Genomic DNA, 62,806 nt, shown 5'->3' on the forward strand with positions numbered 1-62,806 from the left:
TGCTGATTTTGTTGCTGAATGGACAGAAATCCAACAACCCATATCAAGCGCTATCCTTGATCATTGGAAGATGTACTTTGATGGATCACTTAAGCTAGGAGGAGTGGGCGTAGGGGTCCTCCTAATTTCACCAAATGGAAGACAACTAAAGTATGTCCTTCAGATATTATGGCAATCCACCAACAACGAAGCAGAGTATGAAGCTCTCATACACGGGCTAAGAGTGGCTATTACACTCGGAATCAAGCGACTACTCGTATACGGCGATTTGGCAGTAGTCACCAACCAAGTTAACAAAGATTGGGATTGCACCAAAGAGAACATGGGTGCCTACTGTGCTGAAATCCAAAAACTTGAAAAAACACTTCCAAAGACTAGAAATTCTACATGTCCTGCGGGACTCCAACATTGTAGCAGATGTTCTTTGCCAAGCTTGGATCCGATAGGGCGGAAGTCCCACCCGGCGTATTCATAGAGGAGTTAACAGCTCCTTCTATCAAACAACCTGGTGAGACAACCACAGAACTCACAGCCAAAGGCAACCAGATTCTGGTGATCAACACATCATGGACACAGGTTTTTATTGATTACATCAAAGAAAATAAGTTGCTAGCGGAAAAACAGCAAGCCACACAAGTCGTCCGCAGAAGCAAAAATTATGTCCTAGTAGGAGACAAGCTATATAGAAGAGCCGCATCATCAGGAGTACTCCTAAAATGCATCTCATTTGAAGAAGGCAAACAAATCCTAGACGAAATACACTCAGGCTGCTGTGGAAATCATGTGGCTTCAAGAACACTAGTCGGCAAAGCATTCCACATGGGTTTTCTACTGGCCAACCGCTTTGAAAGACACAGAAGAACTCGTCAGAAGATGCAAAGGTTGTTAGATGTTCGCAAGATAAGCTCATGTACCAGCCCACAACCTCATCTGCATTCCACCCACATGCCCACAACCTCATCTACATTCCCACCCGCATGGCCTTTCTCCTGCTGGGGGCTGGATTAAGTAGGACCTCTCAAGAAAGCAAAGGGTGGTTTTGAGTACATCTTTGTAGCAATCGACAAGTTTACCAAGTGGATCGAATACAAACCACTCGCAAAATACAGCACAGCCAAGCAGTCGAGTTCATCTAAGATATTATGCACCGTTTCGGCATGCCAAATCGAATTGTCATAGATTTGGGTTCTCCCTTCATAGCTATAGAATTCAAAGTTGGGCACAGGATTGTGGCTTTAGTATAGATTACGCATCAGTCGCACATCTAGAAGCCAACGGATAGGTAGAAAGGGCCAATGGACTCATACTAGCCGGATTAAAAACCAAGATTGTATGAAGAACTAGTAGACTATGGGTCAAAATGGATCGAAGAATTACCCAAAGTTGTATGGGGGCTAAGGACTCAAATAAGCAGAGCCACCGGATACTCACCTTTCTTCCTGGTATACGGATCAGAAGCTGTACTACCCATAGACCTGATCTGGACATCACCAAGGATAGAACAATACGACGAAGGAGAAGAAGAATACACCCAAAGATTAGAACTCAACAGCACAGAAGAAGTCAGAGTAAATGCTACCCTGCAATTAGCAAAATACCTACAGGTACTAAGGCGCCACTACAACAAGAATACTTGGTCTCGATCATTACAAGTCGGAGACTTAGCGCTAAGAAAGATACAAAAAATCAACGGTGCCACAAACTACTAAGTCCATCGGAAGATCCTTTTATCATTGCAAAAGTCATCGGACCAGGCACATACAAGCTCATAACTGAAGATGGAAAAGAAGTCAACATACATGGCACATCAGTCAGCTACGAAGATTCTACGCATAAAAACAAATCAAGAGAGAATATGTATACAAGACACAAGAGATCAATGTTTATGATCAACAAAGATACCGCAGTGTACCATTGTAACACATCAATATTCATGATCAATAAAGATGATTATTTCTTGACAAACATATATCCCATGGCTCTATCCGAGTTGTCTCTTAAAAATGCAAAATGGCTGAAAATACGCCTGAGCATCCTAGCCGAGAGCAAAATAGTTGAAAAGATACTTGAGCCCGTCGATGAGGGTAGCTAACAAGCTAACACCCAAAATAAAATGCAAAATGGCTGAAAAGACGCCTGAGCATCCCGACCGAGAGCAAAATAGTTGAAAAGACACTTGAGCCCGCCGATGAGGGTAGCTAACAAGCTAACACTCGAAATAAAATGCAAAATGGCTGAAAAGACGCCTGAGCATCCCGGCCGAGAGCAAAATAGTTGAAAAGACACTTGAGCCCGCCGATGAGGGTAGCTAACAAGCTAACACCCGAAATAAAATACAAAATGGCTAAAAAGACGCCTGAGCATCCCGGCCGAGAGCAAAATAGTTGAAAAGACACTTGAGCCCATCAATAAGGGTAGCTAACAAGCTAACACCCAAAATGAAATGCAAAACGGCTGAAAATATGCCTAAGCATCCCGGCCGAGAGCAAAAAAGTTGAAAAGACACTTGAGCCCGCCGATGAGGGTAGCTAACAAGCTAGAACCCGAAATAAAATCAAAACAACCGAAACTAAGCCTAGGCATAGACCAGAGCAATATCACGAGCAAGACCCTCTAGCTACTTGTACCAAATAGCAAGAGGCTCGGGGGCTACACTGGAGATACCAAAGAACGCAAGATCTACATATAACGAGTTGTTTACAACTCGACGGATAAAGAAAGGTCGTCAACACAAAGATCTACATACAAATGAGTTGTTTATAGTGCACAAGAGAAGGCCAAATAAGCACTCAACAGATCAAGAAAGATCGTCAACACAAGTTGTTTACTCAAATAGAAAAGTACTCGACAAATTATCCGAGGAATAGGCAGGGCATTCAGGCAAAGAAGACATCAGCAAAAAAGACCTTCATTCCAAAAAGAAGTATAATGTCATATTACAAGGCACGGGCATAAAAGTCAAATACATCAAGCCTCATCATCAGAAGAAGGGAGGACGATATTAAGATTAACTACTATCCTAGTGGCTAAGTCTTCAACTTCAGGCTCCATCCTCTCAACAGCATCGATGTATTCTTAACTATCAGATTCCTCTGCTATCTTGGATAAAGAAACCACTGGAGCAAGAACCCGGACTTAGGCTAGAACATTCTTGGTACACAGTTGAGTGCACCTCTTCACGAACTCTTGGAAACGAGTTGGAATTTGGGGAATCAACTGAGCCCAAGATTGCCCGTCATCCGCCGGAGTTCGAAGAACATCGGCCACTGAACGAAAGGATTTCCACAAAGCCTTCCAGTTTTCAGTAGCCGTCATCAACCTGCCAAACAAGTCTTCAATGGTTTTTTGAGCCTGCACAAGATTTCTATCAGCTCCACGCCTAATCAACTTAGCAAGCGCAAGTTCCTCTTTAGCATGAGTAATTACCTCCTCAGCCTTGTTGTGACTTGTATGAACAAGAGTCCTCATTTCTTCAACGCCCTCCAAGAGCTTCTACTTTTTGACCCGGAGAGCTAGACGAAGCGGTAGATAACAAGTCAGCAGAAGGGAAAAGTTTGAATACAAAAAGAAATAGAAATAACCCTCAATACCGTTGCACTCTTTCTTCACGGCCTCCAAGCCTTTCACGGCCTCTGAGTTCTTTTGGGCCTCCTGAAGAGCGGCATCCCTCTGCTTCTTGGTCTCAACAACCCAGGCACGAAGAGATTTTTCTTCATCCTGATGCGTTTGATGCTCAGCCTCTAGCTCAGCCCGGAGGAGATCAAGATTAGCTTTCAGGGCGCTCACTTCTGAAGACAACTTTTTTTCGTTTTCAGACAAGAAAAAGAAGCCGGTATGATCATGAGAGAAGGACTGAGCAAAAAGATACAAAGAAGAACAAAGAATAAGGACCAAAGAAAAGCAAACATCCAAAGAAGGAACAATGAAAAAGCTTACCTGGAGCTTTTCTCCAAAAGAAGTCACAAGGGATGACAAGTCTCCCCAGGCAGCAGTTAATTCCGATAGCCGATGAGTGGCATCGAACTGCTGCACCACATCATCGGTAAAAGGAGGACTGCTAGAGGCAAGAGAAGGAGAAGGAGAGCCCGGTCGAGGTGAAGAAGGAATAACCAGAGTGACCTCCCGGGAAGCCGAGGCCAATCCCTCAGAAGGACCCGATGCAATGGCCACGGTCACCTCTGGGGTGGCCAAGTCTATAGCAGTGCCATTGCCAGCCACTTCACCAATAGTACACTGCGAATACTGAAGCTCGGTACTCGGTGGCACGATGGAGGGCTGAGAAGAAGTCGACAAAGAAGCGAGAGAAGACAAAGGACTAAAAATTGATAAAAGAAACCACCGATGAGAACCAGGAAAAAGGAGAACAGAAGCAAAAGGATGGAGCCAGAATCTACTCACCCGGCCACCTTCTTCCTTATGAAGCCAAAAGAGGACCTCACAGGGGGACCACGGCGACAAAAATGTCCCCGCCACTTGGCGACAAGAGCGGTATAGCCGATACTAGAGCCCCAAAAGAAGCTGGGGCTAGAGCCATAGAAGAACTCGGCACCGGAGGTGCGGAAGAGCTCGGCACCAAGGAACTCAACACCAGAGCTTCAGAAGAAGCTAGCGCGGGAGCCTCAGAAGAACTTGTACCCGATGTTCGGTTACTTCAAAAAAGATCAAGACTAAAAGTCAAAACAAAGAGGACAAATTCAATAGAAGGGGAATATGAAAACAACTAACCGCCGCATGATAAGGGGTACTTCATCATCCTCTTCCCCCTCGGTCTCGACCAAGGCCACCAAGGCACCCGCTGGAAAAAGAATAAAAGCACTCGATTCAAGACAATAACAAGAAAACAAAGGGACAAAGAGTATAAATATGCTCACCTAAGAGCATGCTAGCTACAACTAGAGTACCTAGAGGAGTACTTGGCTTGCGAGACTTCTTGGAAGCAGGCAGGCCAGATGAAGACCCATCTGTTTGCCCCCTCTTCGAGACACTACGAGGACCACGGGGGACTAGATGAGGAACATATTCTTCATATACATCAACAAATCCAGAAGAAACTCTAGGAAACGCTGTGGAGATTGGGGACTTAATGGTTGCAGAAGCTACAGCGAGTTCCTTCCCAATTTTTGCCACAACAGGGGGAACAACAAGAGAAGGGATTGGGTCAACAAAGTTGTGCCCAAATTCCTACGAAAAAGAATAAGACAATAAGACAAGGAAAAGTTAAACAAAGAAAGATACAGCAAGAATACATAAAGTACCCGAACGAGGAGAAAACAACTTACAGCTGGAGGTGGGTTGTTGGCGGAGAACTCGGAGACGGTAGGTGGGACAACGCTTGCTCCCTTTAGTATCTTCTGGAGATGCTCGAGTACCTCCTCATCGGTCAGCTCAAGAGCTAGGACCATGCGAGAAGGATCCTCAGCCCCCGAGTACTCGAAGCTAAGGTGCTCTCGCTCCTTCAAAGGCTGAACTCGGCAATAAAGAAAACTTGAAACAATGCCGAAACTAGTTAAACCCTACTATTTTAGCATACTAATCCTATTAAGGAGTGGCTGGATTGCCTGGACCTCAGTGAGCAACACAGGGTTCTTATCCCATCGGCCATTAACCACGGGACCAGATCCAGAGTGGACAGCAAGGAAAGGGATCAAATTGGCAGCATAGAACTAGTTGGCATGCTAATTCCTTACAAAATCAACTAGGTCATAGTCAAAGAACTTGCTCTTAAGACCCTACCGAAATTGAATCCCGCAACCACCAAGAACACTGGTTTCTTCGCGGCGGGGTTGGGGTTTCAGGCGAAAGAAGTAACGGAACAGAGAAAGAGAAGGGGGGATTCCAAGAAAAGCTTCACAAAGATGAACAAAGATAGAAAGGTGAAGGACTGCATTAGGAGCAAGATGGTTCAAGCAAATCCCAAAATAGCTGAGAAACTGATAAAGAAAAGCAGAGGCAGGAAGACAGAGTCCAGCATGAATGAAAGAGACAAAAAGGACAATCTCACCAGGGCCTAGGACAGGGACCCGATGCTCACCTGGAACTCTCCATTCAGCAATGGCCTTGCTCTAGATCAAACCATCACTAACAAGCTCATGAAGCTGCTCCTCGGTGGTCATCGAAGTCGGCCAAGACTTCTAGGCAGCCCTCATGGCAACAAATTCCTGATTCTCAATCACGGGGAGTGAAGATTCCTCATCCATGAAGGAAGATTGGGACTTGCTTGCAGTTTTCTTCTTACCCATATACTAATAAAGGAAAAAAGCGACTAGGGGAAGAGAAAGACTTGACAGCGGCGCTAAAGACGACGGCGGCAATGGCGATGGTGGATGACTGAGAGCTAGGGTTTGAAGGCAGTAAAGAAAAACAAGACGAAGGGTCTTTAAATAGATTCTACAGTGTTAAAAACGGCCCACCAAGCCCATTAAAACACCATGTGAGAACGCAATGGTCCATTTACCGACACAGCTAAAATGATGAAGGGCACAAATCCACATAATGGTACGATTCAACGGGCAGATTTCAGACTTGTCCATCCAGCGATGCTATGGAGTTATCAGATAACTGTAAGAACAACTCGTCAACAAAGAAGAAAAGAAAGGCAACTTCACAAGGAACATAAGAACTCAATTCTTACGAAAAGAACTCGAGAATATCATAAGGAACCAGAACTACAGTAGAAAAGTAAATAACAACTCAGAAGACAAAGATTCTTTTCATTACAAGCGACTTCAAAAATAGAAGATTACAAGTCTTACAAGACCCAACGTACTTAGTACCACAAAAAGCAAAGTAGCAAAGAAGAACACAGACACGGCTAGGCTCTGGAATGACTACATGCCCCAAATTGCTATTTGAAAGGACAAACCGCCATCGGATACACTATTTTCTTCAATGGACTGACGCAGTGTATCCAAGGCGGAAATCAGCAGCACGTCAGGACAACATGGAGCAGAGAAGGCCGGCAGGCATCTGTCTACCCAAGACTGATGTGATGCTGGATATGGTGTTGATCTGCATCAGACAGTCTAAAGACAGGCGACAAAGATCAACCCAGAACTATTAGATGAAGGAACAAAGTCCACATCATAAGACCTCCTCCAACTACCACCATGCACATCCTGGTATATTGCTGCCGTGGGATTAGCCTACCTCTAATCCCTATCACAAGACCTCCTCCAACTACAACAAGGTACACAGGAACTATGGAACTAGCCCAGGGACTGCTCTACTTCACAAACTACCATGATTAGTGATCACAAAAGCTTCAACAGAATATTCAATGGAAGAAAGCAAGCACTCCGGGAGGGTATTTATAGACCAAAGGAGCGACGCACATGGACTAGGAGTACCAACAAAATAAGACTAACAAAGGACATAGCAAAAAGATAGGACTCAATAATGGAAGACTCAGGCGAGAGGGAACAGTACTCGAAGACAAGCATATTCGGAAGAATATACCGATACAGTACAACCCATGAACAAAAGGCATTCAAACTCAACCACCACCATACAACCACATCTGACAACAGCAGACCACCAGAGAAAATGCCAAAACACTGCTTCCGAGTTCTTCCTGAACAAAACAACCCGGATATATGCTCGGGGGCTGCAAAAGGAGAGATATACGGTTCTATCAAACAACTCAGATTCAAGACCCTCCAACTTTTTGTTCCAAATAGCAAGAGGCTCGGGGACTACACTCAGTGAGTGCCCTTTTTTCAAAAAAGCACACATCACCAAGAAGACTTCTTCAAGACAAGACCCTCCACTGCTTCCGAGTTCTTCTTGAACAAAACAACCCGGATATATGCTCGGGGGCTGCAAAAGGAGAGGTATATGGTTCTATCAAACAACTCAGATTCAAGACCCTCCAACTTTTTGTTCTAAATAGCAAGAGGCTCGGGGGCTACCCTCAGTGAGTGCACTTTTTTTAAAAAAAGCACATGTCACCAAGAAGACTTCTTCAAGACAAGACCCTCTAGCTCCTTGTTCTAAACAGCAAGAGGCTCGGGGGCTACACCCAGATGGATGTAATTTTTCTTCAAAAAGCATGCACCACTCAAAGATCTCAAGAAGCGCTATATGGTTTCACTTAAGAAAGCACTCGAACGACGCTTGTTCCTACTCGATAAGACCTGAAAGAACAAGACGAGGCCTCCAGAACTCAACCATGAAGTGCTCGGGGGCTTGTCGGTGCGGACCCATAGGATACCCCGCAAGGAAGGAAAAAGACCTAGTCCAATTAGAATTCTCCTCCTATAATCTTAGTAGTAGTATTACTCTATAATCCTACTAGGAACTCTCATTGTAAACCAACTAGGACTCTGACCTCCTGACTATATAAAGGAGGCCAGGGCTCCTTAGATCTAGGGTTTTACAGAGCAATTGTACAACACAACACTTCATAATCAATCCAATACAAAGGCTAACACCGACTGGACGTAGGGCTATTACTCGATCTATGATCAAGGGCCCGAACCAGGATAAATCGACTATCTCTTGCATTAACCATCGAGTTCAGCATACACCAGAGCCCGAACATACTGCCCCGGGTACCCCCGTGGTAGGCTATCGGTGGTCAAACATTGACATTGACTAACTCAAAAGGACCCAACAAGAGTTGGGTACCAAAGTGTGCTTAGGTTAATGATGTAGGTACTTGGTGATGATATGAAGGCTTCGGGGTGGTTGAGCAAGTAAATTGAAAATATTCACTCAATCTATCAATCAATTCTCATCATAATCTTATATATGGTTGACCCGAAGATAATTTAATAAATAATATCATCTACTTTATCCACACCATTGGTAACAAGTACCTAAACCTCATAGGATAGCCACTTTATTTGTTTTGTGCTCAATAGGGTCACAAATAGGTATATTTGTGAAATATTCAAAGTGGCTAATTAATTTCACTTGAAATTTATCATGTTTGTCATATGATGTTTTTGATAGCTCTCTAGTAGAGTAATTTATTTGTTGAGATGCTAGTATAAAATAAATAATAAAGCTAAACAAAGAATCACAAGCAGCGAATTTATTGTGTCTGTCCTGCACCTACCAGACGTGTCCGATATTACTACCGGACGTGTCCGATATGGCTAGAGACAGAAATTGAGTGTTTCTGTTCTGTGTATTCTGGACGTGTCCGGTATACCTATCGGACATGTCCTGTATTGTAGGAACCATAACACTAATTGGATAAGCTACTGAGTTTTTGATCCATATATTTTCATATATCCTCAATTTACTTAGAAGCTTGTGGTTTACCAAATCTAAGTGGATTGTGAGCATCTCTCATACTCAAATTTACTTATGGCAAATTATTTGGTTGTGGTTCAAAATAGAAAATTGACTTCCAAATTCTTAATAGAATGAAGTGCTAGATAAAAGTCATTCAAATTACTTAAAGCACTTATTTAGGGGGAGCTCAGTTTCTATTTTGCAACTTTGTGGACTAACAATTTTTTTAGCATTCTTTGTAGTCCTTTGGATGAAAATGTATCTAGCATGATTATTTGGCAATTAAGGTCAACATAAAGATCATCATGCTATGCATGTTCTCAGTGGTATTCTTATGGGCTCAAGGCAAAGGTATGTATTTACATACATGCATTGTAAGTGCATCTAAGGCCCTTTATTTGTTAGAATGTGCATTTGTGTGACATAGGAGAGATGTTTTTCAAAACCCCTAACTAGCATGAGTAGGAAGTGTGAATTTGAAAAACTATTTGAATCTTGGTCTTTGTGACCTAGCCTTGTCATGTGATGATTATAGCTCTTCTTGATTGTTTGATTGGCTAATCACACAAGACATGGCTTTCTTAAGTCCACTATCTACTATGTCTCACAATATCTCTCTCAAGTGATCAAAATCTCTACATGCCAAAGATTTGGGAAAGAGAAGTGATATTTATGGCATTGGATAAGAAAAGTAATGATTCTCAGTTTGGATTAATATTATACACCTTATTTGGATAAGGACATACATGTTTTTGGATCAAGAAATAATAGTGTAAGGGATTGGAAGAGAGAAAATATCTTATGGAACAACTTGGGCTAGCCCACGTAGACCGGATGTGTCCAGTATGCTACTGGACGTGTTCGGTATGAGCATGGCTATAAAACCGAGCGTACCTCTTCAGCCCAGTTCCGAGGCCCAGTCTTTCTTTTCATCCCTTTGCCTAGCAGTGTCGCCGCTCTCCCTGCACTCACCCTCACCGTTGACCATGCCTCCTCACCCTCGCTCTTCCTTGCCTCCTCACCACGAGCCCTCTGTCCTTCGGCTCTCCCTCATCCACTGCCGCAACAATGGGGTGTTGGCTCTCTGCTGGACCCATTGCCACCCCATTATCGTCTTTGTTCGCGCCAAGCAAGGAGAAGAGGAGAAGGAAGAAGGGGAGAAGGAAGAAGGATTGGAGTACACCTGCAGCAAGGATCAAGGATCTTCACCATGGATTTGAAATCGATTTTGTGTTCTTCTTTCTAGGTATTTCAAATCCCAAAACCCGTCCGATCTACTCTTTAGTGCCTCAATTATAAATTCATTTGGTCAAGATGCTGCATTGGATGTCCAGAAGGCATGGTTAGAATTTGGATTGAATTGAAGATGAGATTAAAGAGGAGCCCCTATTAGGGTTGCTAGGCACTCATATCGGACGTGTCCGGTATGTGCCAGCAGTGCAGGTTCAGCTGTAGCCTCAACTCAATACTCATTGATTATTGGTTATATATATATATGTTTGTTTGTCTATATTAATTTTGCAAGCCTTGACCACGGATGGGATAGGTGATTGTGAGATTTTGGATAAATAATTATATAAATATAGACAATGATTTAAGAAATGTTGCTTGGACATGTATCTAAGATTCTTTGCAAATCTTGTTGGATACAGGGCATCTGACATGAGTGGAAGATAGGAGCCTAGATCCAAGCACAGGCATGATCCAGCACTAGAGAAGTATAAGAAGGCAAGACAGGAAATGCATCCAGGATTCGAGCCGACTAGTAGGAGGTCCACCAGGGCAGCCTCTAGTGTAGCACCTCAGTATGCAGAGGGGTTAGGGAGCTCTTCTTCTAACACTAACACTGATGAGTTCAGAGTGGAGTCCAGAGAAGATAGAAAGAAGAAGAGCACTGACAGAGGCTCAGAAGGTGATAGCTCAGATGAGGAGGAGATTGAGAAGGAATAGGCAGTACCTCTAGCTCAGCACCAGCCTGGTTAGGGTATGCATTATGGTCTTCTTGAGACACGTCTACCTAATGTGCCCTCCTATGTTTCTAGAGTTGACTACAGGGGAAAGGGCATGACTAGGAAAGCCAGAGATGAGAGAAGAGTAGATCCGAGAGGCTTACCTAAGGTTCAGTATGATCACCGCTTCTAGACAGCTTTTCACTTGGACTTCTACTCTAGTGTTATCCTCACTAGGAACCCAGTGATTGCCAAGTCTCAGTAGATAGACTGACAGTATGTTAGAGAGTTGAAGAAGGCCTCAGTTGATCATGCTATTGCCATTTGCCAGCTCATAGGAGTTTATGAGATCATAGAATTCTAGCATGATTAGAACACAAAGGTAGTAGCTCAATTTTATGCTACTCTATTCATTGAGGAGGATGAGAGGCAGATGCACTGGATGCTTAAGGGCCAGTGGTACAGTGTAGATTATGAAGTGTTTGCCGCTCAGCTTGGCTTCTCAGAGGATGACCTCTAGAGAGATAGGATTCACACCAAGCAGGTGTTACCCCCTGAGCAACTTGCCTATATGTATCCACTAGGAGGTGAGAGAGGAGTAGTGGGGAAGGTTCTAGATCTTCACCCTACCTACAGATACCTGGACAGAATGTTTAGGAAGACTATTGACTGCAAGGGTGGAGACAAGGGCAACATTGCAGATTATTTCAGGAACCTACTCCACAGGATGGCACCTGATGCTCGGCCCTTCAACGTGTTTGACTTTATTTAGTTCAAGATCAGGAGTGTGGGAGAGAGGCCCCTCAAGGGCTATGGTTTTGCTCCTTATATTATGTATATGATTAAGCAGGTGATAGGGCACACATTCGAGTATGATAAGATTCACAAGGCCCTGAAGATTGTTGCAGACTTGCCTGAGATAGGGTTACCTCTAGCAGGTCTAGGAGGTGCAGTAGGTATAGCTGAGGCAAATGCACCTAAGAGTGGTGCAGCAGCTGGAGCTTCACCTCCACCACGTGCTCCTTCACGTTCTTCTTCACGTCGTGGCAGTCCTCCCTCGCCTATCCATAGGCTTTTTAGCTCCATATTTGGAATGTGCCGGAACATCCAGACCAGGCAGCAGAAGGAGAGGGAGGCTAAGAGGAAGGATACTCAAACCTTGAAGCAAATTGCTTCTAGGCTTGAGCTTGATCCTCCTAGGTCTCCACTATCAGATGAGGCAGCTAGTGAGCCTAAGACTGAGGAGCAGCAGTAGGCCAGATATGACATAGAGTATGTTGAGTTTCTTTAGAGACAGCAGCAGCAGGCACCTGAGCACCCTGACACTCTACCACTTCAGGCTCATGTGCCTACTCACTCTCAGCCGCGTCCTAGTACTATAGACGATGAGATGACTATGCTTTAGATTGGTGGAGTGACCTGATAGGTGGTGGCAGCTACTATGGGTCTGGTGGCTATGACCCGTCTGGTGTGGGTGGTTCTCGTCCAGCCGGTGTTACATGCTCAGATGATGAGGATGCTGGTAGAGATGATGATGAGTGATCTCAGCTTTTAGTGACAGCTTGTAGCCCCTTTGTCCTTAGTATGTCATTGTTGGACCTTTATGGTGATAGATGACAAAGGGGGAGAGAGACCGATTAAAGCTTTAGGATAGTTTCATTTGCTTATCTTTGTACCTGAAGATATGCACTGTAGGTTGTAGTTTTTTTTGTTTTTGAGCTTCATTGTTGTATCTTGGATTTGAGATAGATTGTATCATGTGAGAGATGAGACTTACTTATACTTTATCTATATATCTCTTGAGACATGATCTTTATTTATATATTAGTGGCTTGTGGACTTGAGAAAATTTGTAATAAGTGCTATGTGTGACAGACATATGTTGTATTTATTCTCATAAGGACTATGCATGCTAGAATGAAAATATTTGATGTGATGCCTTTATATTTATTCTTGTGTGATATATCCTGTCATATGCATCACGGTTTCACTTTGTCACAAACACATGCACCCCACGGATGCAATGATTTAGGGGGAGTCTCCTATATGCTTTAGTATGTGCAATTGACATTTGAGGTCATTTTATGAATTCTAATCATAAGTACATATTAAGGGAGAGCCTCACATAAATCATTGAACCCAAAAGTTTAAATATTTATATCCTTTTGTAAGCTTTAATCAAGTTGTCATCAATCATCAAAAAGGGGGAGATTAAAAGTGCATCTAGCCCTTTAGTGGGTTTTGGATGATTAAATGACAACGTGATTAAAGAACTAACTTGTTTGCTAAGTGTGGACAGGTAATAGGTTATCTCACAAGTACTTAATGAAAGCCAAAATAATGTGTTGTTGTGTAAACAATCTAGTTCAAGCACAAGACAATAATGTAAATGAAATTCATGCAAAGGCTTAATTATTGTGGGATTTCTATGTACTATGTGAAAGCAAGCTTGTAAGAATTAATTAATGAGACATAAGGGATTGCATATGGATTGGTCTCATATTTGAAGCTTGCTAAATTGAAATGAAAAAGATAACAATACATGAATGGATGATTCAACACAATATGTGACTTGATGGCTTGAGATGGTGAAGATAGCAAGGAAAGGCTTTGAGGTACTAAGCAAGGGTGAAGGGCAAGCTACGGCTTGGCGGACGAAGAACCTAGCTAGGGTGAAGAAGGAAGTACTTGTATTTATTTGAGGTACTAATCAAGCTATGATGGCTACGTTTATGTGGAGTATCAAATCACTATTGGAGTGTTTGATGGAAGTGACTTGATACATTTGTGATTATTCAAATTTAATGAATGGAATTAAGTCACGTGCTCAAGATGGGTATGCTCAAGTGAAAAGATCATTATCAACATGTTAGCACCCCTATTTGATGAAGATTGAAAGAGACAGCATCAATTCAAAATAGATCAACTCAAGTGGTATAAATTCATTTTTCCTTTTATCTTGAGTTTAATAGGTATGATGTACTATTAAGAGGGATGCATCATGTTGATAGATAATGTTTCATAAGTGCTCAAGCCAACCCATGTGAGTTTTGAGTATTTGGGCGATAAAAGAGCTAACTTTATTTTTGCTGGTCTAGCAATACCGGACGTGTCCGGTATTTACCCAGCAGTGGTAAAATTATTATTCTTGGGTTGGTTCGTCGGGAGTTCCGACGTAAGTCGAGAGTTCTGACGGTCGGGAGTTCCAGCAAGGGTCAGGGGTTCCGACGTCTCGCACTTTAACTGTCTTGGAGGGTTCACTGTCCTGGTCGGTATGCATGACCAGAGGCCAACGGCTAGTTTTCAAAAGCCTTGAGGGTCGGGAGTTCCGACAGTCAGAAGTTCCAGCATATGTCGGGAGTTCCGACACCTCACATATTTTAACTCAGTTACATGGTTTTCAAATTTGCTGAGGGTTGGGAGTTTCGACGCGAGTCGGGAGTTCCGACGGTCGGGAGTTCCAGTATTCATCGGGAGTTCCAGCACCTCACATTGTCACTGTAACTTAGTTACCGTTGGGGCAGTGTAAGTCATACCGGACGTGTCCGGTATGCATCCGGTATGGCAACAGCTATGAAACGGCTAGTTTTTCCAAAGGGACTATAAATACCCCCAAGCCTCTACCTTTGGAGGCTGCTGATTCTGCTGATACACACACACGTTTTTTAGCCTTACCAACTCTCCCAACCCTCTCTTAGTGAGTGATTGATCAAATTTGCCAAATCAAATTATGGGTTGAGTGAAATTCAAAAAGAGAGCAATCCAACCACTTGAGCACTTGTGCATATTGTCAATCTAGTGATTCGCATTTGTTACTTTTGGACTCTTCGGTCCTAGATGGTTAGGCGTCGCCGGAGAACACCCGAGAGATTGTGGTGTGCCTCGGAAAGTTTATAACGGTCGATTCCGCCGTCTTGGAATCATCTAGTGGAAGGAGGAAAAGGAGTTGGAAAAGACTCCGGCTAGAGTGACCTTCGTGGTACCCTCTAGGGCTAACCTTCGCTGGGTCGCCCGCAGCCCCCTCAACGAAGAGTAGGACTCGAACGAGTCCGAACTTCGGTAAAACAAATATCGTGTCTCAATTTGTATTTCATTCGATATTTGTGTTGCTCCAGTTCTTGTGCAGGTTCTGTGTATATTGTTACATCTAGTAGGTACTTGCACTTTGGTTTGAAGATATAAATCGAAAGGAGTAAGTTTGGGGCTGATCTGCAGAAAGCGTGTATACCGAACATGTCCGGTATTCATACCGGACACGTCCGGTATTAGAGCTCTGTGCTAAATTTATTCATTCTCATTTCTAACCTTGTGTTGCAGGGTTGTAGCTTCTAGATATATTTTTACATCTTGTATACTCTGTGGCTAATTTGTGAGGGGTGGTACTACTATTTATTTGGAGTTTCCATTTTGAAAACTCCATTTACTAATCATTTCCGCATTTAAAGGTGTTAATTTTCAGAAACGCATATTCACCCTCCTCTAGGTAGCATCCTAGGTCCTTTCAGCGAGGGTAACCACGACAACAGCGGCGGACGAGGCGCAGAAGACAGACAAACTGCGGCGCGGGAGGGAGAGGCGCAGATGCGGATGAGGCGAGCAGAACAAGGGCGACAGCGGCGGACGAGGCGAGCGGAGCAGGGCGACAGCGGCGATAAGGCGAGCAGAGCAGGGACGACAACGACGGACGAGACCAGTGGAGCAGGCGCGACAGCGGCGGACGAGGCGAGCGGAGCAGGGGTGACAGCGCCAGCGGACGAGGCAAGCGGAGCAGGGGCGACAACGGCGGACGAGGCGAGCGGAGCACGGGCAACCAGGCGGACAAGGAGATAAAGACGACGCGGCCGCCACCACCGCCTACAACGCCGGCGCCTGCAAAGCCATGGCTAACGTTTACAACTCCCAGACCATATAAATGAAAAAGAAGCAGCGGGACCACAGAACATAAAGCAAAGGGGAAAATGTTGTTTGCCTGAGCACGAATCTTAACATAAATCAGCACCATACAAAAAGTGGAAGATAATAGAAACAAAAAATTGCTGGAAGATATTTAGAAATTTTGAAAAAATCACATGCATGTAGGATGCACCCAGGCTGAGTGGATACACACGTTGATGTACTGCCACGTCGACAAATCAATGGCCCCGTTCGCTGGTCTCAATCTCAACTAAAACCGGCTAAAAAACAATATTTCGGCTAAATTATTATGATAGAAACGAATAAAGCCGAACGGGGCCAATAGCATTTACGGCATGTGCTCATCCGGTGGCAGTTCGTAGCCATCCACGTTCTGTGATTGGCTCGTAACTCATGCGCTCGGCTCCAGCTCTCGTCCGTCCATGCTGCTGGTTATCCACGTGGCAGAAGATTGATGTCTGTATCCACGGAGCCTGGGCATGCATACCGTATGCATCTAGTTTTCTTCCGCGATGTGCCGAGGTCAGGTACCGCGCGGGTGGGCCACGCAAATCTGGACGTCTTCTCACGCGGAAAGATCTGTATGGGCCGCGCCGTCAGACATTCTAATTTGGGCTTCGTTGCAAAGATTGGTTGGATTTCTGAGGGCCCTCTTTGCTAGACCGGGCCGGATAGCCGTTTTGTAGGCCCAAAGCGGCCCAAGCGGTTAATCCCGACGAGGTGAATTCAGTTGGCCGGTTTTCTAATGTTTTTCCCCTTCTCTGTTTTCCTTCACACCGTCTCACCGGGGGCGAATCGCGGACGCCGCCCACCTCCCCCATCTCCCCTCGCCCTCCCCAGCACGTGCACGTCGCAAACCCTTCGTCGCCACCACCGCCTCCCGCCGGCCGCCGCGGCTCCCATCCTCGCGTGGCCGTCGCGATCCACCGCCGGCGTCTCTCGTCCGGTGCTCTGAGTCTCGGCTACCTGCTCCTCCGCCGAATCCTCGGGGCCCTGGTGTCGCCACCGCCGAATCCTGCTGCACTCGACGCAGCCGGGGAACGCGGCCTGTTGCGGGAGCTGGCGCTGCCTCCTTTGCGGTGCGTCGTCACGGAGGGTATTTGCGTGACAGTGCTGTCACATATGACCAGTTATTTATTTTGTGATGCCAACTGCTGAATACACTACTTTCTGTTTCTTTTTTGGGTTAATTGGATCTGTGTCATTATAACTTAGTCGTTTATGAAGAACACCATTACTATTCGCCTATTTTGAAGCATGCCATTACAATTCTTCGTCCCACAAATATGCCACTGAATATGTATGGATATAGTCTGGGCCCAGCTGCAGGCGTATACGAAGACGTATACTTCATCTCTCCTGTCACTGACACGCGGGCCCCACATGTAATCTTCTTCTTCCCCCTCTCCTCATCACCTTCCTCCTGCTTCCACCTTCCGTCCATGGCTGTTGTGAGATGCTGGCATGGCTCTCCAGCGACCGTGGAGGGCTAGCGGACGGCGGAGGAGGTCGAGGGTGGCCCTGCAAACACATCGATGGTGCCCTCGCCGGTGAGAGTGGATCAGGTGAGGCCGGCGTCGGTGAGGATGGCCCAAGGTCCGCCGGCGTCCGTGGGAGACGAGGTTTCCAGCTCAGGTTAGCCACGAGATGTAGTGAGATGGCCTCCTCATGCGCTTGCGAAGCCGATGGAAGCAGCGGAAGGGCGCAAGATGGCTTGTGCGAGGAGATCGACGAGCTCGGGTCGACCCCGGCAATGGCGGCGGCGGTGCTTGGTGGAGGCGCTGGAGCAAGGAGGGCTTGTGCTGCTGCTGCTGCTCGCGGCTTGGAGATGCCCATCTCCCCGAGCGCGGCCATCACCTCCTCCCCGAGGCCGAGCTCCTCGAAGCTCTCGGCGGCTTCGACCCTCTTCCCCTTCCCCTGCTGCGAGCTTCGCTCCGCGGCCCTTGAGGCGGGCCTTGGGACGCCAGGGGACGAGGCGTCCTTGAGGTGGCGGAGGCGGAGGCGCTCGAGGAGGAGCTCGTGCCGCGGAGGGGGAGCGGGAGTGGAGGTGGGGCCGAGGGTCGGGGCGGCGGTGGAGAGGCGGCGCGGAGGAGGCGGAGCCGGAAAGGGGACGGGCGGGAGAGGAGGAGGCAGCGACCCACGGCGGCGGCGCCGGCCATCGCCATGGGCGACCCGCGGTGGCCTGGCGCTCGGGATGGAGAGAGAGATTCGGAGAAGAGGAGGAAGAAGATGACATATGGGGCCCGCGTGTCAGTGACAGGGGAGATGAAGTATACGTCTTCGTATACGCCTGCAGCTGGGCCCAGACTGTGTCCATACGTATTCAGTGGCATATTTGTGGGAAACAAAGAATTGTAATGGCATGCTTCAAAATAGACGAATAGTAATGGCGTTCTTCAGAAACGATAAAGTTATAATGGCACAGATCCAATTAACCCTTCTTTTTTACGCTTGAACCAAACCTTTCACTCTACATCATGCTTCAAAAGTCGGCTGCGTAGCTGCCTGGGCGCTAGGCCCCACCTCTTTCGCCTAGTTTCCTCGTAACCAGCCTTGGTGAATATTTCGCCGGCCTAATCACCTAGGTAGCAACTGCTGTTTGCCTAGCGTATAACTTTCTAGAACACCATGTTTTCATGCTATTAGCCCTGTTCGCTTAGCTTATAAGCTGTACTTTTTCAGAACATTATTTTTCTTTCACCACAAATCAGCCAACAGTACTTTCAGCCATGGCTTACCAGCCAAGCGAACAGGGCAAATACTCACCTGTGTATTGGCCCCGTTCGGCTGGCAGAATTTTGGCTAAAACTGGCTGAAAACACTATTCTGGCTGAATTGTTGTGAGAGAGAAACACTGTTCCGGCTGAAAAAAAAAGCCGAACAAGCCGAATATGGGGTAAGCCGAACGGGGCCAAAGAACAAAATAATACTGCCTTTTTTTGCATCGTAGTGTTGTCACTTCACATGTTTGTTAAATAGAAAAATCATCATAAGTATAATATATTCTTTTCTGTTTCAAATGCAACTCTGTTAGATTTTCGTGAGGTTTTTATTATTTTTTCCCTCCATAATATGTTTTCTTCCGAAGCGCTGCATATACTCTAAACAACAGTTTTCTATTTTTTCTATGTAGAACTAAGTCTACAGTCTTTATGGGCTTCATGCTAGTAGAGGATAATTCCTGCGCTGCTTTTGGAAGTCCTGCTCTTTTCCACATAGTGGATTGGTAGACCAGATCCTGGCAAAGCAATGCTGATGGACCCTCCTGTTATGCAAGTGGATTGCAATTTGAAAAATGATGTGGATAAAACATCATCGATCGCCTATGATAGGAAGCTGACCATCTCACATGATGATTATGGGTGGGCAGGCTCTGATGTCCACCCAAAAGATGATAAAATAGTATGTAACCCTGTCGAGGTTAGCGATGCTTGTCATACAGGCATAGATGAGGTATTAGACGCTGCTTCCAAAAATTCACCTCTTAACTTGGGTGATTTACCTCAGGGGACAGAACTAAGAAAGAAGAATAGCGACAATTCTTGCTCCGATGTAAAACTTCAGTTGAATTCAAGTGCTGGAAATAATAATGGCTTGCAAACTGATGACAACTTTAATAAACAGAATTTCGGTAAGAAGGATATGCATCATCCTCAGGAAGAGATACATCCTTCTCCCAATACAGTGTCATTACCAAGTTCATGCAGAATCAATGGAGATGCCACACCTTCTGAAGAGGAGAAAATAGCAGAGGATCATGTCAAAGTGGATGGAAATGTAGATGCTGTAAGTAAGGAAGTTGGAACTGACTTGGTAGGATGCCATGCACGGCAGAAAGAATTGCAGTGCACGCTCCAAGATCTATCAGAAATAGCCTGCAGTATTGATTTAGTACGTAATAAATCTTCTCCACAAGAAGAGATGAAGAAGCCTGTTTCCCCTTTAAATGATATGGGCCATAATGTTGATAACAATAGTTGTAATGGTGATACCAATTATAAAGGGGAGGAGCTCAATATGGGGAATGCTGGAGATGAGGATCATGCTGTAGCACTTTGGGTGAAGGTACACTTTTCTTTATTTAAATTCGTTTTGGGGTTATATGAGGAAGTACTTGTCATGTTTCAGGTTCCAGAAACTGCATTTAATAGATACACCATGTATTACTGGGGGTGGTGTGTGTGTGTGTGGGGGGGGGGTGGGGTGGGGGGGGGGGGGGGGGGGGGGGAGGAGGGGTGGGGGGGGGGGCAACTCATAGCTCTGTTATGATTTTCTAATTGTAGTCTTAGTTGCAGCTTTATTCCAGTTAAACAATGGTATGCTTGAGTGGTCCATGTAAAGTCTTGTTTTCTTTATTAGTCCTAATCCTAAAAAAGGTAACTTGAGATCGAAGGTCGAAGCCTTAACTAAAATGATTAGATGGGACTTCTTTTCATATACGGTCTCAGAATGAATACCTTCCCATGTCCTATTAAACATTTTTGTTTCATGACATGGAATTTTGTGGTGTAAATTATGCTGGATTTCCCCTTAATAGTGGTACCCTTGCTTTCTTCTGTTTATTCAGCTAAATATTGTGTATTTAAGTAAAGAAGGGGTATCTTGGGACCCAAATAACTATTTTCTGTACACTGAGCTTTAGGTACTGCGATAATATGTTCTCCTTTTGTTCATAATGAAGATAATATATTTGGTACATTAGTGATTCTGAAGGGCGGGCCTGGTGCAAGCGGTAGAGTCTTACCGCCTATGACCGGAAGGTCCCGGGTTCGAGTCGCGGTCTCCTCGCATTGCACAGGCGAGGGTAAGGCTTGCCACTGACACCCTTCCCCAGACCCCGCACAGAGCGGGAGCTCTCTGCACGGGGTACGCCCTTTTTTTTTACATTGGTGATTCTAGCATAATTTACTATCGCAAAAAATGAAAAGGAGAAATTTTGTTCACTGAGCTACCTACAAGATCGCTAGTACTCCTATTATAGTTCAGCTACCTTCTTTTTATAGAAGTTTTTGTTTTTTTCTAATACCTCCTCTGTGAACATGCTTTATCCTTTTCATGTGAAAACAGTGGAGAGGAAAATGGCAAACTGGAATTCGATGCTGTAGAGTAGATTGTCCTTTACCTACTCTAAGGGCAAAACCAACACATGACAGGAAGACCTATATTGTCGTTTTCTTCCCACGAACAAAAACTTATTCTTGGGTAGACATGCTACTTGTTCTTCCAATAGAGGAATGTCCTTTGCCACTTGTGAATGGAACTCATCGTAAATGGAGAAAGCTGGTGAAGGATTTGAACTTTCCTCGACGATTCAACATGCAGAATCTTGCCGTTTTTATGATAAATTTAATTGATGAGCTTCATATTGAGGTTGGTTATGTTCTTACAAGTTTTCTTACGCCTTTGGCTTCAGTTGTTGACACAATTTATATGTTTATTAGGCTGTAGTTGATAATGCTCGGAAGGCTACAACATGGAAAGAATTTGCCCTGGAAGCGTCTTGCTGTAGAGATTACACTGATCTTGGGAAGATGCTCCTCAAATTTCAAAATGTAAATCCGAGAACCTTGTTTCTTGTGGGTATTTCGTGGCGCGTCGCGTCAACTTTTCTTAAGCAAGTAGAATGTCCGTTTTGCTACTTTGCAGTGCTTACCGTTGATGTTTTTTTACGTCTTTTTTCCATTTTTCCTGATTGTATTATGGAAATACTTTCCATGTGACTATCTGACTGTCGTCTATCTCTTTGTGACCTTTACATGCCTTCATGTTCTCTATCTTCAATGGCAGTAAATTATGTAGTCTATTTATGTCCGTAGTTTTACTATACATCATTTTTCCTTTATCTGTTGCTGGATGTACCATAGTCATTGTTCTGCACATTTTATCTAGGATGTGTCAGACTTCTGTTAAGATGATCATCATAGCATGAAATAGAGCCTGCAAATAATAATTAGCATTGTCATCAATAGTGAATTTATCATGTTGCGGTTTTTCAAAAGTTCATCAAAAAGTTGTTTATGTTGTAAATATAAAGTTAAGTAAGGCTGCTGATTCACTTCCAAATTCGTCATAAATGTCAAGAATCAAAATAGACAAGCAGTCAATCTAGCACTGTTCATCATGTGCTGGCCGTGACACTTGTTTTTTTTGAATCTCAACATCAAAGGTGAATTTAGGGTCGAATTTTTGCAAGTCTATTTAACTTTGTGTTTGCCACGTGCATAATTTTTTGATGTTTCTTTTGAAACATTGCAACATGTTGGCCAGTGGCTCTACATTTTTGCTATAGGGGATGCCTGGTGCCAAACCCCATGACAGCAGTTACAACAATGCCTTAGCAAGCTAGGTAGACTAGACATGAGACCCAACAAGATACTAATTAACAAAAAAAACTAATTTAGTACTAGTAGTATCCATTAGCTATGGCAATTTGCAGATAAAAAACGAAAAAGGGAGAAAAACATTGATATCTTCCTTACATCTTGTATTTATCATAATTTATCCTTGGGAGTCTTAACTCCATAAAAAACGCCTAGAGGTTTAGATTAAAGATTGGTAGAATATGAAGCTGTATTAGGACAATTTTGTTCTTTTTTTCTCCATACATTTTTTTGGGTGTGGGGTGCGGGCTCGACCAATATCTAGGAGGTACTAGCCGTTATTGCCGATAAATAGAAATAATCCCCACCCCCCAACACACACAAAGGAAAAAAAGACTCGAGCTTGGGTGGTGGGGGTGTACACCCACACCTATTACCAACTGAGCTAGGCTCAGTTCCTAACACTTTAAGAAATCACCATCCACTTCAAAGTCTTTGTTTGCAAAATTATATCATGTACGCTCGATGATACTTATCATGATATGTTTATTTAATCCAGCTATACAAAATGACAACTCATGTAAGAATACCTTCTCATTTTATTGATCAAGTATGTGGTATCTCAAGCTGGACTAGATCTTCACTAGGGATTTCTGAGTTTCCATAGATCTGTGTCATTGGTGGTCTTACAAATATTTGAACAATGTTTGGTTCTTTATTATCTAACATGTCAATTATTTCCTTGTATGTTTCCCAGCATTGTTTCATCTTAATCGTATGATTTCAGATGATTCTTCCTGATTACATAAGCTGTGAATGGCTACAAAATTCTTTTGAGATGTGGAACCAAAAGTGTATGAATGCGCATGATGCTGAGACTATTGAAATGCTTTGTGAGGTACTATAATTTTTATTCTCCTTCCTCTGCACTATGTTGTTTGGAAGGTCATGATTTACGGGGTGTTCTGCTCGAAGTCTAACACTGCCATGCCTAAGCTTAGGGACTACAACCACACTTTCTTAGGTAGGTACGTGGATTGTTACAAAATGTTGAATGTCATAATATCACCTGCCATGTGTCAGACTCATTTCTAAATCACTCATTGCAACAACTTTGGCTTGCTACCCTTTCATAACCTCCTAATCGACGCTTCCTAGATTCATTCTTTTACTAACTTAACAAAAAAGTCTAGGTGTGTGTGGTGTGGTGTGGTGTGAGTTTTGTATTGGCTATTTTGAGCCTTCCTTTTTTTCCTATCTTAATGCAATGATACGCAGCTCTCATGCGTATTCCAGAAAAAAAAATCTTTTACTAACTTTCCTCATTTGTGTCTGCCATTTTATTGGCAAATTTATCTATGCTTATAGCAAAGTGGGCAATGAATTGTAGAGTTTCTTAGATTTAGGGGGCCGCAAGATGGGTGGGCGGCCCATGGACCGGCCCCTTCATTTTTGCTTTCAAGGGGGCATAATACGACCCGGAGAACCAGTGGGGCCCATCATCCTCACCCACCATCTGTTGCGGACCAATCCTTTCACAAGACTTAAATCCTCCCTCTCTTCTCTTTCTTGCCGCCGCCTCTCATTCTTTCTTCTCAAGCACATCCAGATCCGGCAGACTGGCCACGACGGCGCATAGAGAAGGTGCCGAGGTCGTAGGGGGCTAGCAGCGCAAGCAGAGGTGGGGTGCAGAAAATTTTGTTTGGGGTGCTGCTGGCGTTGTGGTCTGGATCTATCTGCAGCCATAGTGCGTGGAAACCACCAAAGCGGATCTGCATCTGTATGCAGCCATCGATTCCTGACTTCTTTTTCAGTTCTGTTGCATAGGTGAGGGGAACAAAGAAGTCATGATTCTCTTTGTGAATAGAACAGATGCGGGGTTGGATCGGGTTTATGTCTCTTCATGTGGAGTTGCCTAGCGTTTGTTTCTTGGATTACTTTCTATTTGACAGCTAGTTGTTTCATGCATTTTCCACAATTACTTGCCTAATCTTCTCTTGCTTAGTTAAATTCCTTTCTCATGGTAGAGATCTTTCCTCTTTGGTCAATGTTTATGACTCATCAATGGGTCACCACCCACAAGGCCTATCTGATTCCATGAAAAGTAGGTTCTGGCCCCATGCGGGGCAAATGCAGGGGCAGATCTACCCTGCTCAGTTGCGTCTACTTAGCTTGATGGTTACCTCTGTTTCAATCATCGCTAATAGTTTATTGGATAATAATATCTTGTTTCTCTATGTTTTTTGTTTGTACATTCCGACTTTACTTCATTTTGTGCTTAGAAATACCCACTTGGTGGTTAAGAATTCGGGTTCTCTTTACTTACCTCATTATTCAATTTGATATTGATGGTTGTGTTAATAATCATTTGAATTTCTTACAGTAGACTATAAAAGAGTTTTTGCATTGCCTTGTTCTACATTCAGTTGAAATAGTGCTTAGATAACTAATATGTTCTCCTATGTGCTTATATATAATATATGTGCTATGTTTAAGGTGAAAGTATGGAGAGCTAGGCAACTTAGTTTTCTTTTTGTTAGTTTTTATTCTTCAACTATTTGTTTTAAAACATCACAGTTTGTCACTCATTGTAGTTTTTTTAATCACAAGTATAAATTATCTTTCCATGCTTGATCGTAACAAGTAGATCACCATTTCTTGATCGACAAATTGTTTAAATTATACTCTAACTTTAATTCCCTTCACTGTCATTAAGTAAACGATGCAATTGGTTTATGTAATTTGATTTTATTGAAGCAACTAGATTTACTCAATGTTTCTTTACTGCTGAATCTTGATAGCACTATTTCCAGAGTTCTGGTGTCTAATATTGATTATTCTCCTATTACATTTATATACTTATTTTTCTTATTCCGAGTAAAGTGTAGCCAACTTTTTATTTCTTCTCTTCTTTAACAGGAACTTCGACAGTCCATTCTTGGGAACAAGCTTAAGGAATTGTGGAATGCATCAGTGCAGCCTGAATTAGTCCCTGAGTGGAAGACATGGAAACAAGAATTGATGAAACAGTACTTTTCGTTGCATCCTGCTGGTAATGTTGGCAACTTCGAGAAAACCAATTGTTACGATGATCCAGCTTTAGATCAACAAGGTAGTAGAAAGCGTCCAAAGCTTGAGGTCCGAAGAGGGGAGATACAAATTTCACACATGGGTGAAGCTGACTACAGGACTCCAACCGAAGACCCAAACCAAAATAACCTTCCTAGTAACTCTGTCATGCATGAAAATGTAGGGGCAGTAGGAGCAACAAATCAAAATAATGCTGTCACGTTACCTGGAAGTTCTGGCACCAACGCGAACACAATATCCAGTAGTGCCAATGCAGCTTTACAGAATGCTAGACTTGATTTAGATTCATTCAAGAGTTCTCGGCAGTGTTCTGCGTACATTGAAGCAAAGGGAAGGCAGTGTGGTAGGTGGGCAAATGATGGTGATATTTACTGTTGCGTGCATCAAAGTATGCATTTTCTTGACCATTCTTCAAGGGAGGACAAGGCACTTACCATTGAAGCTCCATTGTGCAGTGGTATGACTAATATGGGTAGAAAATGCAAGCATCGAGCTCAGCATGGTTCTACTTTTTGTAAAAAGCACCGCCTACAGACAAACTTGGATGCATTGCACCCAGAAAATTTGTTGGATCCATCTGAGGTACTCCATATGGGCGAAGAACCTCCGAATAAGTGGGTGGAAGAAATTTCTAAGTCGCAAGCAATGTATAGCATAGACTTGGAAAAAGACAAGAATGTCCAGGCTGCTGTACAAGTGAAATTGATGACAACTGTGGCTATAGAGAACTCTGGTGAAAAAGGTGCAATGGAGAAAACTGATGTGTGTGCGGCGTCAACTTCCATGACAAATACTGATGATACTTCTCTTTGTGTTGGAATTCGCTCTCATGACAGTATTGTTGAATGCCAGGATTATGCCAAGCGACATACTCTTTATTGTGAGAAGCACCTTCCAAAGTTCCTTAAACGTGCCAGGAATGGGAAGAGTCGACTCGTTTCTAAAGATGTCTTTGTCAATCTACTGAAGGGCTGCACATCAAGAAAAGATAAGATATGTCTACACCAGGCATGTGAATTTCTTTATTGGTTCTTGAGAAACAACCTTTCGCATCAACGCACCGGTCTTGCTAGTGAACATATGCCCCAGATACTGGCTGAAGTGTCCAAAAATCCAGATGTTGGAGAGTTTTTGTTAAAGTTGATATCTACTGAGAGAGAGAAACTAGCAAATATCTGGGGCTTTGATACAAATAGATCTAAGCAAATATATTCTGAAAACAAAGAAGGATCTGTAGTGTTGCAGGAAGAGGGAACTAATCTTTCATCTGGTCCGAAGTGCAAAATTTGTGCTCACCAGTTCTCTGATGATCAAGCTCTTGGATTACATTGGACAACTGTCCACAAAAAGGAAGCCCGGTGGCTGTTTAGAGGTTATTCTTGTGCTGCATGCATGGAATCATTTACCAACAAAAAAGTCCTTGAAAGGCATGTGCAGGATGTACATGGGGCTCAATATCTCCAGTATTCAATTCTCATTCGATGTATGTTATGTAACAGCAATTTTTTGAACACAGATCTGCTATATCCTCACATTGTTTCCGACCATGCCCAACAAATCAGGCTTCTTGATGTCCCTCAGCGACCAAATGGTCAATCTGCTCAACAAACAGAAGGGACAAGTGGTCTGCCCCTTTATGATAGCCACAACGTTGAGGATGACGATGGCTCACAGAAGTTCATCTGCAGATTATGTGGGCTCAAATTTGATCTTCTGCCAGATCTTGGCCGCCACCATAAAGTCGCACATATGGACTCAGGTGCTGTTGGCCACATTCCACTGGGCCATGGGAAGTATCAGCTTAACCGCGGCCGGCACTACTATTCTGCTTTCAAGAAAAGTTTACGGCCGACAAGTACATTAAAGAAGAGGAGTAACTCTGGAATCGAGAAAAACTTCAAGTTTCAGAGCTCTGGCCTAACATCTCAAATAGTTGAACCTGAAACATCCAGCCTTGGTAAGTTACAGGATTTCCAATGCTCAGATGTTGCACAAACTTTATTTTCCAAGATTCAAAAGACAAGACCCCATCCAAGCAACATTGATATTTTATCTGTTGCCCGCTCTGTATGCTGTAAGACAAGTCTTCTTGCTGCATTGGAAGTTAAATACGGATCTTTACCTGAGAACATATTTGTGAAAGCTGCAAAGCTTTGCAGTGACAATGGCATCCAAATTGATTGGCATCAAGAGGAATTCATATGCCCTAAAGGTTGCAAGTCTGGATATAATTCAAATGCTCTGCTTCCTATGCAACTCACGGCAGTTGATTTTCCTGAAGCTCCTTCAGTTGATCCTCTTAATGATGATGAAATGTGGGGAATGGAAGAATACCATTATGTTCTTGATTCAAAGCACTTTGGATGGAAGCCTAAAAATGAGAGAGTTGTTCTTTGTGAAGACATAAGCTTTGGCAGGGAGAAAGTTCCAATTGTCTGTGTCATTGATGCGGATGCAAAAGATTCTTTAGGTATGAAGCCTGAAGAACTTTTGCCACATGGCAGTTCTGTGCCTTGGCAAGGTTTCCACTATATCACAAAGCGTTTGATGGATTCATCTCTTATTGATTCAGAGGTACTATTTTCTTCAATTATTGATATATATGAATATATATTTGTGTAATAAGTGGGTCTATATTTTCCTTGGACTTCATTGACATATCTCATGTCACCTTTGTTCATCTTCAGAAAAAATATTTTCTAACAAGTTATGTTTCTACAGAACTCTATGCCTGGGTGTGCATGTTCCCATCCTGAATGTTCTCCTGAGAACTGTGGTCACGTGAGTCTCTTTGATGGTGTCTACGGTAGCCTGGTGGATATCAATGGAACACCAATGCATGGCAGATTTGCATATGCTAAAGATAGTAAAATTATTTTACAGGTAATACTTGTCAGCATTGGTACATCTTCTGTTTTTTGTTTTTACATTGCCATATGAAAAAAGTTGCACCAAACAACTGTTCTTAGTCCTTAGTTCATTCTTGTTCTGTGCTTATAATACACCAATAGGATGGCCAAATTTTGTTTTACGTAAAGACTGATGTTAAAACTGTTGTGTTTCATCTAAGGCTTGGGGTCTAAACATGTGGACTTAGGTCCGCATATCTGGTACTAGATTTGTTTTAATCTTATATCTATATCTATATACTCTTATAAAGCTAAATCCCACTAGATGTTTTATCTTTTCATGCAAGGTGTCCATATCATTCCCCACTAAGTGTCCCACTAACTTGCAATCCTTTCATGCAAGCTATCCACGTCATCCCTTATTAATTACCAAAAATATCCACATCATTTATATTATGTGCAATACTTTTGATCTTTAATCTATTAACGTAAAGTCATCTACATATGCTATTTGTTTCATCACATGTTCTTCTACAATGTGATCAAATATTCTATTGTTTTTTCTTCTATTAGCTTACCGTTTTTTTACCCGATCCGATACAATAAAATAACATGCAAGTCAAATTCATATATATATATATATATATATATATATATATATATATATATATAGAACTACTATCCTGTAGCTGGCTACAGAATAACTTATTCTGTAGCCACTTTAAGTTATGATAATTACTATGTTAATTTACGAGATTATAGTAACTCCTTACTAAGTGGTTTAATATAACGTTATGGTAAATATCCCCATGTGTTATAGTAACCCAACTATCGTAAATATGTATTGACATTATAGTAAATTAGTATATAAAATTATAGTAAATGGAGGTGGCTACAGAATAACTTATTTTGTAGCCGGCTACTGAATAGCCTCTCCCTATATATATATATATATATACACACACACAGTATACAGAATACCATATAGTAATGCTATATATAAAACATATTTATTTTTAAGAAAATCTCGCGGCAACGTGCGGGGTATGCTTCTAGTTAAGTTATATGTTTTAGTCCTTATTCGTAATTCTCATAACTTGAGATCCACGTTGTATTATTTTCTTCATTGTTCTATAATCTATATTATTTGGCTTATATACCTTTGTCCTTTCTGATTGGTAGGAAGGGTATCCAATATATGAGTGCAATTCATCATGTACTTGTGACTCATCCTGCCAGAATAAAGTATTGCAGAAAGGGCTGCTTGTTAAGTTGGAACTCTTCAGAACTGAGAATAAGGTGAAGTATTCCCCATGATGGATTTCTGAACTCCTGTATGTAATATGCACCTTAGTGTTCCTTGCAGTTTATTTTAATGTTGTCAAATTTTGTAGGGTTGGGCTATTAGAGCTGCTGAACCTATTCCACAGGGTACCTTTGTCTGCGAGTATATTGGTGAAGTTGTGAAGGCCGACAAGACCATGAAAAATGCAGAAAGGTTTGGCATTCTTTCATATGCTTTCTTTGAATCTGAACTTGGAAAGACATATTGGAAGTTCTCAGTTGTGTAGAAAATGAACTTCACCAAACTTGTCCACATTATCTTGTTTATGCATAGTTAAATGCTAAACTTTTCATCCAACAGCTAGTTCATTTCGCATTTTTGGAGATTTGCACTTAAGGATGAAAGAGAGCATCTCTTGGTAAAGGAGGATGAGATCCGACATCGATGGCAAGAGTATTTTGACAAATTGTTCAATGGTGAGAATATGGACACAACCTTTCAGTTGGATGACTCTTTTAATGACACCAATAGGCGCTTTGTGCGGAGAATCCAAGAATCTGAGGTCAGAGAGGCGTTGAAAAGGATGAAAGGAGGTAAGGCGATGGGACCGGATGGTATCCCAATCGAGGTGTGGAGATGCCTCGGGGACATAGCTGTAGTATGGTTAACCAAGCTGTTCAACCATATTTTTCGATCGAACAAGATGCCTGATGAGTGGAGAAGAAGTATATTGGTACCGATCTACAAGAATAAAGGAGATATTCAAAGTTGTACAAATTACCGGGGAATTAAGTTAATGAGCCATACTATGAAGCTATGGGAGAGAGTTATCGAGCATCGCTTAAGAGCAATAACGCGGGTCTCTATGAATCAATTTGGTTTCATGCCCGGAAGGTCAACCATGGAAGCCATTTTCTTAATAAGACAAGTTATGGAGCGGTATAGGGAGAAGAAGAAGGACCTACATATGGTTTTTATTGACTTGGAGAAGGCTTATGATAAAATACCAAGGAATGTTATGTGGTGGGCTTTGGACAAACATAAAGTCCCAACGAAGTACGTCGGGCTCATTAAGGACATGTACAGCAATGTTGTGACTAGAGTTCGAACAAGCGATGGAGACACGGATGACTTCCCGATTAAGATAGGACTACATCAAGGGTCAGCTTTGAGCCCTTATTTGTTTGCTTTAGTGATCGATGAGGTCACAAGGGACATACAAGGGGACATCCCTTGGTGTATGCTTTTCGCGGACGATGTAGTGCTAGTTGATGAAAGCCGGACAGGAGTGAATCAGAAACTGGAGTTATGGCGGGAGACCTTGGAGTCCAAAGGTTTTAGACTTAGTAGAACTAAAACTGAGTATATGAGATGTGACTTCGGCACTACTACTCGAGAGGAGGAAGATGTTAGTTTGGAAGGTCAAGTAGTGCCTAGGAAGGATACCTTTCGATATTTAGGATCAATGCTACAGAGGGACGGGGATATTGATGAAGATGTTAGCCATAGAATCAAAGCAGGGTGGATGAAGTGGCGGCAAGCGTCTGGTGTCCTATGTGACAAAAGGGTACCACAGAAGCTAAAAGGCAAGTTTTATAGGACGGCGATTAGACCTGCTATGTTGTATGGTGCAGAATGTTGGCCTACGAAAAGACGACATATTCAACAGCTAAGTGTCGCGGAAATGCGTATGTTGCGTTGGATTTGCGGTCATACAAGAAGGGATCGAGTTCGGAACGATGATATACGTGAGAGATTAGGGGTAGCACCAATTGAAGAAAAGCTTGTCCAACACCGGTTGAGATGGTTTGGACATATGCAACGGAGACCTTCAGATGCACCGGTGCGTAGTGGAATCCTAAGTCAGGATAGTAACGTGAAGAGAGGCCGAGGAAGACCGAAGTTGACTTGGGTAGAGGCAATAAAAGGAGACTTGAAAGGATGGAATATACCCAAAGACTTAGCCTTAGATAGGAGTGCTTGGAAGACAGCTATTCACGTGCCTGAACCTTGATTGCTTCTGTTGGGTTTCAACTCTAGCCTACCCCAACTTGTTTGGGACTTAAAGGCTTTGTTGTTGTTGTTGTTGTTGTTGGAGATTTGCACTTAACCATTGAATGCAATAGCTAAGTGGATTTGAGTTATTGATATGTGTTTTGGATGGCTTCCTTTTCTTGTACTGATGGGATGCACCTCATTGAATTCTCATCCCATACAGTTCAGGCCTGTAAAAAGCACTGTCAATTCTTTTGGATTTATGTTGTTGTAATAATTATTCATTATTCTAAACTGATTTTTTTTATATATTTCAGTGTGTCATCAAAGGGTGGGTGCAGTTACTTGTTTGACACTGCTTCTCAGATTGATAGGGAAATAGTTCAGACTGTAGGGGCTATTGAATACTTGATTGATGCCACAAGGTCTGGAAATGTTTCCCGCTATATTAATCACAGGTAATTCCATTTTATCATATTTTAGGGAAATCCATCACTGGAGCGAGTTGATTCTGGAATTAGTATTCATTTGTGCTTATTGCTTTGATAACAGTTGTTCCCCGAATCTCAGTACCCGATTGGTTTTGGTAGAGAGCAAAGATTGCCAGCTTGCTCACATTGGCTTGTTTGCTAATCAAGACGTAAGATTCTTTTTAACATTTTCCATTGTAACTTATATCGACTTGCTTTTAATTATTGATATGCTATTCTTCAGATTGCCGTAGGAGAAGAACTCGCCTATGATTACCGACAAAAGCTTGTAGCAGGCGATGGCTGCCCCTGCCATTGTGGAGCTACCAATTGCCGAGGCCGTGTCTATTGATTTTGCAGGAAGACACTAAGTAACTGTTCAACGCTTGGTTGCAGAACTCCGGAGATTTCAACAGTTGTGTAGGCTGCTGAGCGATTTAGCATTGCAATTTTCCTAGAGCTTGAGTGCAGGGCTAGGATCTCATTATTCATGCTACAAATAGGGATTGTGATATAGGATTCACAGGCAAGCATTAGGCAACAACATAGTGTCAATTTTAGTCATGGTACCATCATGCTTAACTGATTATTTTGTTAGACGCAGCCAGAAATGAAAGTGATTCAGGCTGCTTTGTTCGTAGGCGAGAATTCTCTCTGTAAAATTCCTTCATTCATATTTTATTGCTCATGGGCACATCATCGACGTGAAGTAATAAACTGGTTATCCCATTTTCCCGTTTGTTCATATTGGACAGTGGCCATTGGCCCTGTTCGGCTTACCCCATATTCGTCCTTGGTCGAATTTTTTTTTTCAGTTGGAACAGTGTTTTTCTCTCACAATAATTCAGCTGGAATAATGTTTTTTAGCCAGTTTCAGTCAAGTTTTAGACCAGCGAACGGGACCAATATTTTTTAGTAGTATTAATTGTGTGATGGCTATCAAAATCATTGAAAAGATAGTTTTATTTCTCTAATTGCGTGATTATGAATTTTATCAGAATCAATAAAGAAGTTTGTCTGGCTCTAGGGATGAGATGTTTGGAAACATCAAAACTGCACTTTGTTTAATTAGACCGCTATCTATGAAGCTGAGAGCCAGCATATGATCCTCATCTGGTGTGACACATGCTAACGCATCAAATTATCACACAAGAACGAAAGCAATCCATAGCAGATATTTTATCAGAATATAAAAAATATGTTGGTAAAATATGGGGAACATTAGTCCTGGGTATGCGCAACAGCTAGAAGAACCTGTTGTGGAACTTCTGGCATATACTCCCTCCGTCTCTTTTGAAGTGTCATCTAGATTTTTGTGTATTTCAAATATTCTTAAGTTAGACTAGATTTATAAAAAATAACAGTAACATTTGTATCTTTAAATAAGTGTATTACAAAATATACTCAATAATTAATAATTAATCTAATGATACTTATTATGCACCATAAATATTAGTAATCTTTTGTATATATTTGTTTAATTGGGTAGCGTGCCCGTGCGTTGCTACGGAACAACTAAATTTTTGTACTAAAAACATATGGATTGCACGATAAAATAACAATACTGTAAGATATTAAATTGACATTTAATCCAAAAATCAAAGTTTGTGAAATTAACAGTCACTAAGAACACGGCACCGCAGACTCACAAACTCTACTATATAGACCTTTCCGTGATACTGCTAAAATAATGTTTTATATCGGCAAGAAGTCTTGGATATTACAAACTAAATGAAGCAATCAAATATGTCAGACAAATATCGCTCAATCCACATATTTTGAACCTGTTTGACTAAATATGTTTGACTTCTCGACATGTGACAACGCCACTTAAAAAGGGATTAAGTACTCATCAGCTATGGTGGTTTACTAACTCATGTTGCAATAATAATAATCATGTATGCACAACTGTAGACAGACATTTGCATGCCCGCCTATGGTGGTTTACTAACTCATGTTCAGCCCAATACTCCTCTCCTATGCAAGGGCCGTCGTTGGTTCTGGGTGCATGGAGCTCTATGGATCTTGTGGGAGAAACAACTTTGATAAACATATTCATCGAAACAGTGATCGATAAATACAATCACCGAGACAGTTTAGGTTGTGTCACTACTGCACAAAATATTTTGCGCAACATTTCCAAAATAGCCTCAGAGGCGAGCGGCCCGGTTGCCCGCCTCGGTTATTCGAGGCAAGGCAGCCAGGCCAGCAACCGCCTTGGTTAATACATTAACCGAGATGGGCATTGTAAAATAACCACCTCGGTTAATAAGTATTAACCGAGACGGACATTGTAACATAACCGTCTTGGTTAATGTATTAACCGAGGCGGACATTGTAAAATAACCGCCTCGGTTAATAAGTATTAATCGAGGCGGGCATTGTAACATAACCGCCTCGGTATTGTTGGGAGTATGCCCTAGAGATAATCATAGAGATTATTATATTGCCTTGTATCCATGATATATTATGAGTTCATTGAATTTCCATTAAAGACAACCTGTATCGATTAGCAATTATGTGAATTGTTTGTGAAACTCTTTTACTTGAATGGTTATTCTAATGTTGTCCCTGGTCAGAGTTCGTGTGACACACGTGAATAATGGATCAGCACATTATTAGTTGATGACTATGTTTCACAAGTCATAGACATGGAGATGTCAAACTAATAATGTGGGCACATGTATGCCATGGGGCTGGACTGACCCAACGTAAGATGTCATTATTATCTCTATTCACATCATGTACGTTATGTCCTTAGACCTAAGATTGTTGTATGTATTCAAGATGTGAAACGACCTACTCAGGGACTATCAAACGCTACTCCGTAACAGGGTAGTTATAAAGATGGTTTTCGGGTTTGTCGGGAAACATGCCATGAGACATAGACAATCAAGATGGAATTTGCCCCTCTATATGAGAGAGATATCACTGGATCACTCTAATGTTAGATCAAGAAATGCATGGCCGTGCTTGGGTTAAGTGTTAACCTATGAGTTGGACCAAATATCGTGAGGCAAGGGAATAACAAGTATATGGTTTTGTGGTGGTTCGTCTGATATGATCTTTGCGTACACATAGGAGTTGACATGCCTTGCTAGAGGTCGATATCAACTAATGGCCGAGTAAGAGTACTCGGGCCATGTCTATGTGTGCGTGAACCCATAGGGTTGCACGCTTAAGGGGCTAGAAGCCTAATTCAGATTGGATCCAAGTTAGACAAGGCTTAGGGTTACTAATGGGCCTCCAACTCGGGAGCTCATTAGGGACGCCTATAAATATGTGGGGTGGGCAACGGGGCTAAGCAATCCACGCCTTTTGGCAGCCCCCGCCGCCCATCCTACTCCCACGCCTGCTGCTCCTCGCGGACCTAGCAGTCTGGAGGCGCAACACTTCCTCCCTGTACGTGTGGATACCTCGACGGTGCTGCATCTGGAGCACAAGGACGAACCGCACGAAGGGGATGGATGGACGGATGACCTCGCAACTGCACGGCACTGCTACGACGCTTTCGACTGCATCGAGTCGCTTCCGCTGCACCTACGCGTCTAGTGGTAATCCCGTGATCTATAACTAGCAGTAGATCCTGGTTTATGAGGTCGAAATTTTTGTTTTCCGGCTAGCGTAGCATCCTCATAACCCTACAGTGGTATCAGGGATGTTACTACGTTGTTATAGGTTTGGATGAGTGTGTATGGAGATATGCGCGGTTATAGATGAGTCTCTGATCATGGTTCGTGATTTTACCGTGTTGGTCTTATAACGATCTACTCGTACCGGTCGGAATTCCACCATCCGAGTTAAGTGATACATGTAAATCCAGTCATGGCGAGATGGAGATCAATCAGATTGATCGAATTGAACCTAGGTCAAGTGCCGAGCGCATGTGATGCGCAACGGTGATAGATTGGATCTACTGCCGGGCGCCAGGGTGCGAGAAAAAGTGCTGTTCAGTAAAACAGCCATAACTTTTGCATACGATCTCAGATTGAGACGAATTCTATATGAAAATTGTAGAGAAAAAATTTTTACATCTGATTCTCACTGGCAGTGCCGGTTTTGCTGAAATTAGATTTGCGAAAAACAGCCGGGAAGATGGTGTTTTCGGCGTTTTAAGATTAGACGTCGGAATCGATTAACTCTGTTTTGCAGGAATTTATGACTGGTATAGCCTTTATGTGTATGTGATGCATGTATGTAATTAATTCATGGCTTGCATGTCATGAGTATGACAATATGGCTGGAGCCACTAAGATATTGTCAAATTGATGTAATGGCCTACGTGCCAAACTGTGATGATCCTATCCGTGACTATGTAATCTTCTTCACTGCCTTGCATTAGTGATAGCTAGTCTTGGTGGACTCATCACTGAAGGATGGCATACATGGATCATGGATATGGAGATCATCATGAGGAACAGTTCGATGGAGATGGAGATCCCCAAAGGAACATTGGGCTATACCATGTCATATCTGTGTTAATGCCGTTCTTACTATGTTCTACTTTCACGTGCGATAATGTTTTTGTCTACATATGATAGTGAAGTAGAACGATCCCTCAGCAATGTTTAAGTTAAAATGCTTCCCCAAACCTTGCACTGTCATGTGTCTTGTACAATCGGTGGTGGGTCTATGAAATTAGGGTGCCACTGGTTTTCCTTGACTAGACAGGTTCGTATCGGATACTTACAACAGAAGGGTTGGTTACTTGAACAAGGTCATCCTAACGGTTAGGGACCTTGGAGCATGAGTAGTTGGGCACCAAAGCATAGAGATGCTACCCAACAACAAGAGTCATATGTGATATGATTAGCAAAGAGTTGCTTACCAATCTACCATGTCTTCTAGCGGTGATGCTAAAGCTCACTAGTAGATTTGTTAGTTGTGGGTCTTGAATCACTAAGTTTTAATAGAGGGATATTGATTTTAGTGGGAGTAGATTATATTAAAGTTTTAATATTGTTTATCTTGGATACATTGTCTTAGTTTTTTGCATTACTTTTGTTGTAGATAAATGGCACCTAGCAATCAACCATTTACTTTGCGTTCAATTCTTGAGAAAGATAAGTTGAATAGAACAAACTATGCGGATTGGATCTGCAACCCAAGAATTGTTCTCAGGGTTGAGAAAAAGGAAGAAATTCTAGACACCCCATTACCAGATGAGCCTGCTGATAATGCACCTACTGCAGAGAAAAACGCTTACAAGAAAGCATGTGATGTTGATCTTGAAGTGAGTTGCCTTATGCTTGCTTGTATGGAACCAGATCTGCAGTTGCAGTTTGACAATAACCATGCAGCGCACGATATGATCATGGGGCTCAATGATATGTTCTAGACTCAAGCTATGACTAAAAGGTTCAATGTCTCAAAGGCTTTTGCTGAAACCAAGCTAGCAGAGGGCGCAACAGTTGGGCCACATATGATCAAAATGGTTGGTTACACTCAGAGGTTGGAGAAGCTAGGCTTCCCAATTGGCCCTGAATTAGCTACTGATTTTATCCTCGTGTCTCTTCCGCCCAGCTATGGAAATTTTGTCATGAACTACCATATGCATGGGGCGGAGAAGGGCCTGAATGAATTATGTGGCATGCTTAAAACAGCAGAGGCTGATATCAAGAAAGGTGCTGACAATAGCCATGTGATGGCGGTCCAAAACAAACCTAAGTTTAAGAAGAAGGGCAATTCTTGGAAGAAGAAAAAGGGCAAGGCTAAAGATGAGATCTCTAAGCCAAACCCACCTGTGCCCAAGGCTGGACAACCTGCTGATGCTGAGTGCTTTCATTATCATGGGAAAGGTCACTAGAAGAGGAACTGTAAGTTGTACCTGGAATCCATAAAGGATCACGGTAGTAAAGGTACTCCCGCAGCTTGTACACTTGTTGTTTATGTTACGGACATTTTCCTTGCTAATTCTTATATTAATTCTTGGGTATTTGATACCGGACCGGTTGCTCATATTTGCAATACGATGCAGGGAATGATAAGAAGTAGAAGCGTGGAAAAGGAAGAAGTTGATTTTCGTGTGGGCAATAATGCAAGAGTTGCTGCGTTGAACGTCGGGACGATGCAACTCCACCTCTCGTCAGGATTTATTATGGAGTTGAATAATTGTTATTTTGTTCCTAGTTTAAGTCGAAACATTGTTTCACCTTCATGTTTGATGAAGGATGGTTATTCATTTGCGAGTAAAGACAATGGTTGTGTGATCTCTAAAAATGACATGTTTGTGGCTTCTGCATCCATTATGAATAGGTTATTTATTTTAAATCTTGAAGATGCTCCTATCTATAATATAAGTGCTAAAAGGCCTCGGCTTAATGAGTTAAGTCCTACCTATATGTGGCATTGTCGTTTAGGTCATATAAGTGAGAATCGCATGAAGAGGCTCCATTCTGATGGGCTTTTAACTTCGTTTGATTTTGAATCATACGAGACATGTGAGGCTTGCCTGCTGGGCAAGATGACCAAGATGCCTTTCACAGGTTTTCCTGAGAGGGCGGCAGACTTGTTGGAACTCATACATATTGATGTGTGCGGACCAATGAGTACGACAGCAAGAGGCGGATTTCAATACTTCATAACCTTCACTGATGATTTTAGTAGATATGGATATGTCTACTTAATGAAACATAAGTCTGAGACATTTGAAAAGTTCAAGGAGCTTTAGAGTGAAGTAGAGAATCAACATGGCAAGAAAATTAAGGCTTTGCGATCTGATCGTGGAGGCGAATATTTGAGCCACGAGTTCAGCAATCATCTAAAGAGTTGCGGAATTGTTCCACAGCTTACGCCACCTAGAACGCCTCAGAGAAATGGTGTGTCCGAGCGACGTAATTAGACTTTGTTGGACATGGTTCAGTCTATGATGAGCTAGTCAGACCTACCGTTATCATTTTGGGGATACGCTCTAGAAACAGCCGCTTTCACATTGAATAGGGTACCATCTAAGTCAGTAGTTAAGACACCACATGAGATGTGGACTGGTAAGAGTCCCAGTTTGTCTTTTCTGAAAATTTGGGGTTGTGAAGTTTATGTCAAACGACTTATGACAGATAAACTAACACCCAAATCAGACAAATGCTTTTTCGTGGGATATCTAAAGGAAACTTTAGGGTATTACTTCTACAACCGATCAGAGGGCAAAGTGTTTGTTGCTCAGAACGGTGTTTTCTTAGAGAAAGAGTTTCTCAAAAGAGAGAAAAGTGGACAGAAGGTGTATCTTGAAGAAGTTCAAGATGAGCCAGTTGGGAAGGACTCTACAAGTGATGCTAATGTAGCTGAACAAGTTGAGATACCCATGGCAATAGAAACACTGCCACAACCATAAAGGTCAGCAAGAATCTGTGAGTTGTGTGGGGATTTGTTATTGTTAGACGATGATGAACCTACGACTTATGTGGAAGCAATGATGGACCCAGATTCCGAGAAATGGCAAAGTGCCATGAGATCCGAGATAGATTCCACGGGAAACAATCAAGTTTGGAACTTGGTTGACCCGCCTGATGGGGTTAGACCCATAGAGTGTGAAAGGACCTAGGATGCCGCCTAGAGGGGGGTGAATAGGCGTTTCTGAAAATTAACACCTTTAAATGCGGAAACAATTAGAAAGGGGAGTTTCCAAAATGGAAACTCCGAATTAAGAGTACTACCACCCCTCACAAGTTAGTCACAAAGTAAACAAGGTATAAAGAATATATCTAGAAGCTACAACCCTGCAACACCAAGTTAGAACAGAGAATAAATATTTTCAGTGCAGGCAGGAAATACCGGACGTGTCCGGTATTAATACCAGACGTGTCCGGTATATACGATTTCTACAGATCGGCCCTGAACTTGCTCCTTTCGATTTCTATCTTCAAACCAAACTGCAGGCACCTAATGGAGATGACAATATACACAGAGAACCTGCAGAACAGCTAGAGCAACACAAATATCAAATAAAATGCGAATTTAGACACGATATTTGTTTTACCAAAGTTCGGACTCGTTCGAATCCTACTCTCCATTGAGGGGGCTGCGGGTGACCCAGCGAAGGTCAGCCCTAGAGGGTACCACGAAGGTCACTCTAGCCGGAGTCTTTTCTAACTCCTTTTCCTCCTTCCACTAATTTGATTCTGAGGCGGCGGAATCGACCGTTACAAACTTTCCGAAGCAACCACAATCTCTCGGTTGCTCTCCGACGACGCCTAGCCATCTAGGACTGAAGAGTCCAAGAGTAACAAATGCGAATCACGAGATTGACAATATGCACAAGTGCTCAAGTGGTGGCTTGCTCTCTTTTTCAAATTCTTTCTCAACCCACAAATTGATTTTGCAATTTGGATCACACACTCACTAAGAGAGGGTTTAGGATAGTTGGCAAGGCTCAAAAATGTGTGTCTATCTTAGCAGAATCAGCAGCCTCCAAAGGTGGAGGCTTGGGGGTATTTATAGCCCCCTTGAAAAACTAGCCGTTTTATAGCCGTTGCAATACCGGACACGTCCGGTATGCATACCGGACACGTCCGATATGACTCACACTGTGCCAACGGTAACTAAGTTATAGTAATGTTGTGAGGTGTCGGAACTCCCGAAGAATGCCGGGACTTCCGACCGTCGGAACTCCCGACTCAAGTCGGAACCCCCGACCCTCAGCAATTTTGAAAAACATGTAACTGAGTTAAAGTTAGTGAGGTGTCGGAACTCCCGACGTATGTTAGAACTCCCGACCGTCAGAACTCCCGACTCATGTCGGAACTCCCGACCCTCAAGGCTTTTGAAAACTAGCCGTTGGCTTTTGGTCATTCATACCGGACACGTCCGGTATTACCAGGACAGTGAAACCTCCAAGTCTGTTGAAGTACGAGACGTCGGAACTCCCAACCCATGCCAGGACTCCCGACCATCGGAACTCCCGACCTACGTCGGAACTCCCGACGAACCAACCCGAGAACAATAATTTTACAGCTGCTGGACAAATACCGGACACGTCCGGTATTGCCAGACCAGCAAGAAATCAGGTAGCACTTTTGTCGCTCAAATAATCAAACCTCACATGGGTTGGCTTGAGCACTTATAAAACATTATCTATCAACATGATGTATCCCTCTTAGTAGTACGGCATACCTATTAAACTCAAGATCAAAACAAAAATGAATTTATACCACTTGAGTTGATTTCTTTTGAATTGATGCCGTCCCTTTCAATCTTTCATCAAGTAAGGGTGCTAACATGTTGATGTTGATCTTTTCACATGAGCATAGCCATCTTGAGCATGTGACTTGATTCCATTCATCAAATTTGAATAATCCCAAATGTATCAAGTCACTTCCATCAAATACTTCATTATAGATTTGATTCGTCACATCAATATGACCATCTTTAGCTTGATTAGTACCTCAACTAAATGCAAGTACTTTTTCCTTCACCCTAGCTAGGTTCTTCGGCCGCCAAGCCATCGCTTGCCCTTCACCCTTGCTTAGTACCTCGAAGCCTTTCCTTGCTATCTTCACCATCTCAAGCCATCAAGTCACATCTTGTGTTGAATCATCCATTCATATGTATTGTTATCTTTTTCATTTTAATTTAGCAAGCTTCAAATATGAGACCATTCCATATGCAATCCCTCATGTCTCATTAACTAAGAATCATGAGCTTGCTTTCACATAGTACATGGAAATCCCACAAGACATAAGCCTTCACGTGAATTCCATTTGCATTATTGTCTTGTGCTTGAACTAGATTGTTTATACAACAACACATCATTTTAGCTTTCATTAAGTACCTGTGAGATAACCTATTACCTGTTCACACTTAGCAAATGGGTTAGTCCTTTAATCACGTTGTTATTCAATCATCCAAAACCCACTAAAGGGCTAGATGCACTTTCAATCTCCCCCTTTTTGGTGATTAATGACAACTTGATTAAAGCTTACAAAATGATATAAACATTTAAACTTTTGGGTTCAATGATTTATAAGAGGCTCCCCCTTAATATGTGCTTATGATTAGAATTCACAAAATGACCTCAAATGTCAATTGCACATACTAAAACAAATAGGAGACTCCCCCCTTAAATCATTGCATCCGTGGGGTGCATGTGTGTGTGACAAAGTGAAACCATGATGCATATGACAAGATATATCATACAAGAATAAATATAAAAGCATCACATCAAATATTTTCATTCTAGCATGCATAGTCCTTATGAAAATAAATATGACATATGTAATTCACACATAGCACTCATTACAAATCTTCTCAAGTCCAGAAACCACTGATATATATAGATAAAGATCATGTCTCAAGAGATACATAGATAAAGCATAAGTCTCATCTCTCACAAGATATAATCAATGAAGCTCAAGAACAAACTACAGCCTGCAGTACATATCTTCAGGTACAAAGATAAGCAAATGAAACTATTCTGAAGCTTTAATCAGTCTCTCTCCCCCTTTGTCATCTATCACCACAAAGGTCCAACAATGACATACTAAGGACAAAGGGGCTACAAGCTGTCACTAATCTCTGGCATCACTCATCATCATCATCGTCTCTCCCAGCATCTTTGTCATTAGAGCAGGTAACACTAGCCAGACGAGAACCACCAGCACCAGATGGGTCGAAGCCACCAGAGCCGTAGTAGCCGTCACCACCACCTGTCAAGTCACTCCACCAATCTGTAGCATAGTCATCGGCAGTGCTAGGATGTGGCTGAGAGTGAGTAGGCACACGAGCCTAAAGTGGTAGAGTGTCAGGGTGCTCAGGTGCCTGCTGCTGCTGCTGTCGCTATATGAACTCAACATACTCTCTATCATATCTAGCCTACTGCTGCTCTTCAGTCTCAGGCTCACTAGCTGCCTCATCTGATAGAGGAGACCTAGGAGGATCAAGCTCAAGATTAGAAGCAATTTGCTTCAAAGTCCGAGTGTCCTTCCTCCTAGCCTCCCTCTCCTTCTGCTGCCTGGTCTAGATGTCACGGCACATCCCAAATATGGAGCTGAAAAGCCTACGGATAGACGAAGGAGGACTGCCACGGCGTGAAGTAGAACGTGAAGGAGCATGTGGTGAAGGTGAGGCTCCTGCTGGTGCACCACTCCTAGGTGCATCTGCCTCTGGTGCTGCTGCTGCTCCTCTTGGTCCTGCTGGAGGTAACCCTATCTCAGGCAGATCTGCAATAATCTTCAGGGCCTTGTGAATCTTATCATACTCGAATGTGTGCCCTGTCACCTGCTCAATCATATGCATGATATAAGGAGCAAAACCACAGCCCTTGAGGGGCCTCTCTCTAACACTCCTGATCTCAGACCAAATAAAATCAAACATGCTGAAGGGCCGAGCATCAGGTGCCATCCTATAGAGTAGGTTCCTGGAGTAGTCAGCAATGTTGCCCTTGTCTCCACCCTTGTAGTCAATAGTCTTCCTGAACATCCTATCCAGGTACCTGTAGGTAGGGTGAAGACCTAGAACCTTCCCCACAGCTCCTCTCTCACCACCAGGAGGATACATATATGCGAGCTGCTCAGGGGGTAACACCTGCTCGGTGTGGATCCTGTCCCTCTGGAGATCATCCTCTGAGAAGCCAAGGTGGGCGGCAAAAACATCATAGTCAACACTGTACCACTAGCCCTCAAGCATCTAGTGCATCCGCCGCTCATCCTCCTCAACAAATAGAGTAGCATAGAACTAAGCTACTACCTCTGTGTTCCAGTCATGCTGGAACTCCATGATCTCATAAACCTTAGTGCGCTGGCAAATGGCAATGACATGATCAACTGAGGCCTTCTGCAACTCCGTGACGTACTGCCAGTCAATCCATTGAGACCTGGCAATCATAGGGTTCCTGGTGAGAATCACACTGGAGTAGAAATCTAGGTGAAAGGCTGTTTGGAAGCGGTGATCGTACTGAACCTTAGGTAAGCCTCTTGGATCAACCCTTCGCTCATCTCTAGCTCTCCTGGTCATACCCTTTCCTCTGTAATCAACCCTGGAAACATAGGAGGGTACATTGGGCAGACGTGTCTCAAGGAGACCATAGTGCATCCCTTGACCAGGCTAGTGCTGAACTGGAGGAACTAGCTCCTCCTCCTCAATCTCTTGCTCCTCATCTGAGCTATCACCGTCTGATCCTCTGTGAGTGCTCTTCCTCTTTTTATCTTCTCTGGGCTCCACTCTGAACCCATCAGAATCAGTGTCAGAAGAAGAGCTCCCTGACCCCTCTACATACTAAGGTGCTGCACTAGAGGCAGCTCTGGTAGGCCTCCTGCTGGTCAGCTGAAATCCAGGATGCATATCCTATCTTGCCTTCTTGTACTTCTCAAGTGCTGGATCATACCTATGCTTGGACCTCGGCTCCTGTCGTCCACTTATGGCTGCTGTCCTGTATCCAAAGATTTCCAAAGAATTTTAGATACATGCCCATAGCTTATTCTTGAATTGTAATTAGACATAGATTCTTTTATCCAAGGTTTTACAATCACCTCGACACACCATTGTCACAAGGTTTGCAAAACATAGATACAGAAGAAACTGTGCCTAATAAACAATTCTAGGATAGCATCGAATCAAAGGAAGCAGAGAGCTTGCTCTGCTGGGTCATACCGGACACGTCCGGTAGCATACCGGACACGTCTGGTATGGGTGACCAGCAACCCTAACCAGGGTTCCTTGATTCAAACCAACACGGATTAATACCAAACTTTGGGCATTGCTTCTCCATCACCAATGCAGCATATTGACTGAAGGAATTTTCAAATCATGTATTGACCAAGTAGATCGGACGAGGTCCGTGATTAGGGTACCTTGAGAGGAGAGATGAGAATGCGATGTGAAATCCAAATCCACAAGCCTTCAATCCTTGATCCAAGCCTTCTCTAATGCAATCTCCCTCTCTCTCTTTTCCTTGATGAAATCCTCGGTCGCCCTAGGTGGGAAGAAGGGCGTCGGCTGGTTGGTTGGAAGGAGGCAGACAAGTCTAGGCCGAAGGGGTATGTTCTGTTTTTATAGTCTCGCTCATACCGGACACGTCCGGTAGCATACCGGACACGTCCGGTATACGCGGGCTGGCCCAAATAATTCCAAAATGTGTTCTCACTCTTCCAAACCCTTTCTCTGTTGTTGCTCAGTCCAAAAAGGTGTATGATCTTGATCCAAACCGAGTACTATCACTTTTCTTATCGAATGCCATCAATTTATTTTCTCTTTTCCAAATATATGGCATAATCAATAATTTGCTTGCTTGAGAGAGATAAAGTGAGACAAAGTAGATTGTGGACTTAAGAGAGCCATGTCATGTGTGATTAGCTGATCAAACAATCAAGGAGAGCTATAATCATCACATGGCAAGGCTAGGTCACAAAGACCAAGATTCAAATAGTTTTTCAAATTCACACTTCCTACTCATGCTAGTTAGGGGTTTTGAAAAACATCTCTCCTATGTCACACAAATGCACATTCTAACATATAAAGGGCCTTAGATGCACTTACAATGTATGTATGTAAACACATACCTTTGCCTTGAGCCCACAAGAATACCACTAAGAAGATACATGGCATGATAATCTTTATGTTGACCTTGATTGCTAAGTAATCATGCTTGATACAAATTCAATTTTTCATCCAAAGGACTACAAAGAGTGCTAGATAAATTTGTTAGTCCACAATGGTGCAAAATAGAAATTTAGCTCCCCCTAAATAAGTGCTTCAAGTATTTTGAATAACTTTCAACAAGCACTTTTATTCTAATAAGAAATTGAGAGCCAATTTTCATTTTGACCATAAACCAAATAAGATTGCCATAGTTAAAAGTGAGTTTAAGAGATGCTCACAATCCACTTAGATTTGATAAAACACAAGCTTCTAAGTAAGTTAGGGATATATAAAAAATGTATGGATCGAATACTCAGTTGCAACACAATTAGTGTTCTGGTCCATGCAATATCGGACATGTCCGGTAGTATACCGGACACGTCCAGAATACACAGAACAAAAACACTGACTTTCTGTCCCTGGCCATACTGGACACGTCCGATAGTAATACCGGACACGTCCGATAGGTGAAAGACAGAACCAATTAAGTTGCTACTTGTGATTCTTCGTTTTAACTGTAATATTTATTTATTGTATACTTGCATCCCAACAAATAAATTACTCTACTAGAGAGCTAATAAAAGCATCATATGGCAAATATGATAAACATCAAGTAAAACTTATTAACCACTTTCAATATTTCACAAATATGTCTATTTGTGACCTTTTGTACACAAACCGAACAAAGTGGCTATGATATAAAGTTTAGGTACTTGTTACCAATGATGAGGATGAAATAGATGATATATTTATTGAATTATCTTTGGGTCAACCATATAAGGGATTATGATAAGAATTGGTTGATAGATTGAGTGAATATTATCAAATTGCTTGCTCAACCACCCTGAAGTTTTCATCTCACCACCAAGTACCTACATCATTAACCTAAGCACACTTTGGTACCCAACTCTTGTTGGGTCCTTTTGAGTTAGTCAATAAGTGCTTAGGCACCCAAATGGCTTTAGCATTAGTTAGTGGTGAACACATCACCTTACTAGTGCTAACTCCATTTGTGGTCTTCCTAAGCATATCATTATAAACAAATGTGTTTGGGCATTCATAGCCTAGATGCCCCTTTCTTCTACAAGCATAGCATATGCGGCCTTTGTGTGCTCTATGCTTGCTTTGCTTGTATGGATATCTATCAACCTTGTGGCCCATCTCATTGCACCCATAGCATCTTCTAGTTGCAACTTGGGCTTCCTTTCTTGCTTCATTGTACATTGGGCATTTCTTGATAGGATGCCCCAATTTCTTGCTCATGAGACAAGCACTTTGTCCATGACTCTTCACTTGCTTAGCCTCCTTGGTAGAAGCCTTTTGATTGGCGGCTTCAACCGTGTTGGCCCAACTCTTGTGTGGACACATAGCCCACTCATGTCCATATAATCCACAACCATAGCACATCCTTTTTCCATGTTTCTTGCTCTTGGTTGTGTTGGCCTTGCTTGAGATGTGATTCTTTTGTTGGGCTTTGGAGGAAGCAAGGTTTGAACCCTTCTCAAGCTTCTTCACCATGTTATCACGGTTATCTTGAGAAGGTTGTGCTTTCTCCTTACCCTTCAACCGAATCACATCTTTCTTTAATCTTTGCACTTCTTCTTTGAGCTCTATGTTTTCTATAAGATTTAGCTCAACCGAAGATTGGCTTGCTTGGGGAGCACACTCATTAGCACAAGAAACATTTAATTGAGATGGTGTACTAGTGAGTAAATGTGTGAGAGGTTGAGAGGATTTTACCGATGTGATCACAACCTCATGTGCTACCTCAAGCATAATGTTTGATTCTACTAATTCTTCATGAGTGCACTTTAGATGAACATAATTAGCTTGTAGCACATTGTACTTGCTTGATAGTTCATCTAGCCTTGCCTTGAGCTCAAAGTTTTCCTTCTCTAGTTGTGAAACACTAGAAGAGGAGTTAGTAACTAAAGCATGCTCGATCGACAATTTATCATACCTCTCATTTATTGCCTTTAGCTCTTGCAATTTGGAGATGAGAAACTTTTCTTGATTTTGAAGCGATTGCTCTTGCTTCTCAATCTCTTCTTCAAGCTCATCATTCTTTTCGACTATCTTCATGATGATGAACTTGTCTTTGTGGTTGAGATGATCAAGGTTGTAGTTGTCTTCAACTTCAACATCACTCTCCACTTGATCATCTACTCGTGCTATCTCCTTGGCTTGATCTCTCTTGCTAGCCTTCTTCTTGCTTTTCTTGGCCATGAGACACAAGTGATGAGTATCATGAGATACTGAGGTTGACTCATCACTTGATCACCATTGGGCTTGAGCATTGCTGCAAACAGCTGCTTGCTGGTCTGCTGCCTCGGCCATACCGAACATGTCCGATAGGCATACCAGACACGTCCGGTATGTGCAGGCAGACAGCACGTCATGTGCTGCTTGCACTTCTTGCTCCAGCTCGGTGCTCTTGAGGTCTTGTGAGGCTTCTTTGCTGCATGAAGACACAATGGACATACTTTCCATTGACTCGACCTCAAGTGCATCATCGCATTTGGATTCTCCATATAACTCAACGAGTTTGGTCCAAATGAGATGAGCACTCTCTGGAGGTGGTTGTCCATTGAATATTGCCTCATCTTGAACCTCTGCACTCAATGTACTCAAAATGATATTAATAGCTTGAGCATTGAGTTGCACGCATATCTCTTCCTCTTTTGATAAATTCTTATAGTTGCTCCAATCAACTATAGGAAGAGGTATGCTTGCAAACACAATATGCTCAACAATAGGACTAATATGTCTAAAAGCATTGAGTACATGAATTGACCAAGGTAGAAAGTTTGAACCATCATTTTGGAGAAGCACCGGCTCCAACTCGATAGGCATCGACATCCTTTTCTCATGGCGGTGAAGCTTTAGGTGAGAACCTCACTCTGATACCAATTGAAAGGACCTAGGATGCCGCCTAGAGGGGGGTGAATAGGCGTTTCTAAAAATTAACACCTTTAAATGTGGAAACAATTAGAAAGGGGAGTTTCCAAAATGGAAACTCCAAATTAAGAGTACTACCACCCCTCACAAGTTAGCCACAAAGTAAACAAGGTATAAAGAATATATCTAGAAGCTACAACCCTGCAATACCAAGTTAGAACAGAGAATAAATATTTTTAGTGCAGGCAGGAAATACCGGACGTGTCCGGTATACACGATTTCTGTAGATCGGCCCCGAACTTGCTTCTTTCGATTTCTATCTTCAAACCAAACTGCAGGCACCTAATGGAGATGACAATATACACAGAGAACCTGCAGAACAGCTAGAGCAACACAAATATCAAATGAAATACGAATTTAGACATGATATTTGTTTTACAGAAGTTTGGACTCATTCGAGTCCTACTCTCCGTTGAGGGGGCTGCAGGCGACCCAGCGAAGGTCAGCCCTAGAGGGTACCACGAAGGTCACTCTAGCCGGAGTCTTTTCCAACTCCTTTTCCTCCTTCCACTAATTTGATTCCGAGGCGGTGGAATCGACCGTTACAAAATTTCCGAAGCAACCACAATCTCTCGGTTGCTCTCCGGCGACGCCTAGCCGTCTAGGACCGAAGAGTCCAAGAGTAATAAATGCAAATTACGAGATTGACAATATGCACAAGTGCTCAAGTGGTGGCTTGCTCTCTTTTTCAAATTCTTTCTCAACCCACAAATTGATTTTGCAATTTGGATCACACACTCACTAAGAGAGGGTTTAGGAGAGTTGGCAAGGCTTAAAAACGTGTGTCTATCTCAGCAGAATCAGCAGCCTCCAAAGGTGGAGGCTTGGGGGTATTTATAGCCCCCTTGAAAAACTAGCCGTTTTATAGTCGTTGCAATACCGGACACGTCCGGTATGACTCACACTGCGCCAACGGTAACTAAGTTACAGTGATGTTGTGAGGCGTCGAAACTCCCGAAGAATGTCGGGACTTTCGACTGTCGGAACTCCCGACTCAAGTCAGAACCCCCGACCCTCAGCAATTTTGAAAAACATGTAACTGAGTTAAAGTTAGTGAGGTGTCGGAACTCCCGACGTATGTCGAAACTCCCGACCATTAGAACTCCCGACTCATGTCGGAACTCCCGACCCTCAAGGCTTTTGAAAACTAGCCATTGGCTTTTGGTCATCCATACCGGACACGTCCGGTATGAATACCGGACATGTCCGGTATTACCAGGACAGTGAAACCTCCAAGTCCATTGAAGTGCGAGACGTCGGAACTCCCGACCCATGCCGGGACTCCCGACCGTCGGAACTCCCGATAAACCAACCTGAGAACAACAATTTTACAGCTGCTGGACAAATACTGGACACGTCCGGTATGAATACCGGACACGTCCGGTATTGCCAGACCAGCAAGAAATCAGGTAGCACTTTTGTCGCTCAAATAATCAAACCTCACATGGGTTGGCTTGAGCACTTATGAAACATTATCTATCAATATGATGTATCCCTCTTAGTAGTACGACATACCTATTAAACTCAAGATCAAAACAAAAATGAATTTATACCACTTGAGTTGATTTCTTTTGAATTGATGCCGTCCCTTCCAATCTTTCATCAAGTAAGGGTGCTAACATGTTGATGTTGATCTTTTCACATGAGCATAGCCATCTTGAGCATGTGACTTGATTCCATTCATCAAATTTGAATAATCCCAAATGTATTAAGTCACTTCCATCAAATACTTCATTATAGATTTGATTCTTCACATCAATATGACCATCTTTAGCTTGATTAGTACCTCAACTAAATGCAAGTACTTTCTTCTTCACCCTAGCTAGGTTCTTCGGCCGCCAAGCCATCGCTTGCCCTTCACCCTTGCTTAGTACCTCGAAGCCTTTCCTTGCTATCTTCACCATCTTAAGCCATCAAGTCACATCTTGTGTTGAATCATCCATTCATATGTATTGTTATCTTTTTCATTTTAATTTAGTAAGCTTCAAATATAAGACCATTCCATATGCAATCCCTCATGTCTCATTAACTAAGAATCATGAGCTTGCTTTCACATAGTACATGGAAATCCCACAAGACATAAGCCTTCACGTGAATTCCATTTGCATTGTTGTCTTGTGCTTGAACTAGATTGTTTATACAACAACACATCATTTTAGCTTTCATTAAGTACCTGTGAGATAACCTATTACCTGTTCACACTTAGCAAATGGGTTAGTCCTTTAATCACGTTGTCATTCAATCATCCAAAACTCACTAAAGGGCTAGATGCACTTTCAGAGTGCAAATGGATCTATAAAAAGAAAAAGGATATAGATGGAAACGTTCACATCTACAAAGCTCGACTTGTTGCAAAGGGTTTTCGACAAGTTCAAGGAATTGACTACAACGGGACTTTCTCGCCGGTAGCGATGCTTAAATCTATCCGGATCATTCTAGCAATAGCTGCTTATTTTGATTATGAGATATGGTAGATGGATGTTAAAATAGCCTTTCTAAATGGAAATTTGGATGAGGACGTGTATATGATACAGCCCAAAGGTTTTGTTGATCCAAACAATGCTAGAAAAATTTGCAAGCTTTATAAATCCATTTATGGGTTAAAGCAAGCATCTCGGAGTTGGAACATTCATTTTGATGAAGTGGTCAAAGGGTTTGGCTTCCGTCAGAATGAAGAAGAACCTTGTGTTTACAAGAAGGAAAGTGGGAGCGCTGTTATATTTCTAATCTTGTATGTGGATGACATATTATTGATTGGGAATGACATTCCTATGTTGCAATCCGTAAAGACTTCACTGAATAATAATTTTTCTATGAAGGATTTAGGAGAAGCAGCATACATTTTGGGCATCAAGATCTATAGAGATAGATCGAAGAGGCTTATAGGATTAAGCCAAGATACGTACATTGACAAGGTGTTGAAATGATTCAACATGGAACAATACAAGAAAGGGTTCTTGCCTATGTCACATGGTATGCACTTTAGCGATAAACAGTGTCCTTCGACAGCTGATGAGCAGAAGCGCATGAGTAAGGTTCCATATGCCTCGGCAGTTGGTTCCATCATGTATGTCATGATATATACTCGCCCAGATGTCTCATATGCTCTAAGTGTTGCGAGCAGGTACCAAGCTGATCTAGGAGAGTGTCACTGGACACTTGTTAAAAACATTCTTAAGTACTTGAGAAGGACTAAAGATGTGTTCCTAATCTATGGAGGTGAGGAGGAGCTCATTGTAAATGGTTACACCGATGCTAGCTTCCAAACTAACACGAATGATTCACAGTCTCAATCAGGTTTTGTGTTCACAATAAATGGTGGTGTTGTAAGTTGGAAAAGTTCCAAGCAGGAGACGGTGACCGATTCTACAACAGAGGCCAAGTACATTGTAGCTTCTGGAGCTACGAAGGAAGGTGTTTGGATGAGGAGGTTCCTCATTGAACTTGGTGTGTTTCTGAATGCGTCCAGCCCATTGAATCTACATTGTGACAACAATGGGGCAATTGCGTAGGCTAAGGAGCCAAGGAATCACCAAAAGAGCAAACATGTACTGCAGAAATTTCACCTCATTTGAGAGTTCGTTAGATGAGATAAGATTAAGATGTGCAAGATACACACAGATTTGAATGTTGCAGAACCTTTGACAAAGGCCCTTCCACAGCCTAAGCATGAGGTGCACATAAGAGCTATGGGTATTAGATATCTTCGAGATTAACTCTAGTGCAAGTGGGAGATTGTTGGGAGTATGCCCTAGAGATAATCATAGAGATGATTATATTGCCTTGTATCCATGATATATTATGAGTTCATTGAATTTCTATTAAAGACAACCTATATCGATTAGCAATTATGTGAATTGTTTGTGAAACTCTTTTACTTGAATGGTTATTCTAATGTTGTCCCTGATCAGAGTTCACGTGAGGACACATATGAATAATGGATCAGCACATTATTAGTTGATGACTATGTTTCACAAGTCATAGACATGGAGATGTCAAACTAATAATGTGGGCACATATATGATATGGGGCTGGACTGACCCAACGTGAGATGTCGTTATTATCTCTATTCACATCATGTACGTTATGTCCTTAGACCTAAGATTGTTGTATGTATTCAAGATGTGAAACGACCTACTCAGGGACTATCAAACGCTACTCCATAACAGGGTAGTTATAAAGGTGGTTTTCGGGTTTGTCAGGAAACATGCTATGAGACATAGACAATCAAGATAGAATTTGCCCCTCTCTATCTGAGAGAGATATCACTGGATCACTCTAATGATTAGATCAAGAAATGCATGGCCGTGCTTGGGTTAAGTGTTAACCTATGAGTTAGACCAAATATCGTGAGGCAAGGAAATAACAAGTATGTGGTTTTGTGGTGGTTCGTCTGATATGATCTTTGTGTACACATAGGAGTTGACATGCCTTGCTAGAGGCCGCTATCAACTAATGGCCGAGTAGGAGTACTCGGGCCATGTCTATGTGTGCGTGAACCTATAGGGTCATGCGCTTAAGGGGCTGGAAGCCTAATTCGGATTGGATCCGAGTTAGACAAGGCTTAGGGTTACTAATGGGCCTCCAACTCGGGAGCTCGTTAGGGACGCATATAAATATGTGGGGTGGGCAACGGGGCTAAGCAATCCACGCCTTTTGGCAGCCGTCGCCGCCCATCCTACGCCCGCGCCTGCTGCTCCTCGTGGACCTAGCAGTCTGGAGACGCAACACTTCCTCCCTGTACATGTGGATACCTCGGAGGTGCTGCATCTGGAGCACAAGGACGAATCGCACGAAGGGGACGGACGGACGGACGACCTCGCAACTGCACGGCACTGCTACGACGGGTTCGACTACATTGAGTCGCTTTTGCTGCATCTGCGTGTCTAGTGGTAATCCCATGATCTATAACTAGCAGTAGATCCTAGTTTATGAGGTCAAAATTTTTGTTTTTCGGCTAGCGTAGCATCCTCATAACCCTACAGGTAAATCATTAACTGAGGCGAGCATTGTAAAATAATTGCCTCCATTAATAGGTATTAACCGAGGCAGGCATTATAACATAACCACCTCGGTAAATCATTAACCGAGGCGGGCATTGTAAAATAACCGCCTTGGTAAATCAGGCCCAGCCTGCTAGCCCACACTAGCCCACTATATATTCAGGACTTAGGGTTTTCTTCTCCTCAACTTGCTCTCTCTCTCAGCCATCTCTCTCTCAGCGCGCTCGTAGCTGAGCGAGTCGCGACTCCCACGACTCCACCCTCCCTCCACTCTCTCCATCCCTCCACTAGTCCACTCTCTCCCTTGCACCTCCCGAGTAGATCCCCGCAAGCCTAAGGCCCTCTCCCTCAGATCCCGCCGACGCGCCCCTTCCTCTCTCTAGCAGGCGTTGGGCCCCAGCGTGCGGTGTCCCAGCGGCGCAGACTCGCGAGGTGACCCGCTCCCTCATGGCAGTGCTCAGGAACCGGTGGTAGCGCAACGAGCGGGACCCAGCAGACAGATCCATCCTCAAGTAGGTCTCCTCTCTGTCGGTCTACTCTCCATCTCCCTCTCTCACACTCTATCTCCTTATAGATCTAGATCCAAATCCAAGGCGATGGCGGCATGGCGGGTGGACATACAGCTTCAATCTACTCTCTCTCTCTCTCTCTCTCTCTCTCTCTCGCTCGCTCTCTCTCGGTCTACTTTGGGCGGCGGCTCCTCCCGGCGAGATCGAGGTCCTCCCGGCGTGGATCGACCTCTCTGGCATGGATCTGGGAGTTACGACTCCCTGAGAGGCGGATTCGGTGGAGGGCAGAGGATCTGGTGGAGGGCGTTGGTGCTGCATTTCACGGTGGTGGAAATGGGCTCGTTGGCGGGCTCTGTTTTTTTTTGTTTTTTAATCCATTAACCGAGGCGGGCACCTCGGTTAAACGTTTAACTGAGGCGGGCAAGGCAACCGCCACCATAGTTCACGGATTAACCGTGACATTTGGACGAAGGCGGTTGTATTTGTCCGCCTCAGAAAATAAAAGGTGCCCGCCTCCGTTAAGTTTATTGTAGTAGTGTGTCCTATAAAAATGGCTGCCTTATCATTGCTTGAACTAAAGTTGTCGCACCTACCTTAGATAACCATAGTATGTGAGGAATTTGAACTGAGACTGGGGATCAGAAGATGGGTAGATAATCGGTATTGGCACTTGGTAGGCATCTAGTATTTCTACTGATGAGTTGAGCGTCAGTGGGTAAATAGGAGAGGTAGGGATGTTCATTTGAATGAGTCATTATAGGATAATATAGAGGGATAGAATGCACTAACTATTGGGAGATTCTTAATGTTGCATAACATTAAAGGGCACATTGATTTCTGGGAGGTGAAATACAAACCTTAGATGCTTAGTGGAAGGAAACACAAACCCTGTATGCTGGTGAAAGGAAGTTCGAATGCTTCAGTTGTTGTACTTGAACCTAAGCAATGTATGTACTCGCTAGGGTAGAGGATGATGGATGCCTATGACCGCGATAGGTGCTTTTGTTCCATCTATATAGGTTGTATATAGATTCAATTAAAACATAAGTGATTTCAGTTTTTCCCTGATATGCATCTTCAGACAAAAGCCTAAAGATCAACACACATCACTTTGCATAACATTATCATCATCACAAAGATAAGTGATATGAAGTTGTAACAAAATTTATGAGTCCTTGAGATATTTCAAGTTCTCATGGTAGAACTACAAATATCTAAAATTAACATGAGAGCTATTCATAGCAATTCACTTTGCCATCCAAGAAATTATTTTCAAACTATATGACATAATTAATTTTTTCGCACAGAAATTGTAAGCACGTATGTGTGCCTTGAAAACTCTTAGGTAGTGTTTTGATTGGCAAACTGGTAATGCCAATGGGAACAGAAATGGATTATGGGGTGGGGGGATCGTTGATGGGAACACTTACAAGACTTTGTTTGGTTGGACAAAGTAATGTCACATGAGATTGAAAGTTTGAGTATATTTAGGTAACACCTCGAGGTGAGCAACATTGGCATTGTACAGGCCCGTATTGGTTCCCTTCATTGTCGATTACATCTGAGCTCAACCAAACATCAAGTAACGTGAAGTGATCATGTTGTTAATTATTGCAGGGGAAAAGTACTGAACCAAATAACATCTTAGTGTTCCTGCTTCTTGTTTCAAGCCCAATTATGGTTTTACCCTCCTTTGAACTAAATGTAGTGTTTGCCCCTTTATATTTCACTAGATATATGCCCGTGTGTTACACGGGACAATAAATTTGTATCGACGTATGTACGACGACACATGTGCGGATTAAATTAAATATTAATAAATCTATACATCTAATTGCATAGAAAATATAAAGGCCGTTTCATGATCTCTGTCATCTATATCATTTAGATCTAGTTTGTAGAAACCTAACAAAAATGGTTTTATTTTTTCTAATACTTGTGTGATTTATTATTATGCATTTTATAATTTAAGCTAATTTGATCATATGCAAAAAAATAAAATAAAAAGCTAGTAAATAATTTTCATTGAGAACCCTAAATTATTTTCAAATTCATTCAGACATTTTTTTCTATTTTTGTCGTCGTTCGTGGCGGTGCCTCGGCTGCAGGTGTCATCACGATAGTCTTCCTCGCTATATGTGAGTTCAGCGAGAACCTATCCCACTTCAAGTTCTAGGGTGTCGGTAACGACAGTAGACAGGGTCGGGGATGAAGCAGCAATAGTAGCACGGTAGCGACTTGGTCCTACTGCGACCCGACTCGGGATGTTGTTGTTGTTGTTGTATGCCCCGGCGCTTGTCACCTCGGGCGCGTCCTTTGTCTGCTGCCAACGTTCAGCAAGGGGCCAGAGCCATTGGTAGGCCATGCAGCCGTGGTTGGGGCGCCGTTGTTGGCCTGCGTCAAGGGTGTGCGCCTTGTGGTGTTGTGAGATCTCACGTTGTTGGTGGGTGTGGCCTCGCAGCAGACTTTGCCATGAGGTTGTGCACAAATGTCGGGTGCAACGTTAAAGGACGTGCACTCGCGCTTGAGGATCGGATCGCTATGTTTCCATGATTGGTGTGCCATGGTCCACCTGCAGAGTCCAATGAAAAATCATATATTGCGCACGATGGATTGACTCGCAAAAGCGGACGAGTGGGGTGAAGCATTGCCGCAGAGAGGATTCCATTTTTTATTTTCCTGTGCGCTGCAAAGGTAATATCATGATAATTCAATGTTTGAGCTGTAAGAAGAAGTCGGAGGCTGGTTGAAAAAAGTGGATGCATATGTTAGACTTGTAAATCTTTTGGATTGGTGACCACAAACTTATGCAAAATACTTTTTGCTGATTGAACTATTAAAATATTATATGTTAAATTTTAGAATATATTTTATAAAGTAGTCTGCCGTATTTTTTTGGCTTGGTTCGGACGGGTAGTTTTCTGTTCGGGCGAGTGGGGGCAGCCTTTGTAGTCCAGGGCCGATTCAGGTTTGGGCAAAGTTCCGAGCGCAGGGGCGGTTCCGTTTATTTTTGTTCCGTGGAACTTTTTTCCCGTTTTTTTTTTCCTGCGAGCAGTCCGTTCTGTTTTTTGTTCCGTGGAACTTTTTCCCTGTTTTTTTTTTCCTGCAAGCAGTCCGTTCCGTTTTTTTGTTCCGTGGAAACTTTTTTAGGGGTCATTAAGGCCGGGTGGGGCGATAAGACGATAGGCATAGGTATTTTTTAGGTGTAATAGATTAAGATGACTTAAAAATATCAACTTAGCTATATAAAAAAACTAGTTTGTCACACGGAATTGCAATTGCCTACTTTTGTAAGTACTTTGGCCCCGTTCGCTGGTCTGAAATTTAACTGAAACCGGCTGAAAACACTGTTCCGGCTGAATTGTTATGAGAGAAAAACACTGTTCTGGTTGAAAAAAGAAGCCGAAAAAACTGAATATGGGCTAAGTTTATGATTTTGCCCCCTATTGTGACATTAGCATTTTGAAAGATACCAAAACAATTTTGACAATAATACTTGACAAAAATTGCATGCATTTCAAATCTGATCAAACTTTGACAAACACTATTTTAAAAGTATGAAAGTGCATGGATAAAATTACAATCTCACCAACAATTCTTCTACCAATTCTTTGGATGTTTCCCTTTTTTTTAACTCCGTTATTTGAACTCCAACTAGCACGCTTAAAATAGAGAAAGCAGTTGTTCAGGTTGTAAAAGCAAGGACAAAATCACAAACTTAGAAAACTAGGACACTATCACAGTTAGTCTTGCCAACAAGTGAAAAGGACACCATTATCATGTCTCAAAACTCTTATATGAAGCTAAATTGAGATCTAGACCTCCTAGATCGTTTATCCCGAAGTGGTACTTGCATAGTTTACTTATCCCAATAGAAGTAATTATTTCTCCAAAATCAAATTACAAAGTTGAAGCTAAACTTAACTATCATGTTGCTTTCAAATTCGAAATATACTTTTCATTTTCCAAAAACATGGGCCATGAACTGAAACATACTCTCTCTTCATACTAAAACAAGTACACATCTTACTTCTCGAAGAACTATTTTTTTTTTTAAATTTCACTAATAAACATATAAAAAAAGTTTCAATATTTATATCTATAAATAAGTTTATCATAAAATTGTATTCAACTGTCAATGTAATGATATTCTGCAATTATTCTAAAAAAAATGATATTCTACAATTATTCTAAAAAATTGATATTCTACAATTATCCACTTCTACGCCATCGCGCTCGTGCAGCACCCGCAGAGGCGCACAGAGCAACAGAGAAACACTTCACCTGACTATGACGTCACCCGCGTGCGCGACGAAAACCATTTCCCTCCGTCTCTTCCCGCCCACGCTTTGGCCAGGTCAGCGATCCGCTGCAAAACGCATCTCAACCGTCCAAGCCAAGAAGCACCAACGCCTCGCGCTCCTCCACGCCAGCTATCCGCGGCATCCACCCTTCCACCAACTAGCGCGCACCACATTTCCGGTATAAGTAACCGCCCCCCACATCTCCCTTTTCCTCCCCCGCAAACTTCACAACACATCATCGTTTTCCAATCGAGCAAACCCTCCTCCGCCTAGAGAATCCGAGCGGCATCGATGGCGCCCAAGGCAGAGAAGAAGCCGGCGGCGAAGAAGCCTGCGGAGGAGGAGCCCTCGGAGAAGGCGGCTCCGGCGGAGAAGGCCCCCGCGGGGAAGAAGCCCAAAGCGGAGAAGCGGCTCCCGGCGGGCAAGTCCGCCGGCAAGGAGGGCGGCGACAAGAAGGGGAGGAAGAAAGGGAAGAAGAGCGTGGAGACCTACAAGATCTACATCTTCAAGGTCCTGAAGCAGGTGCACCCCGACATCGGCATCTCCTCCAAGGCCATGTCCATCATGAACTCCTTCATCAACGACATCTTCGAGAAGCTCGCCGCGGAGGCCGCCAAGCTCGCCCGCTACAACAAGAAGCCCACCGTCACCTCCCGCGAGATCCAGACCTCCGTCCGCCTCGTCCTCCCCGGGGAGCTCGCCAAGCACGCCGTCTCGGAGGGTACCAAGGCCGTCACCAAGTTCACCTCCTCTTAGATAGGCCGTCGCCAAGTGATGTGCTGCTTCTGCTGGTAGTAGTGGTTGGCTGGTGTGGTCTAGTTAAAGTGCTGCAGTGGCTTTTGCATGTGTTATGAATTAGTCATGGTAGTAATGTCGCGGCAATTTGTGAGATGGTGTTGCAGATTTCTACAAGTGTTGGAATTTTGGAATTCAATGTCCTGCTTCTGAAGTTGGTAGTGGAGAATGGGTTGATTTTTATTTTATTTCAAATGTTTATTGTTTCATTCAAATTCCAGGGCTTTGCAAGCTGAATTCGTTGTGCTCGCAAGTGTGTTTTCAGGTTTGGTATTTCTGGCATCTGAATATCCTACCTACCGGCCTATACAGTTGAAAATAGGCAGTTCAGTACTAGATTCGAAACTTTGGGAGAGGGAAGGTTTGGAGTTTGGTCACTTGTCACGAAATATTTGGGCGGTGTAGCCGCGAATTTGCCGAAGCCAACTTTGTTTTGGCGCCGATCAATAAATTTCAGTAACTGAACAAAGCAGGCCGCAGAGATCCAAAGCAAGCAGAGCCCAAATTCCAATTATAAGGCCGCAGAGCCCGCCAACGACTCTAATGGGCACGATCCGGCCCAAATCCTGTCCAACCCTAGGAGATTCAGGACTAGTCCCAATTCCACTCTACCCTTATCAATTTGATTCAGCTCAATCTGATACGTTCTAAAAACCCACACCATTTTCCACTAAAAAAGGCACACCATTTAATTCACCCTAATCCTTTTTTACCTCACAGGCTGATCCTACACCTACACTAGCTGTCGGTGCGAAATGTGGCTGATAAGCAAATATTTGTAGTTTTGCCGTGCGCTGTGATCAAATGTGGCCTAGCACACGATGACACAAGATTTATATTGCTGAAGGCAACATGCCCTATATTCAGTTTCAGTCGGTCGGTGACTTTATTCCTCTCAGGTGCTCGAAGTTTGCTGTGGGGTTACAAACGAGTATGAATGAGAAGGGGGATGTTAGAGGCCCGGTCGAACTCTGATCCGAATGGAAAAGAGTGACGGATGCTCAAACGTGTGCTAAGTATTGGAGCATATGCTCTGTAAGTCCAAGCTTATCCGCTGTTAAGAACGTGTAGACTGTCTCATTTTAGAAGAGAGCGTATCCTCTTTTATAGATGAAGCAGATGGCCTTACAAGTCAAAGATGAAAAGGGGGAGAGTGTGAATGGGTGCTACCTAGTCTTGTCGTCCACGTCGTCGGGTACGGCATGCCATCGCCCGCCATATTGTTTACGCCGCCATCGTCTACCTTACTGTTCATGACCTGCTGTACCTAGCAGGCTACACAGTGTTCGCCTAGGACGGCAAACGACGGCGCCCACAATACTGTTTGTGCTCTGACACGTCTGTCAGGCTGTATAATGTCCGTCTGACATGGCCTGACGGCACTGTCCTGCGGGTGCGCAGGGCGTGGCAGGGTACAGTTCTTGGTATTACGATTGACTTGAGCGTCTTACCTTATCTGCTCTGCCTGCTCCCCGGGCCCACACCGAGCAGACGTCCTGGTCAGTCGTTGCCAGTCGGCTCCGACCGTGTCGGTCAGGAAAGAGAGGCGAGTAAAGGTCCGACATATCCTTGGTCGAAGCTACGGGGTCAGAGTCGGACTGCGGTTCCACCACGGCCAGGTCTTCCGGTCGGGGTTCCGACCAGGTCTCTTGGCTGGAGGTGCCGGTCGGGGACCGGATCGTGGTCTCGGCCTATCATTGTGTATCTGGGCCGGCCCAGACGCACGCTGTCGCTGCATCGCCTGTTGGGCGAAGTATTATAGGGAAACGATTCCATTGTGGACCCTAGGTTTATGAACCCGACAGGAGCCCCCGAGCCCCTTTTGGGGCTTCTGTGAAGCCGTGAAGAGGCTATTGAGTCGCCGCTTTTGAGGGCACAAGGGAGTACGATGCTAGAAGATCTATCGTAAGGAGAGAACATCATACGTCTTGAATGGGCCCCTGTCCTAGATTCTAGATCAGAGGACGGAGAGAGGGAGGAGAGCATTGTAGTGGGAGAATAAGGATCTTGGCTCCCTTGTTCCGCTTCATGCTCCAAGGTGCGGAGCAATCCCGAGGTTGTTCACACACTCTTTGCGTGTTATTGTAAAAGCATAGGGCTTATGTTTTTAGCTTAATGAATGTTTGTATTTGCTTTGTAATTCCTGTGGTCATTGTGCCGTGGAGGCGGGCTGTTTATTGGAATTTCGGTGTTTTCCCCCTGGCTTGTTGTACCGCGTAGGGTAACCAAGTAGGATTTAGGCGCCCAGCCTCCACGAGGAGGACTAGCGAAGGCCGTGGACGCGCGCCGAGGGCATATTGACACCCAACCCCTGATGAGGGGACTGGCGAAGGCCACAGAGGCACGCCAAGTAGACACAGGCGCCCAACCCCCAAAGGGAGGAACTCATCGATAGTCCATCTTCTACGAGGTGTGCGCGAGCGTACCTAGTGGGTGTAGCCCCCGAGCCTGCGGCCGACTGGTGAGTCGGTCGGGGTGTTTGCCCATGTTCGTCCCACCCATGACATGCGCTGTCGATTGGATTCCCGAGTCGGGATCAAGTGGCCCGAGCCCCTAAGCCCTGTTGGGCTCGGTAGGGGTCGATCGAGTTTCATTCATCACCCCATCCACGATTTTCACAACCGAAGGGGTTAAGCTAACGTCGCTTGCCTCGATGTCTCGAGTGACACACTCGATGAGCTCACTAACGGGCATGTTCGAGTGGAATTCGGGTCCATCGTTCGTAACGGGGTTGGCATAGCCCTTATGTGGCATTCCACTGCTCTTTAACGCACCTCCTGGCAGATGCCTGAGCCGTTCTGGTGACCGACTCCGGTGGCCCACTGGCCTCCCCTCGATGGAGATTCTGTGAGCATGGCTCGAGGTCAGGATCGAACGAGAAGGTCAAAATGACCCTGTCCGCTTCTGAGTGGATCGGGTGAAGGCTGCTGGGGCTCATCTGTGTTTTCTCCCCTAGCTCTATTTAACGCGAGGCAGCCTTGAGCCCTTTGTAGGCTGGCCTTCGAACCCCGGTCAGTCGCCGCTCATATCGAATGAGATGACTACCGCTTCGTGGCGCGATGCGAAGCGTTGTGATGCAACAATTGCATATGCAATGTTTGGATGTATAGATGAATATATGACTGAATGTATAAATGCATGCATGAGAATGGATGAATGAATGCTCATGCACTAGAAAAGTAAAACGAGGGTTGGTAAAGTTACCTCGATGGCTAGAGTGACGGGTTCGATGAGCTCCTATCGGATATGTCTGAGTGGAATCTGGGTCCGTCATTCATGACAGAGTCAGGATAACTAGCTTGGGGCATCCCACCAGTCCTTACCCGTTTCTCGGCAACCGTTCGAGTCGTTCGATCGACTTGGGTGACCAGCTGGCTTCTCCTCGGTGGAGATTTCATCTATGGGCCCCTCCAAACCTTTCCTAGGAAGACGGAGGGTCATTTGTGTGTGGCTGCGACTCGTTTTCCATGCCCAGGTTGTGGTAGTAGTGGCCCCCACCTAGGCCATATCTCGCTAGCCAGGCGACATTCCGTCGGGCAGGCGCGTCCCATCAGCC

The 62,806-nt window shown here is 43.4% G+C and overlaps 3 protein-coding genes across 7 annotated transcripts; all 3 read left to right on the forward strand.

Moving 5' to 3' along the window:
• The first annotated feature begins 16,879 nt into the window (after positions 1-16,879).
• Positions 16,880-32,843, forward strand: LOC136467597 (histone-lysine N-methyltransferase SUVR5-like). Of its 5 annotated transcripts, none has more exons than XM_066466354.1 (12): positions 16,880-17,199; positions 19,237-20,168; positions 21,171-21,473; positions 21,545-21,655; positions 23,211-23,321; positions 25,343-28,087; positions 28,235-28,396; positions 29,545-29,661; positions 29,757-29,860; positions 31,960-32,100; positions 32,195-32,282; positions 32,357-32,843. In XM_066466354.1, the coding sequence occupies exons 2-12, from the start codon at positions 19,353-19,355 to the stop codon at positions 32,462-32,464; spliced, it is 4,806 nt and encodes a 1,601-aa protein (XP_066322451.1). In that variant the 5' UTR covers positions 16,880-17,199; positions 19,237-19,352; the 3' UTR covers positions 32,465-32,843. The 5 variants fall into 5 exon arrangements, with proteins under 5 accessions (XP_066322451.1, XP_066322453.1, XP_066322455.1 ...); XM_066466356.1 differs by having other exon boundaries at positions 19,251-20,168; XM_066466358.1 differs by having other exon boundaries at positions 19,728-20,168.
• Positions 32,844-37,126: 4,283 nt separating this feature from the next.
• On the forward strand, positions 37,127-37,450 carry LOC136466080 (uncharacterized). The gene has a single exon (XM_066464565.1). The coding sequence runs from the start codon at positions 37,127-37,129 to the stop codon at positions 37,448-37,450; it is 324 nt and encodes a 107-aa protein (XP_066320662.1).
• Positions 37,451-58,670: 21,220 nt separating this feature from the next.
• LOC136464299 (histone H2B.5) lies at positions 58,671-59,389 on the forward strand. The gene has a single exon (XM_066463263.1). It carries the CDS (start codon positions 58,747-58,749, stop codon positions 59,209-59,211), a length of 465 nt encoding a protein of 154 aa, XP_066319360.1. The 5' UTR covers positions 58,671-58,746; the 3' UTR covers positions 59,212-59,389.
• Positions 59,390-62,806: the final 3,417 nt, after the last annotated feature.

Source organism: Miscanthus floridulus, chromosome 7, assembly GCF_019320115.1.
Source record: "Miscanthus floridulus cultivar M001 chromosome 7, ASM1932011v1, whole genome shotgun sequence".
NCBI classification, from domain to species: domain Eukaryota; kingdom Viridiplantae; phylum Streptophyta; class Magnoliopsida; order Poales; family Poaceae; genus Miscanthus; species Miscanthus floridulus.

Bases quoted from the DNA above. Each gene is read 5' to 3' on its own strand.
- LOC136467597 (XM_066466354.1), top strand. From the start codon at position 19,353: ATGCTGATGGACCCTCCTGTTATGCAAGTGGATTGCAATTTGAAAAAT. The intron at 23,322-25,342 runs GTACTATAATTT...CTTCTTTAACAG, and splicing joins CTATTGAAATGCTTTGTGAG to GAACTTCGACAGTCCATTCT. The intron at 32,283-32,356 runs GTAAGATTCTTT...GCTATTCTTCAG, and splicing joins GCTTGTTTGCTAATCAAGAC to ATTGCCGTAGGAGAAGAACT.
- LOC136466080 (XM_066464565.1), top strand. From the start codon at position 37,127: ATGGCACCTAGCAATCAACCATTTACTTTGCGTTCAATTCTTGAGAAA.
- LOC136464299 (XM_066463263.1), top strand. From the start codon at position 58,747: ATGGCGCCCAAGGCAGAGAAGAAGCCGGCGGCGAAGAAGCCTGCGGAG.